The sequence below is a fragment of the Bos mutus genome, chromosome 6 (assembly GCF_027580195.1).
Source record: "Bos mutus isolate GX-2022 chromosome 6, NWIPB_WYAK_1.1, whole genome shotgun sequence".
Classification (NCBI taxonomy): Eukaryota; Metazoa; Chordata; class Mammalia; order Artiodactyla; family Bovidae; genus Bos; species Bos mutus.
The window spans coordinates 16326136-16398224 of NC_091622.1; the positions used below are offsets into that span (position 1 = coordinate 16326136).

At 38.2% G+C, this 72089-nt stretch overlaps 1 long non-coding RNA gene across 1 annotated transcript; it reads left to right on the forward strand.

Moving 5' to 3' along the window:
• Nucleotides 1-48962: 48962 nt before the first annotated feature.
• Nucleotides 48963-52211, forward strand: LOC138988279 (uncharacterized). Its single transcript, XR_011464596.1, has 3 exons — nt 48963-49023; nt 50574-50681; nt 52168-52211. It is a non-coding gene; the product is annotated as an uncharacterized lncRNA (long non-coding RNA).
• Nucleotides 52212-72089: the final 19878 nt, after the last annotated feature.

Genomic DNA, 72089 nt, shown 5'->3' on the forward strand with positions numbered 1-72089 from the left:
ACCTAATACATTTCTCACTGCATTGCTTATTGATTTTAGGAAATCAATATGTTTACTTTCTTCATCCTCAGGTCAAGTATCTGAAAAAGAAATTTACTTTTATGTTTAGAATGGTTAAAATGTTTTAAATGTTGAGTGTGTGAATCATAATTATTACCATTAGTAGATCAGGCATTCTACAAGTTCCTTCATGGACAATGTTTTATTTAAGCAAACGGTAAGTATTGCTTACCCCATTTTTCAGATGAAGAAACTGAGGCTCAAAGAGAATATTTAACCTGCAAGATCACACAGGTGATGACAACCAGAATTTGAGTCTGGATCTGTTTGACTCCAAACCTTGAACTTTTAATCACCAAGATAATTTATTTTATGTATTTTATTTAAAAATAATTCCCCCAAATTATACTTTTTTTTCTTTTTCTTTTTTACTGTTTCCTGAGACGTTTAAAAAGAAATTATACACAAGCACACATATAACCATACACTGATCTATACTTATACATAGGAGCTCCTACATTTTCACATCAGGTTTTCCATAAAAATCTTTATATTTGCACATTATTAACTGAAGTTATTTGCAAAGTTGGAATTCTGTGAAACAAAAAAAAATTGGTGATTTGAGAAAGAAATGTTCCTAAAAATATATTATGGTGTTAAAGCAGAAGATGGTATACACGTATGAGTTCAAGGTTGAGGTATAGCCTTGGAAGAACACATGTTCACATTTTAGTTAGAGGTGAACCTATGCGAAAGTGCACTTTATTCATAAGGAAGGTAGGTTTATCCACATGCAAATAGCTAGGGTCCCTATTTTTCAAGTAAATGGTAGATTTTTTCATTGTTGATGCTCTTTGCAGTATGATTTTGTGCAGTTTCAGATGCATGCTGAGAACCATGGTCCCAAATTCAGTTTCTTCGTGCCTATATGGTTTTGAGTATCTTCATTGGTACAGTGGGCCAAGTGAATGATAGAGTCAGGGAGAAGATGGAAATCCTGCAATGAGTAGAAATGAGGCTTCCATCCTACAAGAGAACACCAGATACTTCATGTTTCCTTCATCCCTGAGAGACTGTGGATATTGATAAAGAAATGTCTTCAAGGGTGCCTGAGCACACAGACATCAAACATGTAGTAGCCACTGAGGCTGTGCTGTGCTTCCAAAGAATGGCCGTGTAGCAGACTCTGTCTTCTTTATCCTTAAAAGACTACAGAAACACTTTTAAAATATATGATTCCATGTTCAGTTTACAGTTTAAAAGGGAAATATACTTTATTTATTTATAAGTTGACCTAGAAGAAGGATGGTTTCGGTATGGTGGCAGCACAGTATGACTACCGTATATCATCCATGTTCTTTTTACCCAACGGTATGATAGAGAACTGGAGAAGGCAATGGCACCCCACTCCAGTATTCTTGCCTGGAAAATCTCATGGATGGAGGAGCCTAGAAGGCTGCAGTCCATGGGGTCGCTGAGGGTCAGACACGACTGAGCGACTTCACTTTCACTTTTCACTTTCATGCATTGGAGAAGGAAATGGCAACCCACTCCAGTGTTCTTGCCTGGAGAATCCCAGGGACGGGGAAGCCTGGTGGGCTGCCGTCTATGGGGTCACACAGAGTCGGACACGACTGAAGTGACTTAGCATAGCATAGCATAGCATGATAGAGAACTCTCTCTCTCTCTCAGCTATTTTTGATTAGGTCAGCCAAATCTGCCAATACTCTTTGGATTTGAAATACATCCCTAAAACCAGATTTTACACTTTGTGGGGTTCACTTCCCTCTGGAGCTGCTGTGTTTATCAGGGTTGATCTTGCTTGAAAAGTGAAAGTTTTAGTTGTTCAGTAGTGTCCAACTCTACAGCATGGACTGTAAGCCCACCAGTCTCCTCTGTCCTTGGAATTCTCCAGGCAAGGATACTGGAGTGGGTAGCCTTTCCTTCTCAAGGGGATCTTCCTGATCCAGGGATCGAACCTGGGTCTCCCACATTGCAGGCAAATTTTTTACCATCTGAGCCACCAGGGAAGCCCTAAACCAGCTTAGGTCAGTGCTTTTCTTCAAATGCACTAAATTGCAAACTTCAAATAAATAGGACTTCTTCAACCATGATGATCTGTCAATTCTACCTCAGAAGTGTCTCCTAAATCTAGAACTTTCCCTGTGTCCTCATTGTCATGATTTTAATTCAGATCTTTGCCATGTCTCTCTTGGACCAAGGCAACAACTTCCTAAGAAGAAAAGCATTCCATGCTCTCATCAAAGTTCCATGAAGCACACTTGATCTTGCTACTCCCTTGTTAAATTGATGACCAAATCAGCCCAGGGACCTAGGTATTGTTAGCCAGTCTTCCCAAATCTCTTTCCTGCTATTCCCTATCTCTACTCCCCCACACCACATAGGATCTTACCACTCTGAACTCCTCATCTTTCTCTGATGGCCAGATAGCCTCTCACACATCTACATGTTCATTCCTTCTGCCTGAACAGCCCCACTCCCCCCACCCCCCCCCCACCCCAGTCTCCCTTATCCCAGCCAACTTTCCAGAGCCAGTTCCAATATCATCTTTTAAATTCCAGCTCTCCTACCTTCATTCCTTTCTGTACTCAGACAACATAGCATCTATTTCACTAGTTATAATTATATTTACATGTCCAGACTCAGAGCACATTGCCTGACTGATGAAAAAGTGAAAGTGTTAGTCACTCAGCCATATTTGACTCTTTACAACCCCCGGCTGTAGCCCCGCTAGGCTCCTCTGTCCATGGACTTCTCCAAGCAAGAATGCTGGAATGGGTAGTCATGTCCTCCTCCAGGGGATCTTCCTGACCCAGGGATTGAACCCCGGTCTCCTGCATTGCGGGCAGATTCTTTACCATCTGAGCCACTACAGTTGGTCATAAAGGCTTAGAAAATGAAACTTGCTTGTCCTCACAATTCTACAATAATGCAGAGATTCATCAGAAAAAGGATTGTTTTATATCAAAAATACAAATGATTTACACTTTTCTGTGATTCTTATTCCATCATTCTTATTTCAGCAGTTCTGGCTGCCAAGAATTTCCAGGGTTTGCTTCTTTTCCATTTGCATACCTCTAGCAGAATTTATTTATTTTTTTCATGACTGCCGTCTTGTAAAAATTATTCCCTCTTTAGCTGTTGCCAGTTTAAAGTAGACAAAATTTACAGTTCTTGTGAGTGAAATGCCTTTATTGGTCCATTCAACCCCTATGAATGTATCTGTCTTTTTCAGATATATTTGGATTACTTTTATGTAGATTGAAATTCATATTTTCCTGAATTTCATTTATTTTGCCTCTTATTCTTGTGCTTTTAATTTGGTTTTATCATTTAATTGAAGTAGATAATAGACTGTGGAAGAAGAGCTGAAACCTTAGTTGTTTGGATAGAAATAGAATTTAGGAGACTAAAATTATTATAGGCCCACATTAAAGTCTTGTTACAAATAGGTTTGTTGCTCTAAGTTCTGTATTTGAAGTCACTTGAATAGGAACTAATTTGAAGTTTGCCACTGAAATTTATAAATACTTTGGTAGTAAGTTAAGAACACTAACAATGCTCTAAAAGAAATGTTCCAGCTGTTAGGTAACAACACTAATAAGAAAGATTTTGTTAACACCTTCAAATTTATGCAATTAGAGCTAATTATATAAAACTACTTATAAAATTATTTAAAATACTCTTATTTATTTATTAAAGTAGACATTATTAAACATCTGACTTCAACATACCAGACAAGATCGGAAGGACAGGAATCCTAAAAAAAAAAGCCTCATATAAAGCTGTGACTCTATTCACCTATTTGTGATGAGTAATTTTACTGCATTTCCTTCCCACTGACCGCAACCTTGTTTTAGCAACAGGCTTTTACCTTCAAGTAGTTACCAACCAGCCATTGATACTGATATCTGGGCAACATATTTGTCCACTAAATATTAGATTGTTAGCTCAGTGTAGGTGGAAGCAGCAAAAAGCCATTATAAAATACTCTGATTCAAATAATTCATTTATTTGTATTGCTGCCTATCCTTTAGTTTATACCAGAGGATTTTGTTTTGTTTTACTCTAAAGACAAAAAAAAAAAAAAACACAAAACTTAAATCATGACCCAGCTTTAATTTTAAAAGTTAATAATCAAAGTAACCCTTCTTTCAATTCTAATGTTTTAATTTAAAAGGGTCATGGCTTCCAAATTTTTAAATACTACCTATGTTGCTAAGGTAGCTCACATTTTTCTGCACATTTAACTCATATTTGCAGTGTGAAGGATCCAGTTTAGAAAGAAGGGTGGGATTTCACTCAGAGCAGAAGAAAACACCTGCGTTAATCCCGGGAGCACAAATGGGGTCTGGAGTGTCCAGAGCAGCCACTGCAGCTGTGGATGGAGGCTGACCCCTGCTTCGGCTCTGTCTTGAGCTGGCAGGTGCCAGGACGCCATTCTGTCTGCTCAGAAACACTCCCTTTTGAAGCAGCAGTATTTATTGCTCAATTGTGAATGCAAATTTTCATGTGTTCATGAATTAAGCATCCCCGCTCATGGCAAGTTGTCTAAAGGACTCTAGTGGACACACGTGGCTTTGGTGTTAGTAATTGGACTTTGGGGAAAAGAATCGTTTCTGTTGCCCACTGTAAAATAATTTCATAAAAGCTTTGACCTCAGACCTGCCATATCAGCTAACAAAGTGAATTTGGGGGACGGAAACAATGAGAGGCTTGGCCTCTGAAATCTTGCACGAAAAGAAAACTAAGCTTTAAAGAGAATCTTTTGGTGGCGGTGGGAGGGAGAGACTGGAGACGAGTTGGCAGTAATTGTAAGTGACCTTACAGTAGCTGGCTGTTTTAGGGGTCGTTTTTCTTAACACCAGTGTATGAGAAGTGTTTGACTTTGGCAATAGGCTATTTAGCTTTTCCAGAAGAGTCTGTTTAGCTTTTCTAAATCAGCGTGTCCCACCATATCCTCCACCAGTGTTTAGAACATTGCCAAACTCTTTATAGGCATTCACCGAATGTACATAAAAATCTAATTAGTTAAACAACATGCTACCTAATCAAACCAAGACCAGAATTTCCGTTGTAATTCTAAAACTTGATGCTAGATATCCTCTCATTCATTTCTTTGGGTTTCCTCTGCTCCACCAAAAACAAAATCCTACTTGTAGGGCATTAGTGAGCATTTTGTGTGCGTCAAGAATGACCAATACATTTCTTAAACTTAATTTTAAGAGACACCAAACTGTTCTTATTACATGCTACTTGATTCACCGAAAATATTAAGAAAAATGTTAAGAAACATAGTTTTCTTGGGTTCCCATTTTAATGGCAAAATTAACAGGGCATAAGAAAAAAAAGGGTTTGTCTAGTTGCTTCCATTATCTTAGCCCATCTCGCTCTCCCAGATGCTCTAAAATTCCTCTTTTCCACATTTTGAACTTGAGATCTTGAATTCACTGTCCTTGACGCTATGAAAGGCAATTGGGAGGCATTCAAGAGAGCATCTAGTGAAAGCAGGCACCCATTAGGTTTTCAGAGAATCGAGTTCTAGAGCTGCATCCCAACACTTAGCACCCTAATCCACTGCTTTTAAAGCCACACAAGACTAGCTTATGGTCCTGGCCAGCTCACTTGCAAGAGATCCAACCTTGATAATCTTCAAGTTTTATTTCTGGAATCTGTAACAGGAATATCATGATACTTTCCTCATTAGATTGGGAGAAGAGTAAATGTAGTAACAGTTGAAAGTCCTTTGTTGATGGCAAAACGTACAGAAGAGAAGACATGATGTTCTTGTTAATGTCATGCTAACCTTACAGCTGTTACCAGAAGTGCTGCAGAGTGGAAATTTGGCACAGCTCCTCTGTAACTCATGTTTAGCAGTATATCTTTTGGTAGGTAGAGCATTCTTACATTCCCACCTGAAATGAAACAGCAGTCTCCATGGGACCTTGGGAGGGACACTTTGCTAGGATTTTGGCTTTACCCCCATCTTAACTTGTGTGTGTCTCCCAACCCTGCTAAAGAGGACGGTGAGAGATTGAAGGTAGCTGAAATGATCCACTTCCTCAGGTGGGCTGAGTCCTGAGACATGACTTCATCTTTGTTGTTGTTGTTCAGTCGTTCAGTCCTGTTCGATGCTTTGTGACCCCATGGACTGCAGCACACCAGGCTTCCCTGTCCTTCACTATCTCCTAGAGCTTGCTCAGACTTCATGTCCATTGAGTCGGTGATGCTATCCAACCATCTAATCCTCTGTCGTCCCCTTCTCCTCCTGTCCTAAGTCTTCCCCAGCATCAGGGTCTTTTCCAATGATCAGCTCTCTGTATCTTTAGCTCTTAAAAACTTTGAGAGCTAGGGGAAAAAAAAAAAAAAAATCGATGCCTCTAGAATTCATGTTTCCTGCTAGTATTTTTGTTCAAAGGTAAAAAAATCTCAATGTGGCTGAATAATAGACAACTGGCCAACAAAATAAAAATCTCCAAAAGACCCACCCATCATCTGACTTATGACAAAGATAACATTGTACTTTGATGGGGAAAGGAGGCATTTTCAGTGAATGCTTTTGGGTTAATTTGATAGCCATATGGGGAAGAAAAGCATCTTGACTTTGACCTCACATCATATAAATGACCTTGGAAGAGGCAAAAATTTCTTAAGTGGAACACTAAAAGAGATAACTATAAACATAAAAAATGTTAAATTGAATTTAAGAACTATTCATCAAAAACACCTTTAAGAGAATGTAAACTCAATATGCACTGTGGGAGAATATATTTGTAATAAATATATTCTTTTCTGACAAAAGACTCATATTCAGATATGTAAAGAGCTCTTATCTGTCTATCTAATCTATTTATCCAATGTATAATATATGATGAACTCCAGCAAATAATAGGACAACTCAATAGAAAATGATATGAATAAATACTGTATGGAAGAAGATACAAAGATACAAAACAGCCAATACATTTATTAAAAAGAGTTCAACTTAATCGCTGGAGAAGTACAAAAATTAAAACACTCTGTAAAACCGCTACACCTCCCACCAGAGTGTCTAAAATGAAAAAGATGGAAAATACCAAGTATTGGTGATGATACAGGGGAACTGAAAATTCTCATACATTGCTGATGGAAGTATAATTGTTAGAACCATAGTGAAATGCTATTTGACAGTATCTACTAACTAATAATCTGAACATATGTATTCTCTGTAATGTAAAAATTCTACTCCTAGATATACACCCAATAGAAATGTATACAGTTTTTAGCAAAAGACATACACTAGGACGTTTATAGCAGCATATTTGTAATAACCAAGACCTAAAAACTTCTGGAAACAAATGGATGTCAATAGTAGGACAAATAAATAAATAATGGTTTATTCACACAGAGTGATATTATAAGGTAGTGAGAACGATCTATAACTACACACAAAATTTTGCATGAATTTCACACATGCTAAGCAAAAGAAAAGTTATGACCAAGCTAGATACCATATTGAAAAGCAGAGACATTACTTTGCCAAAAAAGGTCCATCTAGTCAAGGCTATGGTTTTTCCTGTGGTCATGTATGGATGTGAGAGTTGGACTATGAAGAAAGCTGAGTGCTGAAGAATTGATGTCTTTAAACTGTGGTGTTGGAGAAGGCTCTTGAGAGTCCCTTGGACTGCAAGGAGATCCAACCAGTCCATTCTGAAGGAGATCAGCCCTGGGATTTCTTTGGAAGGAATGATGCTAAAGCTGAAACTCCAGTACTTTGGCCACCTCATGCGAAGAGTTGACTCATTGGAAAAGACTCTGATGCTAGGAGGGATTGGGGGCAGGAGGAGAAGAGGATGACAGAGGATGACATGGCTGGATGGCATCACTGACTCGATGGACGTGAGTGTGAGTGAACTCTCGGAGTTGGTGATGGACAGGGAGGCCTGGCGTGCTGCAATTCATGGGGTCACAAAGAGTCGGACACGACTGAGCGACTGAACTAAACTGAACTGAAGCAAAAGAGGCTAAAACACCGAATGGATGACAGCTAAGAAATACCTTTATATATAGTACAAAAACAGGTAAACTATTCTATCAGAAGTCAGAATAGTGATTATTATTGGTGGTGAGGAGTAACAAGGAAACATCGCAACAGGAGATTTGGGGTTTCTTTAGCTACATTCTATGTGCATTAGATATGTTTAGCTTGTGAAAATTTATTCAGCATTTTATATGCTTATGACATGTATACTTTCCTGTTTATATATATAATACCATTTTTGCATTCTAATCATATTATAATTATAGTTTTAGAACCTAAAATCCCTTGAGAAACCTCATTGACAGGTACAAATCTGTGTCCTTTGCATGAATCTGTGACTAACCCTAGCTGATCTATTCAAGCTATATTTTAAAATATATTAAAAAAATTTTTTGTCTTTCTTTTTTCCTTATTTCAGGGCCCTCCTGGTCCAAAAGGTGATAAGGTAAGAAAGTATATAGGAGAAACAAATTAAGTTAGAGGAAATCCATACTGGCCTGCCTTATACTATGTTATATTTAGATCTTTTTAATGAGCATCATCTACAGACTTTATTCTAAAAACTATCTATCTTCTCATTTTCCTACTCTACAGGGAGAACAAGGCGATCAGGGACCTCGGGTAAGTTGTTCTCTTCCTTGCCTGGGCAGAAAATTAGTTTTTAGCTCCAAATTCAGTGAATTAAAGTAGCCCTGGACCCATAACTATGTTGTGTCATGTGGTTTAGTAATGGCTAACAAAAATACCATACTACTTATAACTGAAATAGCCTTAATTATAACTAATGTTTATATCTTGTTGCATTATCTTGATGCCTGTAAATAGGACACTCTACAACAATGATCCCTTCTGATTAAGGGCCAGAATCAACTAAAAGTCAACAACAACCACCCTTCCATTGGCCATTGGGTCCTTCAGATTAGTATGCATGGTTTTGTAACATAGAGGCCATGTGGATTCCTATTGAGTTTGGCTTTTTTTGCAGTTAAACTTTATGTGCCATTGCATAAATATGTTGTATTATAGATGAAAATATTAATGTATTTTATATATTTTCTTCAAAAGTTTGAATAATAGTTATTTGAATTTCTTATTCTTTATAGAATTTTAAACAGATAACAGGTATAATATCATTTAGCATTCCAGGGAGGAGGGGCATTCTTTTATTCTTCTCAAATGTGGCTTTTTAACCCATCAAAACACAGTGGTGAATGCTTCATTGTTACCTTGGTAGTGCCAAGTCCTCTGCCTCACATCTGTGCCTTATTACCCAAATGTTCAGACATACTGTTCCAATGATGTAGTGGCTCTGTGCAGACATACCTCTCAATTTTCTCGTGTCACTATGCACAAAGGCGAGTATCTGGTTGAAGAGAGTCATTTTTTACAGTGGAAAAGCACTTTTAAAACTTTCAGGTTGAAAACAGAACTGTGTAGGTTTTTTTGTGAAATTTACTCTGTGAAATTAATTATGGAATTTACTTACACTGCAGTATCATGAAAGATACAGTCAATGAAAACTTGAGAAGTTTGTAGTCTTACTCCTCCTATTTAGTAAACTAGATGAAAATTATGGTATGATTTACTTTCCTTTCTATTCTTCTGCCATTTCTTCATGTAGAAATAATGACTATGCTTCAGAGCATTCTGTTTCTCATGGCAGTTTTTCTGTCTGATGTCCAGTTGAAACTTCATCTTAATGGTCAAGGATTAAACATCATGAGTGGCATGGATGTGAATGGAATAAAATTCTCATAACCTTCAATGATTAGAATGTAGCCACCTTCCCTGTATGTGGCAGTTTTTTCTTGTGGCATGTTCCCATGCACTGAGTATCATTTCTGTCCACATGCAATATCAAAATCACTCGATTTGCCCTTTCCAGGTAAGAGAGAAACTGTTTCTCTTCTAAATCTTCTTTTGGCAAAGGAAATGAAAGGGTGGTTCACAACTTAGCTGTCATCAGTGTGCACACAGCCCTCATTTTCAAAAAGGTGTGTTGGCTTTCATCGTTCCAAAAAGTGATGATTGATTATAAAGCAAGGCCAAATTTTCAGGATGAAACCCGAAACCATGTGAAATTCACCTGGTTTCATGTTGCATTACAAACTAAGACTTGGACCAGGTTCCTTGCAAGTGTGGCCAAAGTTCATGAACTACTTTGAGGAACCCAGACTGCCTTTCATACAGATTTCAGCCAATTTTCACACTGACTGGGGCCAAGTTTCACACAATTCAGGGGCCACTTAGCATTTTAGCTGGAAAGTGGCAAAAATTGATCCCATTTTCATCTGGATCTTGCTTTGGGTTGAAACAATTTTGATTGAATTCACAATGCAAGATGAATCTTTATGGATAAAAATTTAAATGTCCTGGGAAGTATATATGAATATGCACGTGAAAACTTATGGAATGGCCTGGCTTTTCTCAGATTCCTAATTTAGAAACAAGGCAGGACACATCCAGCAATCTTACATTTATAATATAAGTAGTGTCAGCTACTTATTAGAAAATTCACATATCAGTATGGCAAAATGAAGATTTTATATTTCCAGGAAAATCAAAAGTTAGTTAGAACTGGAAATGTCTTTAATTTTAATGAAAACCAACACTTCCCATATTCTTCATGAGCACACTATTCCAGCTGATGCTGACAGAGGCTCTCTTTTTAAAAATGTAGATCTTTGTATTTAAATATCCTTTCCATTTTCATCCTATCATAGAATTTTGAAGTTTGAACAGACGTCATTCCAAGTGATTTCTTTCTTTCCATAACTATATGGTTTTCCATTATTTTAATTCTTTGTTATCTAACTTTCCACTGGGATGTATGCTATTTTCTTGAAAGTGAAGTTCTCTCTTTTTTTTTTTTTTTTTGGCTCCCCAAATGCCAGACAGGAATATAATAGGTCATAATATGTGAATCAAAGAAGGAAAAATTCGAAGATAAAATAAATATTAAGAAAGTAGAGCTATCTTGAAATACTTGGACATGTATTTATCAGTATATATTGAGTGTCTGCTATGCTCAAGGTACCATACTTAACACTATAGAGACTACAAATGTATCCACTTCTCTTGTTCTCTTCTAATACCAGCAGATTCAGCCTATTCTCAGTTCTTCGTCGCTGCTGTACTGTTCCAATTGATTTTGTTTCTGCTCTTACCCTGTACAATGCATTTCCTAAACTGCACCCAGAAACCATTTTATGCTTTAAATTAAATTGTGTTACTCCTTGTTTTAAACCTTAGAATGAAATCCAAACCACTTTGCTTGGCCTCCATGGACCTTCAAGATCTTGCCCTTCAGTTCACTTCAGTTCAGTCGCTCAGTCATGTCCAACTCTTTGCGACCCCATGGACTGCAGCACACCAGGCCTCCTTATCCATCACCAACTCCTGGCAGTTTACTCAAACTCATGTCCATTAGGTTGGTGATGCCATCCAAGCATCTCATCTTCTGTCTTCCCCTTTTCCTCCTACCTTAGTCTTTCCCGGCATCAGAGTCTTTTCCAGTGAATCGGTTCTTCACATCAGGTGGCCAAAGTATTGGAGTTTCAGCATCAGCATCAGCCCTTCTAATGAATATTCAGGACTGATTTCCTTTAGGATGGACTGGTTATATCTCACTGCAGTCCAAGGGACTCTCAAGAGTCTTCTCTGACACCACAGTTCAAAAGCATCAATTCTTCAGTGCTCAGCTTTCTTTATAGTCCAACTCTCATATCCATACATGACTACTGGAAAAACATAGCTTTGACTGGATGGATCTTTGTTGGTAAAGTAATATCTCTGCTTTATAACATGTTGTCTAGGTTGGCCATAACTTTCCTTCCAAGGAGTAAGCATCTTTTAATTTCATGGCAGCAGTTACCATCTAGGTGATTTAGGAGCCCCTCAAAATAAAGTCTGTTACTGTTTCCACTGTTTCCCCATCTATTTGCCATGAAGTGATGGGACCGGATGCCATAATCTTAGTTTTCTGAATGTTGAGCTTTAAGCCAACTTTTTCACTCTCCTCTTTCACTTTGATCAAGAGGCTTTTTAGTTCTTCGCTTTCTGCCATAAGGGTGGTGTCATCTGCATATCTGAGGTTACTGATATTTCTACTAGCAATCTTGATTCCAGCTTGTGCTTCTTCCAGTCCAGGATTTCTCATGATGTTCCCTGGTGGCTCAGATGGTAAAGCGTCTGCCTACAATGTGGGAGACCTGGGTTCGATCCCTGGGTCGGGAATATCCTCTGGAGAAGGAAATGGCAACCCACTCCAGTACTCTTGCCTGGAAAATCCCATGGACAGAGGAGCCTGGTAGTCTACAGTCTGTGGGGTTGCAAAGAGTTGGACACAACTGAGCGACTTCACTCACTCACTCTGTATATAAGTTAAATAAACAGGATGGCACTCCTTTTCCTATTTGTAACCAGTTTGTTGTTCCATGTCCAGTTCAAACTGTTGCTTCTTGACCTGCACACAAGTTTCTCAGGAGGCAGGTCAGATGGTCTGGTATTCCCACCTCTTTCAGAATTTTCCACAGTTTGTTGTGATCCACACAGTCAAAGCCTTTGGCATAGTCAGTAAAGCAGAAGTAGATGTTTTTCTGGAACTCTCTTGCTTTTTCAGTCATCCAACGGATGTTGGCAATTTGATCTCTGGTTCCTCTGCCTTTTCTAAAACAACATTGAACATCTGGAAGTTCACAGTTCATGTACTGTTGAAGGCGGGCTTGGAGAATTTTGAGCATTATTTTACTAACGTGTGAGATGAGTGCAATTGTGTGGTAGTTTGAGCATTCTTTGGCACTGCCTTTCTTTCGGATTGGAGTGAAAACTGGCCTTTTCCAGTCCTGTGGCCACTGCTGTGTTTTCCAAATTTGCTGGCATATTGAGTGCAGCACTTTCACAGCATCATCTTTTAGGATTTGAAATAGCTAAGCTAGAATTCCATCACCTCCACTAGCTCTGTTCATAGTGATGCATCCTAAGGCCCACTTGACTTCACATTCCAGGATGTCTGGCTCTAGATTGGTAATCACACCATTGTGATTATCTGGTTGTGAAGTTCTTTTTTTGTATAGTTCTTCTGTGTATTCTTGCCACCTCTTCTTAATATCTTTTGCTTCTGTTAGATCCATACCATTTCTGTCCTTTATTGTGCCCATCTTTGGATGAAAAGTTCCCTTGGTATCTCTAATTTTCTTGAAGAGATCTCTAGACTTTCCCATTCTATTGTTTTCCTCTATTTCTTTGCATTGATCACTGAGGAAGGCTTTCTTATCTCTCCTTGCTATTCTTTGGAACTCTGCATTCAAATGGGTACATCTTTCTTTTTCTCTTTTGCTTTTTGTTTCTCTTCTATTCACAGCTATTTGTAAGGCCTCCTCAGACAACCATTTTGCCTTTTTGCATTTCTTTTCCTTGGGGGTGGTCTTGATCCCTGCCTCCTGTACAATGTCACGAACCTCTGTCCATAGTTCTTCAGGCACTCTGTCTATCAGATCTAATCCCTGGAATCTATTTCTCACTTCTACTGTATAATCATAAGGGATTTGATTTAGGTCATATCTGAATGATCTAGTGATTTTCCCTGCTTTCTTCAATTTAAGTCTGAATTTGTCAATAAGGAGTTCATGATCTGAGCCACAGTCAGCTCCCAGTCTTGTTTTTGCTGACTGTATAGAGCTTCTCCATCTTTGACTGTAAAGAATATAATCAATCTGATTTTGGTATTGACCATCTAGTGATGTCCATGTGTAGAGTCTTCTCTTGTGTTGTTGGAAGAGGGCGTTTGCTATGACCAGTGCATTCTTTTGGCAAAACTCTATTAACCTTTGCCCTGCTTCATTCTGTGCGCCAAGGCCAAATTTGCCTGTTACTCCAGATATTTCTTGACTTCCTACTTTTGCATTCCAGTCCCCTATAATGAAAAGGACATCTTTTTGGTTTTTAGTTCTAGAAGGTCTTGTAGGTCTTCATAGCACCATTCAATTTTCAGCTTCTTCAGCATTACTGGTCAGGGCATAGACTTTGATTACTGTGATATTGAATGATTTGTCTCAGAAACGAACAGAGATCATTCTGTCATTTTTGAGATTGCTGCATTTTGGACTCTTTTGTTGATTATGATGGCTACTCCATTTCTCCTGAGATTCTTGCCCACAGGAGTAGATATAATAGTCATCTGAGTTAAATTCACCCATTGCAGTCCATTTTAGCTCGCTGATTCCTAAAATGTCGATGTTCACTCTTGCCATCTCCTGTTTGACCGACCACTTCCAAATTGCCTTGATTCATGACCTAACATTCCAGGTTCCTATGCAGTATTGCTCTTTATAGCATTGGATTTTACTTCCATCACCAGTCACATCCACAACTGGGTGTTATTTTTGCTTTGGCTCCTTTTTGCTCTTGCCCTTGCCTACTCTATAACCTCATCTCGGACTTGTCTTGATCTCCGCCCACTATGTTCCATCCACGTGTTCTTTAAACACAGCACACTCTCAACGTGATGACTTTCCATTTGTTCTTTACTGGTCTTCTTGTGATTGGGTTTTTCTTATCATTGAGATTTCCTCTCAAATATCTCCTTGGGGAGAACTTCTTAGCTTCATTGTAAATCTGAGATTATCCTATTGTGTTTGTTTATTTACTTGCTTCTTTTTAAGGAAGGGCATCTGCAAAACGTTGTTGTTCAATCATTTAGTTCTGTCTGACTCATCGTGACCCTATGGACTGTAACACGCCAGGTTTCCCTGTCCTTCACTCCCAGAGTTTTCCCAAACTCATGTCCATTGAGTCAATGATGCCATCCTCACCTCATCCTCTGTCGTCTCCTTTTCCTCATGCCGTCAATCTTTCCCAGCATCAGGGTCTTTTCCAAGGAGTCGGCTCTTCACATCAAGTGGCCAAAGTATTGAAGCTTCAGCTTTAGCATCAGTCCTTGCCCTTCTTTAAAACAAAAACTCCATGAGAATAAGGGCTTGTTCATACCTCCATCACATAGGACAATAAGAACTAAATGAATATTTGTTTAATGTTAAAAGAAAATATAATTTCATCATTACTGCCTTCAAGGAGCTGGTGATCTCATGGGTGCCTGAATAAGAAAACTATGTGGTTGTAGATTATATGTCTTGAATAGCTATACTAAGCCATGCTAGATCAGTGAAGCATCTTCCATTTTTTTTTATTTGTGTTATTTTATTTTATTTATTTTTTATTTTATTTTATTTTTAACTTTACAATATTGTATTGGTTTGCATCTTCCATTTTAAATAATCACTGGAGACTATAGAAAATATGGCATTTGAACTAGGACTTGATAAATGGGTAATCATTAAAAGATTAAATGAAGAGCAAGACATAAACATTCCAAGAAGAAGAAATAGTTCAAATAATATTGCACAAGCAGGAAATGACAGTATTCATTTAAGGAAAAAATTCCATTTGCCAAGGAAATAAGTTAAATATAGAAAAATTGTACCCATATAAGTTTGTAAAACCTTTATTAAAGTTACATTATAGCCCACTCCAGTACTCCTGCCTGGAGAGTCCCATGGACGGAGGAGCCTGGTGGGCTGCAATCCATGGGGTCACTAAGAGTCAGACAGGACTAAACGACTTCACTTTCACTTTTCACTTTCATGCATTGGAGAAGGAAATGGCAACCCACTCCAGTGTTCTTGCCTGGAGAATCCCAGGGATGGGGGAGCCTGATGGGCCGCCATCTATGGGGTCGCACAGAGTTGGTTGCACGACTGAAGTGACTTAGCAGAGCAGAGTAGCAGAACATTTTTAATGTCTTGTGTGGTGAGCAATAAGGAACCATTGAAGATTTTTGAGTATAACATTTATTGTATATTACCACTAGACTATTCAGTATAATTACCAAATATTCCTTATGAAAATCTATATGGTAATAGTATTAAGTATGGAAAGGAATTGGAAAAGACTGAAAGGAAGGAGACCAAGTAGACCAGGAAATGATGTCAGTCATCTGGTCAAGGTCACAAAAGTCTGGGCTATAGGGATAATGTCCAGTCCTCAATGGAGAATTGAGTAGAGGGCATGGACTGGCTCATCAGGTGTGATTGGAAGTACAGGGCCACACTGAGCAGAACTCAGTACCATAATGAGCAGTGGAGTGTGGCTAAGTTGGTGAGCCAAGGCAGAAATTCCAAAAGAGTGACCAGAATATTGGAGAAAGCTCTATGTTTGCAGTAGAATTCGAAAGGAAAGTTGCATCATCTCATCAATCTTGTCTGCCACAAGCACCAAGCAAAAACCTGGGCAGACAGAAAGGGAAAACCAGGATTATTACTAGTAGAGGAGAATTTGACAAAAGTAAAGTTTTAAAGCAGAAAGTGAGAGAAAATTTTGACTCACACTGGATTTACATCCAAAATCGGTGATTATGGGTAAAGTTGTGACCATGTTAAATTTTCTAAAAAAGAAGAAAAGAAGTAATCAGGGATTAAAATTAAAAATATCAAGATTAAAATTTAATAGCAGTCTTGTAGCTAACTGGATGTTGGAGCTGAGGGTGATGAAGATAAAGATAGAGCTGAGGTTTCCAGCTTGATTCCTTGATAAAGTTGGCCAGAAGAGAGTCAGGAAATAAATGATAAGCTGAATCTTAGTTATGTTGAATTTGGGATCTTGATGAATTACTCCATTGGAATAGTGTAGCAAACAGTTGGAAATATGAGACTAAAAGTCTGAAGTGGTGTCGCAACTGGAAAGAACAGTAACATAGCAAAACTGTCACAGAGTAACAGTTGAAACCATAGGAGGAGAAAAATGAAGGGTGACAGAAGGAAGATAGAAGCATTTTAGAAATATCCACATTGAGCGAGTAGGATGAAAAGGAGACTCAGGAAACTGAGCATTCAAAGGGAAAACCACTACACTACAATGTTTGAACAATAAGGCCAAATTACTTTTTAAAAAGTGGCCATCAGACTGTTTGTAATAAAAAAAAAAAAAGCCACAGGGATGAGACCTATTTAAAACACACACACACACACACCAATCAGGAGCTAGAGGGGTAGGATGGGGAGGGAGGTGGGATGGCGATTCAGAGGGACGGGACATATGTATACCTATGGCTGATTCATGTTGATATTTAGCAGAAAACAACAAAATTCTGTAAAGCAATTACCCTTCAATTAAAAAAAAAAAAAAACTTTTGGACTTGGTGTTCTGGAGTCCTGGGGTAGTAAGGAGGTGCATTTTGTTCAGTGGTGAGAGTGAAAGTCAGATTGCAAGAAGTTAAAAGTAAATGGTAGGAAAGATGACTGTCTTTGAATGCTGTTGATGGCATATGATTTAATGCAGAAGAAATGTCTAACCTTTTTGGCGTGAGCTTTCTGTCAGTATGCACTGAACCAATTTCAAGCCTACAGTTTTAGGTATAATATAACAGCCATAGATATCATTTGGTTTTCTTCTACAAGAAACTGAGAGTTAGATTTCCACAGATGAATGCATCCTGACATTGGAACTGCACTTCCCTCCTTGATTCTTGGGGAGATGTCATTACAGATTTGCTATTAATCTTTGTTTTTGCAGTCAGACATTGCACTTCAGCAGTTAGGCCTTTAGGCTGTATGGTCAGGAGGGTGCTTTTCTATGTTGTCAGTTACCATACTCATGCACAATTTTCTTCATTTCATCCTCAGGGATCTGTATTACAGACTGTTGAAGCTAAGCATTTACTTTGTGTTCAAGTAGAAATTGGAGACCCACCATAAGGGAGTCGTAGGGGGTTTCCTAAGCCAAACGAAAGTTGGACTGAGAAATAATACCTCATGAAACAGTTATAATTGCTCATCACTTAGAGTTGTACAACTTGCAGAACATCTTTCTAGGTAAATTATACATATCATCTCTAAGCCTTACTACAGTTCAGCAAAGTACGTTATCAGCAAAGAAAAATAGGAAAAGTGAATGCAATAGAGAGAGCTGATTATATCCACATGGGCTGGGGTCAGGCTGGATAGGAATCAGTTCTAATTCTGCCACTATCTGTCTTCATGGTTATGAGAAGGATTAAATAAAATAATGTATGAAGAATCTATAATAAACCCTCAACAGGTCATAGCTGATTATTCTCCTAAAGTTTCACACGAAGAATCTAGGGTAAAGTAACACGTCCAGTTCACACAATTTGTAAGTGATAGAAGTGGGATTCAAACCCAACTCTCTCAGCCTCTGGTTTGTGCATCTCCTAGTGGATCATGCTACTTCCCTGTCAATCAAGTGGTTGGTATGGCCATCAACCTCAATATGGAAAAGCTGGGGTTACCAAAATATCTAAGACTGGATTATTTATTTATTGAGTTCTTAAAATATGCCAGCCACTCTATGATGGCAACCCACTCCAGTACTCTTGCCTGGAAAATCCCATGGACGGAGGAGCCTGGTAGGCTGCAGTCCATGGGGTCACGAAGAGTCGGACACTTACTGAGCGACTTCACTTTCACTTTTCACTTTCATGCACTGGAGAAGGAAATGGCAACCCACTCCAGTGTTCTTGCCTGGAGAATCCCAGGGATGGCAGAACCTGGTGGGCAGAGTCGGACACGACTAAAGTGACTTAGCAGCAGCAGCAGCTATGAAGACATGTATTTCAGCAATTCTGGGGTCTTCCCTGGTGACTCAGTGGCAGAGAATCACCTGCCAATACAGGAGATGTAGGTTCGATCTCTGGGTGGGAAGATCCGCTGGAGAAGGAAATGGCAACCCACTCTAGTATTCTTGCCTGTGAGCCTGGTGGGCTGCAGTCCATGGGCTCTCAAGAGTCAGACACAACTGAGCGACTAAACCTACCTACTCACAAACTTCATTTTCCATGTACTCCATCATTTATTCTCAAAGGTGAGTTAGTAGCACAGATTTTTTTGTTTTTTCTTTGACGTGGGCCACCTTCAAAGTCCCCATTGAACCTGTTACAACATTGCTTCTGTTCTATGCCCTGACTTTCCGGCCGCAAGGCATGTGGGATCCCAATTCCCCGACCAAGGATTGAACCTGCTACCCACTGCCCCGGAAAGCAAAGTCCCAACCATTGGACTGCCAGAGAAGTCCCAGTAGCACCGATTTTAATATGATATATATATTTTTTTCTGATGTAGACTGAGCTCACACAGGTTAAGTGACTGATTCTAGTTCTTTCACACACACCTCCCAAAAGACAATGCTGGAACTCAAACATGAAAATCAAGTTCTGCCCTCTTTCCATAATGTTAGGCTGCCTCCAGATCACTTGTAGGACCTTTTTCAACTTTAGGATCCATTCCTCTATGAATCAGCTTGAAAAAGTTGGGGAGCACACATGAAAATAAGTGCGTCTTTTTTCTTTGCAATCATGACAGTCACAGTCTTTACAATTCATGCACTGTCAACCCTCTGGGAAACAAAGGAATGGCTGAGTGCCACTTAGTAAACCCTGAGACCTCTTGTCATGGAGCTTAGAGAGGCAGGGCAATGCTGACTTCCATCCAAAGTGTGTCAGAATATCTAATTAGCTTGTTGTGATAGTTTCACTTCTCAGCTTAGGGGCACCAATTTGGAAATTGTATAATAGCAAGACCCTGGTGAATTTGCTGTTGGTGATTTTTTTTTTTCAGGGTAGCCAAATGAATGAAGTCTGCTTTCTGTAGTTCATAATGCTGTGCTTACATGTTCTACGAGGATTTTGTTGCAAAGCTTCTCTTTGCAAAAGAGATTGAGTTATATTTCTAGATCAGAAGCTGAACCTGAATGTCAAGCGTAAAAGACTCGAGACTTTTCAGTATTTCCACATTGTTGTCTGCACCCACTGTTACTCCCGACCTCTCTCTCCTTCATTACCAAAAAGGACTTTTGCCCAGTTCATGCAGACTTCTGCCCTCATCATGAACCACAGCCCTGGGCTTTGATGTTAATGACTCAAATTTCATTTCTCTGTCTTAGTGACTTAAAAACAGCCTTAAAAATAAGCGAAGCTATTTTAATGTTTCATACTGTCTTTTTAAATTAGGGTATTATGTTGTTCTGAAATTGTGGTACATTTGTTAGTCAAACTTAGGCAGTAAAATGAACAGACATGATGAAGTTATCTTTTGGCTACATATTAATCTTCTAATCAGTTGGCTACCATCCCCTTGCCAAATAACACAAAGGCCTGATAAATAAAAGGTTTAGTGGTTATTGGTCTCAATATCATCAGCCAACAGCTGGTTTTAAATGAGTCCTGAGCCCTCACAGTTTCAATAAGCCACCCAGGAGCACTGCCTAACTATTTTCATCAAATTCTCTTCTCTTCCCAGTGTATTCAAATAAATTTTCATAACAGCTGGGACTATGAAAAATTGATAGCATCTTAAAAACATCTTCAGCAAGACAGATTAAGTTCCAGAAAAGGAAAGCATTTAGAAGTTTATTTTATTATCTTAACCTTTGTTGACTTGAATGATTAAACAGATTCTTTGGCTCTGCTAAAGCATTTAGGCCTGGATATTAATTTGATGTTCTTATTTACTTAACCCTTGCCTTTCTCTTTAGCCCTAATGAATACACTACTCATTTGGTACTGAATGTATTGCCTGTGAAAAGGGAATGAATATAACACAATGGAAAGAAATAAATTGTGAGAAAATTATTTTAATGATTTCCAGATTCAGGAGAAGTTGGCATGGAAACTGCAAGCTCATTAAAATTTGCAAACGTTCTTATTATAATTTATAATCAGAGTTCTTTTTTAAGTGTTCTGTCATACTTCAAACCGCTAAGAGCCCAGGAGCATTTGTAAATTTGTCCTAATGTGGGTTAATTTAAGGAATAAATTATTTTTACAAACGATTCTTGGTAAGTAGACAATATTTCCCTTGGAATTCAGTGTTGGAAATTACACCTCAGTTATTGACTTTATAACTGTGCCCATTAAGGAAAAGAAAAAGAGGTATTATGAGATGTTGAGGAAGAGACTCTATTTACATCACTTTAAGTCTTGACATTTTTGTCTAATGTGAAGTATAAGTATAGTACATATAATCATCCAGTGGGATAAGCTTTTATACAAAATGTTTGGAAGTAAAAGTGAACATTTCACAAAACTCTTATATTTAAACAATACATACACACATAGAGTAGTTGAAAAAGCCTGAGGTTTGAGTCCTTAACTGAAAATTAAGAGCTTTAATTAATAATTAACAGTGGAATTATCAGTGACCATAGATGTATTAAAATAAAACCAAATTCATTCCTAAGTATATCCTTTGACAAGGAATTCTGGAGAATAATGCCAGCTGGTTTAAATAACTGTTGGATTTCCTTTTAGTCTTTTTTAATGCAGTGACCTTCATACTAAAATAGCTACTCATTATGTTTTATGAAGTAAGGCAAAGATTTCATTTGTCTACACTTGTACTCATTGCTTATATCAAATGCAATATTTTTTTAAGTTATTTTACTTTTTTCATGATTTATATATCTTGACTTATACGTTACAATCTATTCAGGCTAATATCCTTTATTTCACATTTTTCTTGAAAACTAGTGGAATGAAAGATTTTGGATGTATATATATATATTTAATATTATCCCATTTATATTTCTCTTGTTGGAATTTTGCAAGTGCTGCTTTCTGTGAAATATTTTCTAAATAATTTAAAGAATTCCTTGATAGAAAATTGATCTTTTCTGAAATGCAAAACTAGACAGATGATTTTATTCTTTTGTCTTATATTTAAACAAAATAGTTTTCACCTGAATTCATAAGAATTCAAGTGATTAGTTAATTAATTAGATTTGTTAAATCATATAATATGTAGCTATGATTTACATATTGCAAATAGCAAATACAGCAATTTACACTAATAAAATCCAACGCAATTACCACCTTTCTTTTTCTATCACTCCTAAATGCAAAATTATAGTTGCAACAAAATGTTAATGAGGTGGATTAACCAAATAGAAATCATGAAAGTATGAAACAGCAGATTTTTAATGGTGCATCAGGATTTGCAGAAGGGACTAGAATGCAAGACTATATTTTTGACTCATCCCTTCAGAATGGGTGGAAAAATGGCTTATTCACTGACAGATCATGTTCAGGGAGAACAGTTCCTGTAGGTCTGAATGAGAGGGGTCTCTGGAAAGTCATTTAGTGCCAGACAGCAGCATCCTTTCATAAGCATACCTCCACTAATGTGTCCAGCAGCTCCTTGTAGCAGACACAGACTGTAAATCACAAGTGGCAAACAAGACTGGCTTTGTAGGAAAAAGATGTCAGTTGTGAGGTCCTACTTCTCATACAATTCTAAAGTGACTAGAGAAAGTCAGGAAGATTTGATTGTCATTCCTTAGAAGTCAGTTAAATTTTATTTGAAAAACGTTGGTATTCAGATGAACCTTTGTTGACCACTATTATTTTTATTATCACAAGTAAACTTTTAAATCACTTACACATAACAAATAATAATAATTAATAACAATGCAACATTATTGTTTTTATATTTCACTACCAAGGAAACTTCCAGACCTTCTTCTCATACTTTATAACCTTGTAAGTTTAGAATAAATCTGTTGATGAAGAAGTCTAAGTGATGGATAAGGTAGCATCTACATCCTCCAATACAGCATTAAAATATCAAAGAACTAGGAATGTCAGACTGTTTTTCCAGGACAGGAAGTACAGTTAGCTCCAGTCCTAAAGGAATTCATTAGAATTAAGATAGCGAAATGCTGGTGAGTAACTAGGAGAAACCGGCATGGCAGAGAGTCACTGCTCTTCTGGCTTGAAGCCTGTGTGATGTGATGTGAAATAAAAGGAACTAACTATAACCCTAGGAAGTACAAAGGGACAACAGCTGGTAATTCCTGTCTCATTCGCCATGTCTTCAAAAGGACATGTCAGCCTGAACATTCCAAGTTTATTGGCAGGTGAGAAAAAAAGCTACCCAGAGACACCACCAGATTTTTAATTAAGAATACATTCAATGGTTTTAAAACATAGTTTGATTGCATGGGTCTTTCATCAGTTTATTTTTAGAAGCTGAGTTAATCTATTTATCTAGATTGTTAAAATTGTGGCCCAGCTTTGAAAGATCGCACCCAGCTCTTGACTGCATTGTAAAGGGAGGCCATCAGCATGTGACATTTCCGGGATGGCTGAAGGGAGATTCTTCCACTGCTGAAGGAGGAAGTGTGGAATGAAGGACGTGACTGAGGAGCTGCGCCCAAACACAGAGCACGCGGGAGAATCTTCTAAAACACAAGTTCCCTGTGTTTGGTAGTTTGTTGATTTCAAGGTGTACAAGTGGTTTCTCATATCAAACACTTGCTTTTTTGCAACAATGGCTTAAAATATTATAATATGTGTTATTCTGTATGTAAGTGTTAAGACAGATATCATTCTCATTAATAGGAATTATTCTACGTATAGAGATAGATATATACACATATGTGTATGTGGATATTTACTTACAATTACACTGCCTATACTGTCTTAGTGAAAAGAGTTCTCCATAAGCATAGATTATTATTCATATATACAAGTTATAAACACATACAAATGTGAACCAACCCACTCTTGTTCATATTCTGACTCCTATTAAAAAAGGCATGTAAATATTGAAAGTGATTTGTTAAGTTCTTTTGGAAGTAAATAATATTTCTTCCTTAGCTGCTTTTTAAAACAGCATTTTTGTGCTCAGTGTGGCATTTTAGAATTATCTAAAGAGAAGATGCTGTGAAAGTGCTGCACTCAATATGCCAGCAAATTTGGAAAACTCAGCAGTGGCCATAGGACTGGAAAAGGTCAGTTTTTATTCCAATCCCAAAGAAAGGCAATGCCAAAGAATGCTCAAACTACTGCACAATTGCACTCATCTCACACGCTAGTAAAGTAATGCTCAAAATTCTCCAAGCCAGGCTTCAGCAATATGTGAACTGTGAACTTCCAGTTGTTCAAGCTGGTTTTAGAAAAGTCAGAGGTACTAGAGACCAAATTGCCAACATCTGCTGGATCATCAAAAAAGCAAGAGAGTTCCAGAAAAACATCTATTTTTGCTTTATTGACTATGCCAAAGCCTTTGACTGTGTGGATCACAACAAACTGTGGAAAATTCTGAAAGAGATGAGAATACCACATCACCTGACCTGCCTCTTGAGAAATCTGTATGCAGGTCAGAAAGCAACAGTTTGAACTGGATATGGAACAACAGACTGGTTCCAAATAGGGAAAGGAGTACGTCAAGGCTATATATTGTCACCCTGCTTATTTAACTTATATGCAGAGTACATCATGAGAAATGCTGGGCTGGAAGAAGCACAAGCTGGAATCAAGATTGCTGAGAGAAATATCAATAACCTCAGATATGCAGATGACACCACCCTTATGGCAGAAAGTGAAGAGGAACTCAAAAGCCTCTTGATGAAGGTGAAAGAGGAGAGTGAAAAAGTTGGCTTAAAATTCAACATTCAGAAAATGAAGATCATGGCATCTGGTCCCATCACTTCATGGGAAATAGATGGGGAAACAGTGGAAACAGTGTCAGACTTTATTTTTTGGGGCTCCAAAATCACTGCAGATGGTGACTGCAGCCATGAAATTAAAAGACGCTTACTCCTTGGAAGGAAAGTTATGACCAACCTAGATAGCATATTCAAAAGCATAGACATTTTTACTTTGCCAACAAAGGTCCGTCTAGTCAAGGCTATGGTTTTTCCAGTGGTCATGTATGGATGTGAGAGTTGGACTGTGAAGAAAGCTGAGTGCCAAAGAATTGATGCTTTTGAACTGTGGTGTTGGAGAAGACTCTTGAGAGTCCCTTGAACTGCAAGGAGATCCAACCAGTCCATTCTGAAGGAGATCAGCCCTGGGAATTCTTTGGAGGGAATGATGCTAAAGCTGAAACTCCAGTACTTTGGCCACCTCATGCGAAGAGTTGACTCATTGGAAAAGACTCTGATGCTGGGAGGGATTGGGGGCAGGAGGAGAAGAGGATGACAGAGGATGAGATGGCTGGATGGCATCACTGACTTGATGGACGTGAGTCTGAGTGAACTCTGGGAGTTGGTGATGGACAGGGAGGCCTGGCGTGCTGCGATTCATGGGGTCGCAGAGTCAGACACAACTGAGTGACTGAACTGAACTGAACTGAGAGAGATTATAAATTAACTTTAATAGATTCATGCTTAATTTTTCTTCGCGCATGTCTTAGCCTGCAAGGAACACTGTTCTCGATGTTTCTTTGCAAAGTAAGATGGAAATGATCACAGTGACAGTCCTTGATAATCACATCAACATGGCTCTGACTCTGCAGTGGTCTACTGACTGAGCTTTCTTATGATCATCTTTAAGAACAAAGAATTTCCTTGACTTGAGTATCAGAGGAAAGTTCGAGATCTAATTCAGAACTCAGTTGCTGTTTCTTTGTTGTAGTTGTTCAGTTGCTCAATCATGTCCGACTCTTTGCAACCCCATAGACTGCAGCATGCCAGGCTTCCCTGTCCTTGACCATCTCCTGGAGTTTGCTCAAACTCTTGTCCATTGAGTCAGTGACCCCATCTAACCATCTTGTCCTCTGTTGTCCCCTTCTCCTCTTGCCTTCAATCTTCCCCAGCATCAGGGTCTATTCTAATGAGTCGGCTCTTCACATCAGGTGGCTAAAGTATTGGAGCCTCAGCTTCATCATTAGTCCTCCCAATGAATATTTAGGATTGATTTCCTTTAGGATTGACTGATTGGATCTCATTGCAGTCCAAGAGACTCTCAAGAGTCTTCTCCAACACCACAGTTCAAAGACATCAATTCTTCAGCACTCAGCCTTCTTTATGGTTCAACTCTCACATCCTTACGTGACTACTGGAAAAACCATAGCTTTGACTATATGGACCTTTGTTAGCAAAGTAATGTCTCTGCTCTTTAATATGCTGTCTAGGTTGGTCATAACTTTTCTTCCAAGGAGCAAATATCTTTTAATTTTATGGCTGAAGTCACCATCTGCAGTGATTTTGGAGACCAAGAAAATAAAGTCTCTCACTGTTTCCATTGTTTCCCCATCTATTTGCCATGAAGTGATGGGACCAGATGCCATGATCTTTGTTTTTTGAATGCTGAGTTTTAAGTTAGCTTTTTCACTCTCCTCTTTCACCTTCATCAAGAGACTCTTCAGTTCCTCTTCGCTTTCTGCCATAAGAGTGGTGTTATTTGCATATCTGAGGTTATTGATATTTCTCCCGGCAATCTTGATTCCAGCTTGTGCTTCATTCAGCCTGGCATTTCACATGATGTACTCAGCATGTAAGTTAAATAAGCAGAGTGACAATATACAGCCTTGAGGTACTCCTTTCCTAATTTGGAACCAGTCTGTGGTTCCACGTCCAGTTCTAACTGTTGCTTCTTGGCCTGCAGAGATGTTTCTCAGGAGGCAAGTAAGGTGGTCTGGTATTCCCATCTCTTTAAGAATTGTCTACAGTTCATTGTGATCCACACAAAGACTTTAGCATAGTTAATGAAGCAGAAGTAGATGTTTTTCTGGAATTCTCTTCCTTTTTATATGATCCAGCAGATGTTGGCAATTTGATCTCTGATTCCTCTGCCTTTTCTGAATCCAGCTCAAACATCTGGAAGTTCTCAATTCACGTACTGTTGAAGCCTGGCTTGGAGATTTTGAGCATTATTTTGTTAGTGTGAGAGATGAGTGCAGTTGTGCGGTAGTGTGAACATTCTTTGGCATTGCCTTTCTTTGGGATTGGAATGAAAACTGGCCTTTTCCAGTCCTGTGGCCACTGCTGAGTTTTCCAAATTTGCTGGCATATTGAGTGCAGCACTTTCACAGCATCATCTTTTAGGATTTGAAATAGCTCAACTAAAATGTCATCACCTCCAGTAGCCTTGCTGGTAGTGATGCTTCCCAAGGCCTACTTGAGTTTGGACTCCAGGATGTCTGGCTCTAGGTGAGAGATCACACCATCATGATTATCTGGGTCATTATGATCTTTTTTGTACAGTTCTTCTGTGCATTCTTGCCACCTCTTAGTATCTTCTGCTTCCCTTAGGTCCATACTGTTTCTGTCCTTTGTTGGGCCCATCTTCATGTGAAATGTTCTCTTGGTATCTCTAACGTCTTTGAAGAGATCGCTAGTCTTTCCCATTCTATTGTTTTCCTTCTTGCATTGATCACTTAGGAAGGCTTTCTTCTGTCTCTTTGCTATTCTTTGGAATTCTGCATTCAGATGGGTATATCTTTCCTTTTCTCCTTTGCCTTTCATTTCTCTTCTTTTTCTCAGCTATTTGTAAGGCCTCCTCAGACAACCATTTTGCCTTTTTGCATTTCTTTCTCTTGGGGCTGGTTTTGATCACCATCTTCTGTACGTTACTAACCTCTGTCCTTAGTTCTTCAGGCTGTTTCTTAGTTACCTTATTTCTTTATATTTCTTAATGGTTGAGGACATCAGAATTTACTAGTATGGACTCTAACACGTTCCTTGCATTTAACATAAGTTATGGAAGCACCTTGTAATTTTTCAGTCTTGGCTCTTCCTTACTTTTAATTTATTTTTATTCTGAAGAACTGTTCTTTGAGAAGGTAAACATTGGAAAAATTTTAAATCATTAGTAAAGTTTTATCAGATGTTTTGAAAATCGGAAGCTATTTTGTCTTAATCAGCATGACTGATGATTAGCATGACATATGATACATCATGGGCTTCCCTGGTGGCTCAGATGGTAAAGAATCTGCCTGCAATGCAGGAGACCCGGGCTCAATCCCTGGGTTAGGAAGATCCCCTGGAGAAGGAAATTGCTACCGACTCCTGTATTCTTGCCAGGGAAATCCCACAGACAGAGGAGACTGGCAAGCCACAGTCCATGGGATCAGAAAGAGTTAGACACAACTTAGTGACTAAGCACAGCATGATACAGCATATGGCAAAAAGCCCCCAGCTACAAATTAACCATTTTTATTAATTATTTACATTTATTTGATATTATGTCTTGTTTAAAAAATTTATAGTCTATATGACAATTGCAATAATTTTGATAATGAAAATGATAATAAGAAATATTTTACCTTTATATTGTTATTTTTTATCCACCAAGTAGATAACTACTATATTTAAATTAAAAACTTCATCCCTTACATACACCACTTTTATTTTTTGGTATAGATAAACATAAATTACTTCTATTTTGACAAAGCAAAGTTTCTAAAGGATTTTCAGTGTTGGGAAATTCTAGAGTACAACTTTATAAAGCCATTTTTGTTGCCTTTTTTGCTCAGTACAAAGTTACTTTTCAGCCTTACAACCCTTTGTTTTGCAGTCATTCATAATTAGTCAATAATATTGTAAAAGGAAATGAACTTTGAGGAATAACAGGAAGAAGGGAATATTTGGACATTTTGGATCTGTTCAGAAAATTAATGTAGAGATTTACCACTTCATCTTTCATTTTACACTTTGAGGCAGAAAAGTCAAACAAAATCGACATAGAAAAAGCTTTCTATGTCACCAGTACAATGTTGAACATTAATGCTGTAACTCTATCCTACTCTTTTGGTATTACTTCCACTTGGGATCCCTATAGTTCTAATAAAATGTGTCAGAGAAGAATGCAGAGTTTGAGTCATGGTATCTACCTAGAATTTTATAAAGTAACTTTTATAATAACTCAAGATTTTCAGAATGTGTCAAATGAAACGGCATGTGCCAATAGGGTTGTAGTTTGAGAAGTTGTCACAGCTTATATGAGATTTCTTTTTAGGGTGGAGAGTAACATCTTTGGTTGTAGTGGAGAGGAGTGCAATCTCTTTATTTTTCCTTATTTTTGAAATGTGCTATACTATTTTGTACTATCTTCCCTCTAATGTTTTGTTTTGCATCAATAATTCTCATCAGACAGATTAGAAGCTACAAACTATGTACTAGATTCCAATAGTAGATACACTGTATTTGGCTTACCCAGATTACTTGTTAATATTTTAATGTTGGGCAGTTTCACACAAAATCTTATTTTAAGACTCCTCTTGGAAAATTAGAGGATCTGACACCACTGGGTACATATTCTTTTATAATATCAGTTGGCCAAAGCTGGATGGAATCTCTCTGCTTTAGATAGGCCGTGTATTCTGCCCACTTCAGTTATTTACATGTATGCATAGCCCCTGTTGACACCGGAGTTTGTAATACTCAAATTAGAGATGAAGGTGATTTTGCTTCTGATATTATAAGGACGTGCATATGTGCTAAGTTGCTTCAGTCGTGTCCAACTCTTTGTGACCCAATGGACTGCAGCCCACCTGGCTCCTCTATCCATGAGGATTCACCAGGCAGAATACAGAGTGGGTTGCCTTACCCTCCTCTAGGGGATCTTCCTGACCCAGGGATCGAACCTGCAAGAGACGTAAGAGACAGTTTCAGTCCCATCAAAATAGACACAGGTAACAATACAGCCAATGACAAATCATTTGTCTTCTAGGAATAAGAATACATTATTGCCTTTGATTTAATTTACATGTAATTTGTTTTTAAATTACATAGAATTCTTCTTACAGTGGTAATTGTCAACCTATGGTATTAAAGAATTTTTTAATTAATATACCAAGTCTGTTCAAAGGTCTAAATTAGGAATAGTTCAAGGTGATAGTATTATACCAAGATGGAAATATAATTTATGCTATCTTTCAAAATTTTATTGAAATATAAATTGTAAATAACAGAATTTTTATTAAGCTACCCCTTTATATATAGAATAACAATTAAATGACATGCAATAATATTAAAAGATATACTTTAGTCCTTTAATTATATATGTTTAAAATTAGAAACAGTACGACACTTAAGGCTTACTCTTTGAAGGCATTCTTTTGATGGAAAAATGCAGCCCCTAATTACAGAATTTCCTCTAGGTTTTTCTTAGCAGTATATGGTGTGTTGGTTTATTACTTAAGATAATAGTATATTATAGCTAAAGTTCACAGATATTTAAAATCATAATATAAATTTAGTTCCATATGTTTTTATTGGACCCAAATAATTTCCTTTATATTAATCAGTATACTTCTAGAGACATCCATACTTTAAGGAACTGTATATTTCTTCTGGGTTTTTGTTGTTCTGGTTGTTTAGTTATATTAATGGAAACATCTCCCCTTATAAACATTTCTGAATAAATTGCCTTTATGGAGCACCAATAAAAAAATAAGTTAATAAATTGTTTGGTATGGCTCTTTGTACCTATACTGACAAATCCTAAGGAACAGAACTAATTTGAGTCATTATTATTTGACCCTCTTTTCTCTATATTCTCCTTGATGTAAAAATAAATTGAAACCGGATTTCTCTGAGTGTAACAAATACAGAATCTGAGGGTGTGGTTAAAATGATTTAAAAAAGATGGCATGAAGAGGATCCTATGAAGTAGATCATATTTCCCTTTATAAAAAAGAGTTGCATGCATTTGAAACATTTTTTCTTATAGTATGTTTAACTTCTGGATAGTATAGAAACTAAAAACTGACTTTTTATTAGAATTATAAAATATTTTGGCAATGTCAGAAAGGATTTCCAGGTAAATCTTGATTGTCCTATTCTAAAAGGGTGGTGAGAAGGCAGATGAGTAAGAGAAATTCACTTGCTGCTCTATTAAATTTTCTCTTATAACTGCAAAATAAACTCATTTCACAGCCAGTCAACTGACTAAAAATTCACATAGGGTATCCTAAGCTCATGATTCCCGAGTTTTGTTCAAACACCTTTAGTGGCAACGAGCTCGCTCTCTTGAGAAGCAGACTGTTCTAATTCTGCTGCTGCTGCTGCTGCTAAGTCACTTCAGTCGAGTCCAACTCCTAGACAGTTCTAAATATTACAATGTAACTTAATCATTCATTCATTCAACAAATATTTATTGTTCCTTCTTTTGGCTTAACGTCAGCTGTTCACTGCTTCCTATCATTTAGTTTTCGTCCTGCCTTCTAAACTAATTCCTCTTCCACATGACAACCCATCAGGGATTTTATAGAAACACCGAGTGAAGTTCAGGATTGCAATGACCCCTAAAGCCCTGTTGGTTCAGATGTGCTTCTCTCAACAAGAAGAGCATCAGCCTGACTACTCCCTGTGACGTGCCCCAGGCAGTTCTGAGCCTATTCAAAACAGCTCTCGTTTCCTAGATCACCTTCTTCTGCTCCAACATCCCGGCTTCTTCATCCATTCCTCATGTGACACCTTTATATCTTTCTCTCCTGGTTGTTCTCTATATGTGCTTCTGTCTGCCCTTAAAGGGTAATACTCCAAAATTAAACACATTAATTCAGATGTAGCCTGGCCTAAGCTGGGTAGAACCGACTTGCTTATACCTCTGTTTGTATTAATATGCCTGGAATTAGATTAGCTTTAAAACACATTGGCAATCATATCATGTATTGATGAATACATACATTTATTATCAACTTAAATTCTAAAGTCTGTTTGTTTTTTTTCCACTGCTACTAGCCCTTAATTCCTTCACTGTGTATCAATGTGGCTTGTTTATTGGACCCAAACAATTCTTTACTTTTATCCCCACATTGTAAGTATATTCCATCCTGCTGAGATCCTCTCTTAAAGTCTGACTCTGCCATCCAGCAAATAGTACATCTCTCTGTGGTTCCATTTTCTGGAGATTTGAGATATTCCCTTCTCCAGGGGATCTTTCCAGCCTAGGGATTGAACCCAGGTCTCCTGCATTGCAGGCAGATTCTTTACCGTCTGAGCCACCAGGGAAGACCCCAAAAATGAAAATGTTAGTCTCTCAGTTGTGGTCAACTGTTTTGTGACACCACAGACTGTAGCCCAACAGGCTCCTCTGTCCATCGAATTCTCCAGGCAAGAATATTGGAGCCATTCTCTTTTCCAGGGATCTTCCCAACCCAGAGATAGAACCTGCATCTCTTGCATCTCCTGTATTGCAGGCAGATTCTTTACCATCTGAGCCACCAGGGAAGCCTATAGAAACAGATACACAGAGAGAGAAATTATTCCTAGATCTAAATTTTAAGAAGACTAACCTAATCCATGATATAACTATTGAATGGAGTTAAGACTGAAAACAAGAACTATGGGATGAGTTAAGCTTTGTTACCAAGGTAAAGTGTTCAACCAGTTATAAATCCACTTGTTGATTTGCTTTCAGTTCATATTTCTCAATTAATATATGAGAATAATATAATATACCTCTTTCTGTAATCCAGTTATACATGTACATCCATCTAATAACCTTTTTATAAAAAGGCAAAAAAGATCATATTTTTAAACTGAACTTCTTTTCCAGATTTTTACCAACAATCCTTATAATAATCTATTCTAGTCTTAAGTCAGTGGAATTCTACCAGTCTATATATATTTTGCAGGATTTACCATCGTCCTTGTTTTCTCTTGTTACTTCTCTTACTTTCTATACTTCCTGAAAAATAATCTTAATGGTTTGGTAATTTTTTTGGCAAATGCTCAGTATTTTAAAAGTTATTTTGAAAAAAAAATAAATAAAAGTCATTTTGTCATTTAGGTTCCCAAAGTTTTCATTGATAGTTTCTTCACTAGCATTTTATACTACCAGTATTTATTATTTTTAATCCAAATATCTGTATTTTTTCTGTTTGACAGAGAATTAGAAACTAAATAGGAAAGTGATGCTGTTGATTTCATTATTAACAATTTACTCTCAGTTGACTAAAGGCCCAGAAAAAAAGCCTGTTCTTGTATTCTTCTTCTGGTTCCAGTTCTAATGGCAAATGCTCTTTTTACCCTTATTATTTTCCCCCAGATCCTGTGGGGCCTTAGTGCTCCTGACCTTCACTGCCACTCTTCTCTATTAATCTGTAGTTTGACTTTCACTTCCTTTTTTTTTTTTCCTCCCTTCCATCTAGTAAGACAGTCATTACAAAGGAAATCCAACAAAGATTGGGAGAGTGGAAGGGAAGTGAAAAAAGTGTTAGTCATTCAGTCATGTCCAACTCTTTGTGACTCCGTAGACTGTAACCCACCAGGATCCTCTGTCCATGGAATTCTCCAGGCAAGAATACTAGAGTGGGCAGCCATTCCCTTCTGCTAAAGATCTCCCCAACCCAGAGATGGAACCCAGGTCTTCTGCATTGCAGGGAGATTCTTCACCATCTGCGCCATCAGAGAAGCCCAGAAGGGAAATGAAGAGCCTAATAATTCACAGATTGGTTGATGATCCCTTGTACAGAAGTTGACTCTAGCAATGCCTTTGAAAATTATTTTTTTCTTATTCATATTTGTTTCATGCCATTTTCCCAATATTGAATAATTTTCCCAAACATCTCACAAGTCAAGAAGCATGGACAGTTGTACAAATGGGTAAATGTTTATGAAGCTTCATCTCATCTGTTGGTAATGTTATGAAGCTTCATCCCAGAGCTGGAAAATGGTAAATTATTCTTTTTTACTTTGTGACTGTAATTGTTAATATTCCACATCACTCAAGGAGAAAAGCTGACAGTGCCTTATGTGTAAATAAGTAATTCAGTTTCAATAATGATATGACAGGCATATATCTGTAATTTTTTAGCCACATATGGTAATCATAAAAGTTGCAGCTGATGAGGTGGTAGCACTGGTTACTTATCTGAGTATACCAGATGCCATTTGGTTTTTGAAATGTAAACTTTGTTCTTTATGGGTACTGGAATTGGAAATGCATTGAGTTAAAAATAAGCCCTATGAAATATGTTTTTATTTTGGAAACTGAGCTATTAACTCTTATCTTTAAAGACAACGGAGAAAAATAAAGTTTAATTAAACTTTATTTTTCGCCTTGAAGGAAAAATGCTTATGTTGAGGGATATAAATTAAACCTTCTGTGAGACTGCTCTTAAAAAAAAAAAAAAGACAACGGAGAAATATTTGTCCTTCGTCTTACTTATGTATAATTCCCTCATTTCATACACAGGATACAGTTATTCACCATTCATTCTTTTTTATTGTTATTTACCAGTAAATAAGGCAAGGACTGAAAGTGTTAGTGGCTCAGTTGTGTCTGACCCTTTGCGAACTGTGGACTGTATAGCCCACCAAGCTCCTCTGTCCAGGGAATTCTCCAGGCAAGAATACTGGAGTGGGTTGCCATTTCCTTCTCCAGCGGATCCTCCTGACCCAGGGACCAAACCCAGGTCTCCTGCATTGCAATCGGGTTCTTTACCATCTAAGCCACCAGGGAAGCCCACAAATAAGGCAAACATTTCATTTAATGTTTACTAAATTAAAAGACAATATTACACTTTGAATTAATTCCTGTAATCATAGGGAGAAAAAAAAAACTTGCTCCTATTACATGTGGCAAATTCCTTTGATACATGGCAGATTAAGTACTTCTAAATAAAGAGAAAATTGACCCCATCAGAAATTGCAGCTACAGCTTATTTTGAGCTCTCATTTTCAGTACCTTTCAAAGACAAGTTAATCTTTATTTTTAACATTTTTGACTGGCTTATTATCATCTGAACATTTGAAACTTGAAGGTATAAAAGGAAATTTGAGGTTAAAAAAAGACTTTGAATATTAGTGTACTTATTTCAAGTACACTATTTCAGTTACCGCTGCACATAAATATGACTTTTAAAAGTAGGTATAATAAGCATCATAGTATGTTATAACTAAGTATTTAAAATGTATAGCACTTCATGAAATAAATCATCACCAACATAGCCAGGAAATGAAAACTAAAAAATAGAAAGTTCATATTATGATTTCTATAGCCATATCATTATAAAATTTAGACTTAAATTTCACAGAAGTCAGGGAATTCCATTCTGAGATTCCCAAAGAAACCATAACTCTCACATAGATTACAGTGGCCTCTTTCACGAGGAGCTTAAATCATGGAACTCCTCCCAACTGGATGCATCACTATAGGGTACAGGACTTGGTTTCCAGAAAGTAATTATACCTTGTTTTCTTCTTTCTCCTGGAAGTCCTGGATAACAGTCATATTCCGAAGGTTTTACAATTTAAGAACCAGTGGTCTGGATTGAAGCATGTAGTTGATACAGTGGAAATCTGTAGCCCTTTCTTCACGTGACAAATGTTATAAATAAAGTTCCTGCAAGAGATTAACCAAATCACTTCCTTTCTGAAGCAAAGCCCTCACAAACTTGCCTTGTTTCTAAGTCAACATTCAGAATCATAGATCAAAGACCTTTAGCTGTGGCCCAAATTACCCTTCAAATGTATTTTTGTTTGGACTATAAAGTGTTTTTTTTTTAATTTAAATTTATTTATTTTAATTAGAGGCTAATTACTTTACAGTATTGTATTGGTTTTGCCATACATCAACATGAATCCGCCACTGGTATACGCGTGTTCCCAATCCTGAACCCCCCCCACCTCCCTCCCCATACCATCCTCGTACCATCCCTCTGGGTCATCCCAGTGCACCAGCCCAAGCTTCCTGTGTTTTAAAGTAAATTTGAATTGATTATTGTTGTTTCTCAATCGCTAAGTTGTGTCTGACTCTTTGTGACCTCATGGGCTGCAGCATGCCAAGCTCCTCTGCCCTCCACTATCTCCCAGAGTTCACTCAAATTCATCTCCATTGAGTCAGTGATGGCATACAACCATCTCATCCTCTGTTTCCCCCTTCTGCTCCTGCCCTCAATCTTTTCCATTGAGTTGACTCTTTGCATCAGGTGGCCAAAGTATTGGAGCTTCAGCTTCAGCATTAGTCCTTCCAAGGAATATTCAGCATTGATTTCCTTTTGAATTGATGGTTTGATCTCTTTCCAGTCCAAGGGACTCTCAAGAGTCTTCTCCAACACCTCAGTTCAAAAGCATCAATTCTTCAGCACTTGGCCTTCTCTATGGTCCAACTCTCACATCCATACTTGACTACTGGAAAAACCATAGCTTTGACTATACAGACCTTTGTCAGCCAAGTGGTATCTCTGCTTTTCAATATGCTGTCTAGTTTTGTCATAGCTTTTTTTCCAAGGAGCAATCATCTATTAATTTGGGGGCTGCAATCACCATCTGCAGTAATTTTGGAGCCCAAGAAAATGATGTCTATCACTGTTTCCATTGTTTTTCCATCTATTTGCCATGAAGTGATGGGACCAAATGCTATGATCTTCGTTTTTTGAATGTTGAGTTTTAGGCCAGCTTTTTCACTCTCCTCTTTCACTCTCATCAAGAGGCTCTTTAGTTCTTCTTTGCTTTCTGCCATTAGACTAGTATCATCTGCATATCTGAGGTTGTTGATATTTCTCCTAGCAACCTTGATTCCAGCTTGTGATTCATCCAGCCCAGCATTTCCTATGATGTACTCTGGTTATGTTAAAATAAGCAGGGTGACAGTATACAGCCTTGACATATTCCTTTCTCAATTTTGAACCAGTCTGCTGTCCCATGCTCAGCTGTAACTGTTGCTTCTTGACCTGCACACAAATTGCTCAGGAGGCAGGTAAAGTGGTCTGGTATTCCCATGTCCTTAAGAATTTTCCACAGTTTATTGTGATCCACACAGTCAAAGGCTTTTGCATAGTCAGTGAAGCAGAAGTATGTGTTTTTCTGGAATTTCTTTGATTTTTCTATGATTCAATGGATGTTAGCAATTTGATCTCTGGTTCCTATGCTTTTTCTAAATCCAGCTCGTACATCTGGAAGTTCTTGGTTCACATACTGTTGAAGCCTAGCTTGAAGGATTTTGAGCATTACCTTGCTAGTGTGTGAGATGAGCACAGTTGTACGGTAGTATGAACTTTCTTTGGCATGGCCTTTGAATTGGTAGCAAATGTTTAAAATATGAAGCATTCATTACACACACACAAAACAAAAACACACAAATGACACCTGAGATTTCTCGCTTCTCCTGAAGCATGTAAAGATACAGCAGCACTATGTAGACCTTCCCCTGAGGCAAAATCAATCGAGTCCTCATTTCCTTTTAGTCCCAGCTTGACTCCTATTCAGCCAAGTCTCCCCACTTCCTCTTGCCTTAAACCTGCTCGCTTATTTATGTTATCTACCTGGTACTTATAGCCATTTGCATTTACCCCATGTGCAACAAATAGCATCAAATATAAATATTGCTTCTCCCATTGTAGCCACTGGATATAAGTTAAATAAGCAGGGTGACAGTATACAGCCTTGACATATTCCTTTCTCAATTCCTTGATTAATATTCTGTGTAGGGCATTCAAATGTCCTAAGTTGCATCCAGTACTTAAGGTCCATATGGAAACTTGCATATTTAAAGGATGTTTCAAGACACAGACTATTTTAGTTTTGAGTAGTTGAACAGACTGGGAACACACTAACATTTAGGATGTGGACTAAAGGGGGATATTAGAGAACAGGACTAGTTAAACAGTAGAGGAATGTACCTAGAGTGGTATTACTCCAAGTAACAGTTCTACCTGGTGAACTCTTCCAAGTACTCCATGGTCTTTTGTTGCTAAGGTCAGTTTTGAAGAGTTCCATTATCCCAGGGGGCTATCAGGTGTTGGCTGTGGGCTCAAATTTACTTATGCAGGAGGGTGAACTTCAGAGCTGGATTGGGAAATATGAGGATGACTGTCCACTCATTATAACTGAGCCCCATGGGACACTCGCCAGCTCTTTTATAGGTGGGCTTCCAGCCATCTGCCCCATCTGCAGAAAGAAGAAAAGATGCTGCCATCCAGGAAGCACGCCCAAGGAATTTTAGAGTCAAGCCAATCTAATATTATACAAAGGAAGTTTAGCAAACACCCACTAAGCCAGACACTAAATAGAGTCTCTAGGGAATAACAGGATACTTCTTTATGCTTTTCTCCCAGAATGAAAAATGCAAAAAAGTTGAGTTTTTCTTACAGGACAAATGCTGATTTTCCTTTCAGTGTACCATCAGCAAATGAACCCCCTATTTGCCTGGCACTGCTCTTTCCTAATCCTACTGTGCCTCCTCTCCCAAATATAGACTATTTCCTTCCAGAAAGTGGATAGGGTATATTCAATTTGAGGTAAGCTCTTGACCTGGCAACCTCAAGTGAAAAGCACACTTGGTTTTATAGAAGTATAGGAAGTGAAGTGAAGTCGCTCAGTTGTGTCCAACTCTTTGCAACCCCATGGACTGTAGCCTACCGGGCTCCTCTGACCATGGGATTTTCCAGGCAAGAGTACTAGAGTGGGTTGCCATTTCCTTCTCCAGAGAATCTTCCCAACCCAGGGATCGACCTGGGTCTCCTGCATTGTAGGCAGGCGCTTTACCATCTGAGCCACAAGGGAAGCCCTGTAGAAGTATCAGTCAGTTCAGTCGCTCAGTCGTGTCCAACTCCTTGCGACCCCATGAACCGCAGCATGCCAGGCCTCCCTGTTCATCGTGCAGCATATTATTGTATTGTACGTTATCGTGATACTGTACTATCTTTGAGGGAAGATTCTTGGAGAATTAAAAGATTATTAATCTTTTATTAAATAATTCATAATTTGTATTTCAAATGCAAATTTCATGCAAATCAGATGGGTTGAATTAAAGCTTGCTTTAGCACGATTTCCTTTTTTAAAAGGGGAAAGTTGTTAAGCAAATTATTATGTACTGCTTTGTAATTTGATTAACGCTCTAAACAAAATCTCTGGATTTTTTTTTTTTAATTTCCTAAAAGATCAAAATTTTTTCAGGTCCGTTTTTGCATTTACTTGCAAAACATGTATGCTAACCATGTGGTTATTAATTCATTAAAGCAATTCATTAAAAGACACTAGGTAACAAATGATCAGGCTAGTCCTGATTAATATATAAAATTGCAATAATAAAGGGAAATTTATTTCTGATTACTGTAAACTTGTATTAATTACAATATGTAATTCAGATTACCATGTATTTAAACAGGACATTTGCCAATCTAGCCTATATTAACAAGTTGTACTGTTCAAAACGAAATGCATTGCCTTAACTTCACAACTTACTACTCTTTCTACAGTCTTTAATTCTGTTCAAAGGATCTTTGTCATCAACTTGGAAACAAGCTTACAGTCCCTTCTTGAAACCCTCAGAGTCAAGCGTGTTTCAGAATTTAGAGTTTTTAGGCACTACAAAGTTATTATTTTCCATCCACCACATATTGTCTGACACTGTGAGCGAGACCTGCGGCACCATGTAATCAAGCCATCAGTTTCTGCAGTGGAGCACATGCATGCTCATGCTAAGATGGATTATTAGTGACCATAAATAGCCTCACATCTGCTCAAATAAGTTTTTGTCACCAAATGAGTTTGCTACAAAGTTATAAAAGTCTTTAGTTAAACTTAAGAAATGTTTTGTTTTCAGGGACCTTTGGAATTGTAGAGAAAGGATCATGAACTACATCTTAATTCTTAATCTTTTTTTTGTAATTTGGCCAGGGTTGGCTTCCTAGGTGGCTCTAGTGGTAAAGAACTCACCTGCCAATGCAGGAGACATAAGAGACATGAGTTAAATCCCCAGGTCAGGAAGATCCCCTGAAGGAAATGGCAACCCACTCCAGTATTCTTGCCGGGAGAATCCCATTGACAAAGTCTGGAAGGCTACCATCCATGGGGTCACAGAGTCAGACATGACTGCAGTGACTTAGCATGTCCTCCTCAAATGCATGTATGGCATGGCATCTTCATTGTATAAACACCTTCATGGTTTACCACCATGTCCGCCTTTAATGCTTCTTTGAAGACCTCCCGCTTCTATACTATATCAGCTTTTTTAGGTTTTTTCCTAAAAACTGTGTGCTTCACCCCATCTAAACTCAACTTACCAGCAATTTCCAAGTATACCTTCTACCTTTTTGCTCACTATACTTCAGACTGGAATGCCTTCTTCCAGAGGCCCCAAGTCCACACCCCACCCCTCCTCGAATATATTTTCCTTTTCATTCTTCTTTGCCCATCTCAAATCCCAACTTTACAGAAGCACCACTCCATCCCCAAGTCAGAATGTGCTTAGAGAGCATACTGCTTGCTCCTCTAATCAGCATTTTTGTTGTTGTTGTTCAATCACTCAGTCACGTCAAGTCCGACTCTTTGCGGCCCCATGGACTGCAGCATGCCAGGCTTCCCTGTCCTTCACTATCTCCCAGAGCTCAAACTCATGTCCATTTTGTTAGTAATGGCATCCAACCATCTCATCCTTTGTTACCCCCTTCTCCTCCTGCCCTCAATCTTTCCCAACATCAGGGTCTTTTCCAGTGAGTTGGCTCTTTGCATGGGCCAAAGCAATCAGCAATAATTCAGTATATTTTCTATTTAAATTGATAATCTTGTGATAACCTCTCTCCCCACTAGATTTAAACCCCTACAGCTTCTGTCACTGTATTTTGCATATTGTTTGTTAGATGAAGGAATGGATGTTTCAGTTAATCCCTTTCAGCTCATCAATCTGACTTCCCACAGCAATCCCACACCCCATGGTCATCGCTATTGCCCTTGTCCTAACCTTCCCCAAGTGGAGAACAAGGTCTAGGTCTCAAGGAAATACATAGAACATTACCTAATCTTTGTAATCCAAGTGTAGATTCAGCATTTCTTTGGAAAAGAAAAACATGCTTTCTCTTTGGCTCTAATATTCATCTTGATGATACTGTCTGGAAGGAAAGTGTCAGAGCCCTTGGAGAGCCACCACAGGGTACTTGGTTCTCCGGGTCTTACCTTAAACATCACTTCCCTCGGAAGTCCTCCCTGACCACCTCATCTCAGTTTCGGTCCCCTTTCTGTGGTTTCTTGTGGCCTTTGTTTTGCCAACAGTCATCATATTCGCTTCGGGGGTGTGATTCTCAATCCAAACTCTCAATGAGTAAGAAATATGATTCAATTTTCTATAACAACTTGATTTTTGAATCTAAACCTCTGTTTGCCTGTGCCAGCTGAACAATCAAGATCAGTCTTCTTGGGATTTCTACACTTTTGTTTCTCCTTTTGGACCAGTTCACAGTTCTAGGGTCTTATAGCAGCAAAAAGCCTGGGGATGGGAACTGAGAGACACCTGGTCTTCCACCATCGGCCCACAGAGTCTGCTGCTGAGAAGGCAGCATGACCCAGCTAAACTGCATGGCCTTTGGAGACCACGTGTCACTGCTGCATCACCAGGGCATCGCGGGGGACTCTGCTGTTTCTGTGCCACACTTCAGACACAGAAATCTTTTTCAGGGCTTCCCATAGGCCTGTGCATCTAGGCATGTCACATAGCCATTTCTTCTTTGCAGTATTACTGCCTTGCTGGAAGTGCTGTAGGGAAGCCAAACCTGAGCCCCCTTTAATCTTGGGGACCACACTTCTCCTTCTCTCTTCCAGTTTGGGGAGTATCTTCCTGGATATTTTTGGTTTCTAGCAATGTTGGCAAACAGGTTTTATTTTCCACTGTCTCCTCTTACCTCTCCTGATGCAGTAGCAGATGGCCAACCAAAAGCTTTATTGAGAGATTAAAAGAAATGGAGGAATATAAGAGAAAAAGAGCATAAATATGTATGTGAAAAGAGATCCCAACCACATTTATAATTGCCTGTTTAACATCTACCTTTCTTCATTATACTCTAAGCTCCATGAAGCCTGGGACAAGGCTTTCTAATCTCAATATCCAAATATTGCCTTTTTATAGTAAACATAAATTCTTGTAGTAGTACAAATTCTTCTTGAATAAATGAATGAATAGATGGGAATGAAATTCAGAGACTGTGAAGAATTTATGGAAAGTATGGTAGCTGAGAGTGTAGATTCTGGGGCAGATGGCCAGTATGTGAATCTTGGCTCTGCTACTTATTGCTAGCTGGGCCAAACACATAGCCTCTCTGTACCTCTAATTCCTCATCATTCAGATGGTTGTTCTGAGGATTAAAAAGCTAACATTGAAATTCTTTGCTTCCATTGCAGGGAGCACAAGTGAGATCAGGGAACTAAGATCCCGAATTGATAAAGCTCTTAGAACTCATGCCTGGCACATAGTATCATTTGAGTGTTGACCACGATCATTACCATCATTATCATTATTTATTGTCTCATTATTATTAAGAAGCCCCAGTACGGGACTGAGCCAATGACTTCGTTGTTGTTCAGTCGCTAAGGCATGTCCGACTCTTTGTATACCAGACTCTCCTGTCCTTCAGTATCTCCTGGGGTTTGCTCAAATTCATGTTCATTGAGGTGGTGATGCTATGATCCAATGATAGCAAAATATTTATTTAAAAATTGACATAATTTTAATTTTTCACTATTTCCCATACCGTGAGGCTATTTTGTTTTCCTCCCTGTGTCCCACATCTACGCACCTCTGATTTCCTCAGGCTCAGGCAGTGATTCTTCAGGAATCCTACCTGTTTTCATGGGGGGTCTCGTCTTTTGTTGATATTTCTTAGTTGTATGTCCTTAGTAAATACAACACCTCCTGAAACTCCTTCTCAGATCATATGCACCAAGGAAATCCTGTCTCAGTATGCATAGTTCAGGTAGTTTTTCTTGTCCTTTACACCCTCCCGTGTTGAAATTTATCCACCATCTTTCTGCTTAGTTACAAGATCCTCTGCAGTTTGGCTTTGCCTACTTGGCATTTCAGTAGCTATAATATTTAATGACATGCCTTTGTCAATGTAGAGATTGCACTGTTCTCTTCTAAATAATTTGTAAACTCACACTTACTTTTTACATATGAAGAGATAATTCCTGGAGTAACTAAGGTTAACATTTATGGTAGAACACAATAGCTGACTGTGTGGATCACAACAGGCTGTGGAAAATTCTGAAGGAGATGGGAATACCAGACCACCTGACCTGTCTCCTGAGAAACCTATATGCAGGTCAGGAAGCAACAGTTAGAAATGGACATGGAACAACAGACTGGTTCCAAATAGGAAAAGGAGTACGTCAAGGCTGTATACTGTCACCCTGCTTATTTAACTTATATGCAGAGTACATCATGAGAAACACTGGGCTGGAAGAAGCACAAGCTGGAATCAAGATTGCAGGGAGAAATATCAATAACCTCAGATATGCAGATGACACCACCCTTATGGCAGAAAGTGAAAAGGAACTAAAAAGCCTCTTGATGAAAGTGAAGGAGGAGAGTGAAAAAGTTGGCTTAAAGCTCAACATTCAGAAAATGAAGATCATGGCATCTGGTCCCATCACTTCATGGGAAATAGATGGGGAAACAGTGGAAACAGTGTCAGACTTTATATTTTTGGGCTCCAAAATCACTGCAGATGGTGACTGCAGCCATGAAATTAAAAGACACTTACTCCTTGGAAGGAAAGTTATGACCAACCTAGATAGCATATTGAAAAGCAGAGACATTATTTTGCCAACAAAGGTCCATCTAGTCAAGGCTATGGTTTTTCTAGTGGTCATGTATGGATGTGAGAGTTGGACTATGAAGAAAGCTAAGCACCGAAGAATTGACGCTTTTAAAGTGTGCTGTTGCAGAAGACTCTTGAGAGCCCCTTGAACTGCAAGAAGATCCAACCAGTCCATTCTAAAGGAGATCAGTCCTGGGTGTTCTTTGGAAGGACTGATGCTAAAGCTGAAACTCCAATACTTTGGCCACCTCATGCGAAGAGTTGACTCATTGGAAAAGACTCTGATGCTGGGAGGGATTGGGGGCAGGAGGAAAAGGGGACTACAGAGGATGAGATGGCTGGATGGCATCACCGACTCGATGGACATGAGTTTGAGTGAACTCTGGGAGTTGGTGATGGACAGGGTGGCCTGGCGTGCTGCGATTCATGGGGTCGCAAAGAGTCAGACACGACTGAGCAACTGAATTGAACTGAACTGAACTGAACAATAGCATAGAATTTAGAGTACCTATAAAAAACAAATATTAATATTCTGAGCCAAATATTTTATTTAACTATGGAAAGCTAGCTCTTTCAATAATTATCATAAGACAGTCTTTTTCAGCCAGCTATAAATACTGATTTTCACAGGCTCTGATGCTCATTTTATTTGGTTGTTCAAAGAATTATTTTAGTTCTCTAGCTTCATACAGCTGATTTTTCTATTCAGACAGATTATACCATCTACTACAATATGGAATGATTTACCAGCAAATTTCTTTCTTTTAATTTTTCCCTTATTTAGCCTTCTAAGAGTTCCTGCTGTTAAACTAAAGTAATTCTTTTACCTAAATATTTTTGCATTCTATTATAATATTTCCCCATCTGGTCTCTCTTAGCTAGAAATCATTTTATCAACTTATAGGAATATTTGTCTTTATTTATGCTGCTCACATACCCACTATAATGGTTATGCTGCAATGCATGATATGCTTTGGGTAAACAATTATGATACTATTTACATTATGGAGATACTCGGAGTTTCTCATTTTTCAGCATAACATTTATCATTTGTTCCTAAAAATTTGCTATGAGGCCCCCTTGACCACCTTTATAATTAACATAATTGTTAATATTTTCCTCCAGACATCTACAACCTCACAGACATTCCCTTGTGCTTATTAGTGAGCATTTATCATTAGTAATATTGGCCATTGTTAGCCTGCTCTTACTATGGGTCATTTATTTAATGATGCAGTAAACAGTGGAGTCAAGTATATGTGTATGCCATTTTGAGTCATCTGCCTGTTCAGAATTTTTGTTAGAAGAGTTCCTATTCTTCCTGTTTCTACAACCACTTTTTATTAATTCTATTTGTAGTTGCCTCTTCCTCTGTTCATCCCTTAAATTGAAGTCTTTCCAAAGGTTCCTCCCTAGGTCTATTCTCTCTACCCCCTCTTTAAGCGACTTCACATAGCCCTGTGACTTGAATTCCTACCTCTCTCCTGAATATTTTATATGCATATCCAACTGCTGCTGCTTGGCTGTCCATAAACACTTCAAATTCAGCCATCTAACTGAATTCATCATTCGAAACCAACTACCTGCTTCCTTCTAGTATTCCCTCTACCATCCTCCTGTTGCTCACGGTAGCGACATAGGACTCTACTCCTCCATCTTCTCTGCATGTTCTCAGCGAAGCTACAAGTCTCGTGAGTCTTACCTCCTTAAATCACATGAAACTATGAATTTGTCCTCCTCTAGTTCTAGAACATAGCCCCTCAACTAGACTACTGTGCATTCTTAGTCACTCAGTCATGTCCGACTCTTTGTGACCCTGTGGACTATAGCCTGCTAGGCTCCTCTGTCCATAGGATTCTCCAGGGAAGAATTCTGGAGTAGGTTGCCATTCTCTTCTGTAGAGGATCTTCCCAACCCAGAGATCAAATCCAGGTTTCCTGCATTGCAGGTGGATTCTTTCCCATCTGAGCCACCAGGGAAGCCTGTAACATTTTCCTAAATGATCATCCTGTCTTTGATTTTATTATGGCTCTGCCAACCCCTGAGCCCTCATTCACCAGTCTTCCATGACTCTGCCAACTGACTGTTAGGTGCACATCTTATTTCCTTTGCAGTCTCTACATGTCTCCATCATAATGGTTAGCACTTCCTATCTTTTCTGCCCACTTATTTTTCCCTATTTCCCCACTACACATTAAACCCAATGAGCTTGGGGTCTTACTCACCATGCAATCCCCAGGGCCTAGCACAGTGGAGACTACACAGGAGGCACTCAGTAAATGCTTCTTAAATATTGCTGCATGTTAGTCAGTTTTTCAGCTTTCTGATATTTAAACTATAAAACCAGTAGAGAGAAATTATAAACATGTAAATTTCATGATGACAAAGTCTGAATCAGAATTCCTAGATTAAGTTTCTGGCTCTATCATTGCCTTATTGCATACTTTTGACAAAACACAAAATTTTCTCAGTATAATGTAATCACATAACACTCATCCTTACTGAGTACACAATAAAAATGACAATAGCATCTTGTATTTAATGGCTTCCAAGTAGTTAGAAGCATTTCTTATGAAGTATGTATTTGCCCTCCATCCCTCTGGGGCAGGCCAGCATCTTTCCTTCTAGAAGGCAATGAAGGGGGAGAGAGTTCCTCCTGTAACGGAATCTGAACCCTAGTCCTGGTTGGTGACCTTCTTCACAGAATGTGGGGAAGATTCATGAAGTTGTCTAAGTCTTTATGCCCAGGAAAATGGGTTTTAAAAAGTAGTTTTATACTCTTGTGTATCCAATTTCTTAAGCACTCAAAATCTTTGGGGGTGAAAATGAGTACAAATTATTTCAGTATTTCAGCTGATTCCTGGGCTCTTTCTCCATGTTTTTCTGGAGACAGATTTTTTCTTTCCACACCCACTCAAACCATCTGTGTACCAGGCAAATTTTCTGAGATGTAAAATCAAGTGAAATATGTCCATTCCATTTATTTAAAAAGGCCTGTAAGTAATGATACTGTGGCAGAACGGCATGTGTAATGCTAAAGTGCCCTCTCTGTGAACAGCTAGGGCGGCCTAGCAGTTGTGGTCACACGAAGCCTGGGTGTGCAGACAGGCACTCGGCACCAGTGCTTTCAGACTCGCCCTCCAAGGACCTCCTGCAGGAAGCAGGGTCAGCCCAGGGTGCCTGTGTGACCTGGGGGTCTCCCCTGTGAGATCAGGCTCTTTACCACTGTCCAGTGGTAACATTGTTTTAAAGTTTTGTGCCAGGGTTACATTCTACCCCATATTATGTCAACCTTTGCTTTATTTCAAAATGTTTCAAATTACTTACCATTGGGAATTCCCTGGCAATCCAGTGGTTGGGACTCCACAGTTCCACTGCAGGAGGCATGGGTTCAATCCCTGGTCAGGGAACTAAGATCCTGCAAGCGCCACAACCAAAAAAAAAAAAAAAATTACCATTCATTAAAATTGAGTCTTAAGGAAGAGGCACCACATTTATTATTGTCTTTAAGCTCTTCACAGGAAACTCTCATCGTGATCTTGGTTAAGCTTTATCCCAGTTTGAAACACACAGAGTCCTAGGATATTGTAGCCCAGGCCGTGAGTTTGTTGTTAGAATTCATGAGAATTGTCCACCTGTCTCTTTTCTACTTCACTGCATGTAAGCTCCTGAAGTCCTTTTGGCTAGCTTGCTAATGAAATCTTTTAAATGTTGTTTTAAGCACCTAATTGGCAGTGTGTCCACAGTTAAGATGATTGAGGAATATATAACCAGCTTCCTCAAACAGAGATTTTCTGTTTGAGAAAAAGGGTCTGAGATGGGAATCACCTATCCACTTCTCTCTTTAGATCTTACTGGCAACTGGAAACCAAACTAAGTTCTAAAACTTAATGCTTTGTTGGTAAGCATTTAGAAAATATAATCAAACAGCAAGCTGGTCATGTTCAGATATGAGTAAAAAAAGTGACTTATTTATACATGCAAATTTCAAAACATTTGTAAGATTTACCATGTGTGCTGTTAAAAAGGTTTTTTAATTTTAAATTATTTTTGTTAGATAATCCCGTTTCAAGTGACACTATGATTTATCGCCACTAATCAAGATTCCGATCCCTCATAGACTTCTTGTTTGTATCTGTTTTTGTTCTTTGTTACATAAATATGAGGTTTATATATAAAATTCTGACTGTGTAATATAGGGCTAATGAGTCACAGATGGAAAGATGCTGGCACGTAACCATCTAATAACATTTTAAACTCATATTCCATAGTAAAACAAAAGCAAATTGTACACATCTGTTTTCCAACTCGTAGCATTGCTGAATTTGTGAAGAGTCTATGTTTAAAGAACTTTTACTTGAGGAGAACAAAAAGAGGCTATGGGTCACCCTGAAACTACCCAGCCACCCAATAACCTTATTGGAAAGGATTTGGCAAAAGCGATGCAATGTCCTCGACTTTGCCTCCTCAGAAGCCCCAGCTCTTAAAGAAGGAGAACCAAAGGCATTAGGGCTGAAGAGCTGTCTCAGACTACAAACATAATTTTACTGGCTCTCTTAAGAGAAAAAGATTTCTAATAAGGGGAAATAGGGGAGAAAATATACCCAAACTAATAAAATTTAAAAACTAGAAAATGTCTGGCTTTTCCCCAAAAATATCCTTAAAATAGATTTGGGTGGGAAGTGGGGAGAGTGAGGCATAAACCTAGGAAGGAATCTTGCAGACGCTCAAGGCCAAATATTGTGGTTGTTGTTTGCTTTTTGTATGGTAAACGCATTCTGTGTGGGAAAAAAATTGGAATACAAGCCTCTGGTGTCCCGTGTCATTGAAAAAGAAATCGAACACAGGCAAAATTTCTCTCTCAGACCTACCCAATTGATAAAGCCTGTGAAGACAAATTAGTACAAGCTAGTAAAGTTCAGGCCGTTCAAAGCATCCCTCCCTTGCTCTCCTCTGTTACGGAATTCAAAACCACTTTTCTGCTTCAGGGGGGTGTGTGAACTGTCAAGTTCTCTTGGAAAAGTTACGTGACAGAAGCAATTACTGCAGAGTGTGACCATAAATCCCCCTGACACGAAATCCGCATGTTATAAGAGACAGATTTCCATCCACCACCTCTGCAGGCATTCCTGAGACAGGAAAGACCTGAGAGTCATCATAAGATCGGAGAGAGAAATTTTGATATGTGGGTGGTAAGACTATATTTTGTGAGGCATACTGCAGTTATTTGGAGGAATACGTCTGATCTGACTGCAAAATTCTGTTCACTGTTGTCCAGAAAAAGATTTAATACATGTGTATCCTGAGTTGTAAACAGAATTCCAGTAGAAGGAAATTACAGTGTTGTGTTCGTAACAGAGTCTGTAGTTACCTCCATTCTGTACTAACATTTTATATGTAAGAGTCCAGAAATGTTGAGTATATACGTGGAATCCCAGTGGACCTGAGTTCTCTAGTTGACCATTCCCTTGAAGGAATGCTTGGCCTGGGGACCCCCTGTGTCTGACTTTGTTTAGGGTGTGTCAACAAGGCAAGACTTACAGCCGGGATGGGGTGGCTTTAGGTGCGTGCTTGTTTTGTATGTCCACCGGTGGAATGTCTGTGTGACGTTTTGTGTCGTGTTGTTTTGCTGCTGTGCCCTGTCCATAGGGTCTGCCAGGCTTCCCCACAGTTGCCGCTCTGCACAGTAATCAGATCCTCACCGTCAAGGTTTGTGGTTGGCACCCATGGCTGCTCGGTCAGAGCCCGCAATCAGCATAAGAGTGAGCAAGAACAGCTCAACTGGCTTGCCGAGTCCAGTCACTCCCTTCCATCCCGCACAGCAGGTCATCGGGCATCCAGGACCTCACCTCCATCAGTGAGATCACATGTATATTAAAAAGGAGACTCTTGACCCCGAAAGAGGGGAGGATATTGAAGTCGAAGAAAGGCAGGCAAGCTCTCATAGGCTGTGCCATGCCCTGGTAGTCTGATTGGCATGCATCACCATGCTCTGTGAAAGCTTTCAGTACATCAGATAATCCTAAATACTCTGGACTTTGGGCATCAATAACGTGACAGTCGCGTTCATGCCACATTATGCTGGTTGATGAATCTGACAGAATTTGAACTGGCACTTTGTCTCTGGACTTTCTGCTCGGAGTACAGGTGACTCGAGGTTACCTGCTTCGCTATATACAATGTTTAAAAAGACCCAACACCCACAGCAAACAAAGAAAGATTCATTTCTAACCAAAAATCTGGTTTCACCACCCCATTTCAGGGTTATGGTTCTTTCAAGAAGAGCCAGAGGGTCCAATGTCAGACACAAGTACCAGTTCTGTTTTTCTGGATGGTTATTATAAGTCTAATGCGTGTATCTTTATTTCTTTCTTGGGGTCTTCTGATGCCTATTCTTCAACTCTCTCACCTCTGAACTCCAACCTTTGACCTCACCTGACTGATCAGATGGTGTTTCCTAAAATCAATCATGGGTTTCTCTCTGCTGATCAGCAGCTCATTAAACGCCGCCTGATTAAGGTAGTGCTTATTCTTGCTCAAGTTGGATTTCTCCTTTACATTCAATTTTTACTCTGTATACTGTTGCTTAACTATTTATCTTTCATGGGTGGGGTGTGGATGGTGGGTATTTATTTTAAAATATACTACAGCGAAATTATGTTTCATGAGCTGCATTTGTTTGAAATGTATATGAAAATACCCAAAGCAAAAGGTATAGAAAGTCTATCTAATTTTTTCTTAAATGAAGAAAAAGGAAAACAGCTTAAAAATTATATCCAGCAATAGATCCAGTTTCTAAGCTCTCTAGCTTTAGAAATGTATAAATTATTTCTCAGCATGACTAGAGCCTTGTGTGTCAAATTTTATAAGTTATGAAAAAGTAGATATTTGTCCAATTATAAATGCAGCCATTTTATTAAGCAAGGTGAATATAACCGATGCAGCATTGTCATGGATAAAGTTATGCAGAGGTTTTCCGCCAGCTCTGATATAATGATAACGTACACACTACTTCCAAGAGCTGAGAGTGCTGGTTCCTGAGCTTTGATTTCAACAGTGTCTACTCAGCTCACCCAGCATGAATATTTATTTGCTTCCTGCTGGCAGGCAAATTGCCTACAGGCTTTACGTTTCTGGTTGTTCGGGTTCTTTTTATAGTATAAACATGGATTAGATAATACAAATTTAAAGTGTTGAAAAGAAGACCTGGGTCTTTATCTCTCACAGTTATTGTTGGTCTGTCCCCTTCTGCACTGCAGGGTGACCAAGGTCAGGCTGGGCCGCCAGGCCCTCCGGGCCCACCGGGCCCAAGAGGGCCGCCTGGGGACACAGGGAAGGATGGCCCCCGCGGAATGCCAGGCATGCCCGTGAGTTGCTTTTTTGGATCCGTTGTTCTCACTGGTTTTGTTTCCTTTGAAGTGCTGAGAATTGGGATGGAGTTGGGGACGAGGGGCTGGTGGAGGTCAGGTGAGTGGAGTCGGTTGAGGGAACTGGGATGATAGGAAAGTCACCGGTCAGAGAAGCCACTGCCAACAAGATTCTGCTCCACACTCAACCCACTGGGCACCCATGCAAACCACAGGAGAGGCCTGGAAACAGCGACTGACCTGGTGTTCAGGTAAGCCTCAAGAAGCCTGCGGGTAGAGATGCCTGATCACATGTGTCCTGACTGCCACGGAGGACCTCAAAACCTTTGGTTTAAGTGGAAGACTGGCTTGAAAAACTAGACGGGAGATTGGTAACATCCCAAAGGACCAAAACAGAGACAATAAAGTCGTATGCAATTTACAGAAAGTAAAAGAGATAAATCATTCTAATGTTTAATCCTTTGCAAGTAATTGCTAATAAAACAGTGAAATTAATGGTTAAAACAACAGCATTTACTATTTGAATATCCTTTATCCTTTGTATGTGAAGCTTATGAATAGAAATAACTTAGCCATCTCAATACTTTGATCTAAGTACTAATTTACTCAGTACTTAGTTAGATTGGTGAAGTGTCAATAATAGAGTAACACAAGACATCAGATAAATGATTTAGTTTTGTAGAGGCAAGTCAGCGATTTAAAGAAATAATGGAAAAGGTAAAAAAATTTGTACACTTACGACTTTTGGACCAGAAGTTTAGGTTTATTGCTGAATTAAACTATTTATTTAATATATTGCTTTAACTTATCTTCATTAGTGTTTTCACAGTACAAAGGTAATAATAAAATATTAATCCACAAATAGAAAAAATTGAAAATAAAGGTAACCAAAAAAGAAAAACGTCTGCCATAGTCATTAATGTTTGGCATATTTAATTTTTATATTTGCATATTTATTTATGTGAATATAGGGTACCTTAAACCTTTTCTGAGACAACCCCCTCTCCAAAAGCTGCGGTAAATTTGTCTTATGAATGAAGTTGACTTTCAGCATAATTTTCTGGTTGTTAGGACTGCTTTCACCGGACCATCAGAGATAGAGGTTTCATCTTAAAACTGTCTTCTAAGGTCTCACTTTTTCTCAGGATGAAACCCCAAAAGATAGAGAAAGCCATAGCTGCTTTACAATATAATCACTCCTACTAGTTTTATTTAGAAAACCTTCTTGGCATAGTTATTAAATTTCTGCAGTAAGTAACATAGAGTCATCATATTAAATCTTAAAATGTTTATAAAATGCATTTGAAGAAAGAACTTCAGTACTCTTTAAATTTCATTATGTTTGCATTCCTCTCTTTAGCCTGAGAAGTATATATTTACATTCTCAATCCCCAGTGGATATTGTGAAAAAGACAAAAAAAAAAAAGATTGACATTGGTTTGTGCTGTTTATGGCATTAATAAAATTATCATTATTCTTTTTTAAGGGTGAGCCAGGGAAACCAGGAGAACAAGGCTCGATGGCAAGTATCTGAATTTCTCTTTTCCTATGTTGAAAAGAATGGAAAGACAAGTTACTCAAAGCTGTGCTCAATACTGTGTGTAACAAATGTATCAATTGTGTAACCTATAACAAAAAAAGAGTAAGAATTAGTAAAAGCTCAAAAACTGATAGTGATAACGGAATCACTTTGCTGTACACATGAAGCTAACACAACATTGTAAGATAACTATACTTCAAATTTTTTCAAATGGTAAATGTATATGTGTGTGTGTATGTGTGTGTGTGTATGTGCGTGTGCTCGCTTAGTTACGTCCAACTCTTTGCAACCCCATGGACTGTAACCCACCAGGCTCCTCTGTCCATGGGATTTCTCAGGCAGGAATACTGGAGTGGGATGCCATTTCCTCCTCCAGGAGATCTTCCCGACCCAGGAATTGAACTTGCATCTCCTGTGCCTCCTGCATTGCACGTGGAATCTTTCCCCCACTGAGTCAATGGGGAGGCCCTGGACTCCTTTAAAATAAACAAGCAAAAAAAGTGATAGATACCATTCATCACATGGTAAGGAGAGCGTGAAAACACATCTGCAGAACTGATACGGGAAGAAAAGAAAGAGGGAGATTCCAGGTGAAGCAAGTGACAAAGAACGCTGAGGAAGACTTCTATAAGAGAGATGAAATTCAGGGATACGCCTGTTAAACAGAAATGAGACATCAGAAGAACCAGGTGTGACTTCCCATGAATTAGTAGAGCAAACCTTCCACAGAGATTCAAGGGGGTTTTCTTTTGTTGAAGGGAGAGAGCAGTTGTGCCTTTTTGACCCCCAAAATTGATAATAAAACAGTAAAGTTAATGGTTAAAACATCAGCAGTTATGGTGTGAATATCATTTGGGCTTCCACCCAGAAACAGTTATGCCTTCCTGATTTCTGACATTAAAAAAGACATTAAATGATTCCTCTTGGACTTGCCCATAGACATGTGGGTCCCAGCTCCTCAGGTTTGTTTATCCTTTGCCAGAGATAAAGAATTTGGGGCAGCTTGCTGAGCCCCAAAGAGTAGAATTCCTTCAACCTGCCTCTTCCTGTCTCTGCCTGCCTGTCTCTCTCTGGAGTCGCCTCTCTGACCTACTTTGTGACATAAGCAATATTGGGGAACACAGGGCTGTGGTCTAATAACCCAAATTCCAGAGGATGGTGATGTCTTACACTCGCCCTGGATACAGTGATGACAATCAACTTGATCACGTCCGTTCCACGCGATGTGTGACATGCAGCCTGCAGATGTTCAGGATATAAAATGTATTAAAAAAAAAAAAGTTAGCTGGGTCATAGTGAATGCACAGAAACACGCTAGTTGGCCAGTAATTAAAACAAATGTGTGCATAGGCTAAAGGTCAAAGGCTTCCCCTACACAGGATGCCTTTAGCAGCCCTCCTGGGAAGACACTCAGCAAGCTGTAGTCCTAGCTGTCATGGAGCTGTCTTCAGAACGTCACTGATGAAGTGGAAGCATCCTGGGACCACACCTGACCCACTGCCTGGAAATTCTCTGCTCCTGACCTATAGGATCAAGATAGATATTTGATATGGATGATCGGGCAGGACGGATTCTTTTTTAAAAACAAGTAAAATGAAAGAAAAGCAACAACAGTGAAAGAGCGTATGTGAAAATTAAACAAAACATCCATCATCTGTGGTAACTTTTCATACAAGTGCAGCATTAGCTCTCAGGATTATAGGATCACAGAAGGTGAAGGATCTTTGGAAATCTTTAAGCATTTGAAGGCACCTGTGATTTTTATCATGGATAATGGTCAAAACATTTTACTCCCATACACTCTTATATCAAAGATTACTTGGGATTCTCAGGAGCCCAGGTATGCAGAGTCAACTCAGATTTTTATCATTGCCAGTGATAAATGGTTTTCTACCCCAATGTCCAAAGCAGCTCTGTAATAGATAAAGTTCTAAAATAAAAATGGCTGTTTTAAAAATTATAATCTTATCTTCTCTAAATTCATACATGTGCTCTATGATACACTTTGGGAAGAACAATTTAATCTTAATTCCCTACTCTTCCTAGCTTAATGTCATTAAGTATAAATGTCCCATCTAGTCCTAAATGAATTATATCATTGTCTTAATTTGCTCCAATTTCCCATTTCATATAGCTACTTTTCAGATAAAGGTGATCCTTGGATATTTTTTCTCAACTTTTTTTTCTCTTTAAACTCTTCAGATTTAGTTCATACTCTCATTTTAAAAAATGCTGCTAACAAATTCAGTTGAAATCACAAATGTTTGAAGGATGTGTATAATATAGTGATCTTATAAAGTGTGTTGCACAGTTCTTAACAATGTAAAATTCTCCTTTTAAAGAAAACTTGTATAATATATATTTTTAAAAGTAGATAAGTATACATCTCAATGAATCTTCACAATGTACATAATTGTTTAACCACAAACTAGATCAAGAAATAGAATGTCTCATATCCTAGAAAACCTGCCCTGCTTCCTCACCATCCCCCTCTTCTACCTTCTGCTGAAATAGATTAATTTTGCCTGCATTTGAATTTTATAGTAATAGAATCCTACAATATGTAACTTTTGTGTCTGGATTCTTTCATCCGGCGTTATATTTGTGAGATCATCCACCTCTATTTTAATAGCCTTCACAGCTGGTTACAAAAAAAAAAAAAAATTAAGAGGAAGAACCTTACTTCCTTGACTTCCCTGTTAAAACTACATCACTCAAATAGCAGTAAATGAATGAATAGTCTGTCTGACCTTGGGCAAGTCACTTAACCTCTCAATTATTCATCTGTAAAGAAAGGATAATAATACCCTCTCTACCTCCCTTATGAGGTTGCCAAAGACAAATGCAATAAATTAGGAGAAAGCACTTTAAAATATATAATGAAGAATTGTGTGAGTATGTTATTATTATTATCACTCAATTGTTCCCTCTAGAGTAAATTACAGGTGAGCATGGATTTATATAACAGATGTATTCCTGTAAAGTTCTATATGAATCAGATTTTCATAAATCAACATAGCTTAAATGTACTGGGAAATTTTGCTATTTAAGGCAATCCTATTCAGAGTCTTTTTGTAAAGGAACATAATCCCCTAATTCCTCTTCCCAGAAAACCAAATTTTTATATATTATTTGCTTAAAGAGAAATATTTCTATTTTTAAAGAAATCACTATTTATGTTTGTTAACTTAAATAGCACCTGGGTATTTTAACCTATCTCAAAGAAGAGATACTAAAAATATAATAGCAGCTTTCATGAGGAGAAAATTTTCCTTAGAAATTTTCTTTTTCTTTCAAATATTACGCGTAGGGGATGGGGAGCAGTGAGTGTGTTTTGACTCAAAGTCTGGTAGAAAGAAAAGTACATCATGCCAGTAATTCTGACCTCAAAACAACTTAAAGAGCGTATAACTGTAGTCTGTGACCCTTTTTACTGATCTATAAAATGTAGGCAACGATTTCTATTCTACCCCACTCACTGGGATATGGTAAGAAGCAAGTGAAATAATAAAAAATGTGAAAATGCTTTATGAAACAAAAACTTGCCATAAGTGAGAAGTATTGCTGTTAAGATAAAAATGTCAGATGCCATAACTTCACTTGCAGAAAGCCCACTCGATGAGCCCTAAGGGCTAACAGAGTGATTATAGCTATCAATTAGAGTGTGTCAAATACTGCGATTGATAATGCACCTTAATCCTTTTGTCTTATTTGTTGCTGTCATTGTTTTTGGCCTTCTCTTACGTATCACATCTTCTTACATCATCAGCTTTTCACAACACACCACCAGTTCAACCAAGGGAAGATAATAAATGCCACTGCTCTCATCTTTTGCATAGTACGCTAAACCCACTACATCTGTTGGGTTCTATCATGGGAGAGTGTTTGCTTACATGAGGATCTTGAGAGGCACTATAGAATTTTTTAAAAGTTTAAGTATCTCTAATGATGAAATGGAAAAATACTAGGAATGATCTAAAATTAGCTCTTATAAAACTGTTTATGAGTCTGTCAGGTGGGGAATTCGTTTTTGTAATCCAGGCTATATATTTTATATTGCAAAAATAATCATCTGCAGATTAACAGCATCTCTGATAGAATAAAAGAGAAGTCTTGCTTGTCAAGCAGTTCCACATTTATTTAGCCCCCCTGTGCATCTATTCCATAAATAAGGCCTTCAGGTTTTCCGGGAAGTTCTGGAGGAGATTTTAAAAGGCAGAATCTTGAGCTAAAATAAACTGGACGCTATTTAAATAAAGAGAAGATCATTCTGGCTTGTAAAACTAGACTCAAAAATCAAACCAAGAACTGACCACAGCTGGAAATGCTAAATTTCTGAACCCCGGGACAAGTTATCTTTATTTTTCAGTTCTTTCAGTTCAGTTTAGTACAATTCAGTTCAGTCTCTCAGTCGTGTCCCACTCTTTGCGACCCCATGAATCGCAGCACACCAGGCCTCCCTGTCCATCATTAACTCCCGGAGTTCACTCAGACTCACGTCCATTGAGTCAGTGATGCCATCCAGCCATCTCATCCTCTGCCGTCCCCTTCTCCTCCTGCCCCCAATCCCTCCCAGCATCAGAGTCTTTTCCAGTGAGTCAACTCTTCGCATGAGGTGGCCAAAGTACTGGAATTTCAGCTTCAGCATCATTCCTTCCAAAGAACACCCAGGGCTGATCTCCTTCAGAATGGACTGGTTGGATCTCCTTGCAGTCCAAGGGACTCTCAAGAGTCTTCTCCAACACCACAGTTCAAAAGCATCAATTCTTCAGCGCTCAGCCTTCTTCACAGTCCAACTCTCACATCCATACATGACCACTGGAAAAACCATAGCCTTGAGTAGACAGACCTTAGTTGGCAAAGTAATGTCTCTGCTTTTGAATATGCTATCTAGGTTGGTCATAACTCTCCTTCAGTTCTGAAGAACTTTTCAGTTCTTAGAACTTTGAATAGTATTGAAATAGTATTTTTGAAGGTGTCTTTCCTTTTGATATTCTTACAGTTTCTTTCTTTGACAAAAGTAGAAGTTCTCAAAAACATAAAAGATAAATGATGTATATTCAGTATACCAACTTGTCCCAGTTTTGGGTTTTTTTTTTTTTCATATTTATTTATTTATTTGGCTGCACTGGGTCTTGGTTTCAGCATGTAAACTCTTAGTTGCAACATGTGGGATCTAGTTCCCTGACCAGGAATCAAACCTGAGACCCCTGCATTGGGAGGTCAGAGTCTTAGCCGTTGGACCACCAGGGAAGTCCCTGGAAATTATTTTTTTATCCAAAGTATCTATAACCAAGGTTTCCTAGACTATATCCCTTTCCCTACACTGAACTCTTTCTTCCTCTCCCTCCCCCTATATAAACGCAAACTCCGTAATGTATCCATTCATCTCTTTATGAATTATAAGAGTACTTACAGTGTCATTCATTGGGCCCTGGTGGTGTCTGAGAGTTTAAAACTCAGAAATTTTTTTTTCTGTTATTGTTCCTTAAAGTGGAATTTATATCGTATCCAAAAATTCATAGGTTTTTTTTTTAGTTTATTTTTGTTTTGTCTGCAAACACGTTTAATATATTTGAATATATTAAATATTCAAATGAATACAATGAATTGTATTCAAGTGAATACAATGTATTTCCATAGTAGCTAATAACATAAGCATAAATCATTGCTTCTGCTTCATTTAAGATAAAATTGTATCAACCAATATGTGAAGATTTACTTTAAACATATTTAGTTATAATGTACTGCTATGCCACAGATTTGATAAAAACTTATCATATTACTTAATTGTACTTTGCTCTCTCAGCCTTACTAATCTGCAAGATGATAGCAATCAGACACAGCAGAAGGATTCCCTTCATGATTTTAATCTGGTGGAGCAAGAAAAAGTGTGACAGTGATGGGCACCCAGTCATGTCCAACTCTTTGAGACCCTGTGGACTGTAGCCTACCAAGCTTCTCTGTCTGTGGAATTCCCCAGGCAAGAATACTAGAGTGGGTAGTCTTTCCCTTCTCCAGGGGATCTTCCCAATCCAGGGATCAAACTGGGGTCTCCAACATTGCAGGCAGATTCTTTACCATCTGAGCCACCAGGGAAGCCCTGGTGGAGCAAACAAGCCTTCAAATCACAAATAACCAAAATGACCTAAATCGTCTTAGGGTATTTAGTTATTAGACTAGATTTAACAGTGAAATTTTTTTTGATAAAACTGCGTTACTTCAGTTATACACACTGCCTGCTGCGATGCCTTAGCAACCGTTCTAAGCTTTATTATCTTCAGTTAATTTAACTGCCCACGAAATAGTGGTGTGTAATAATGGTGTGTAAATGCCACACCAACAGAGCTCTTCTGACCTATGGTGCTTTTCTCTAGAGCCCGTAATACTTGGTTTTCCAAATTGGCCAAGGCCTGCTCCCTTGTTCTTTCACATGTACCTAATATCCAAATCTCTACTAGACTCCAGCTCTCACATGTAGATATCTGGAATGCTCACAGGATCAAACTCCACCCACGTGCTTCAAAATACCCACCTCTTTGCCCCGTTACTATAGTGCACAGCAGTGGTATGGCTCACCCTCAGAAGAACAGACCTGGGAAGATGGCAACTCACAGTCCCTGAAGTGAGCTCCAGTCACTGGGGTGGAGAATTCCAAGGTCACAGGTACCCAGAGGACAGTCAAAAGTCAAGGAGTGGGCTACCAAAGGAGGAGGAGTGCAACCAGGAAAGAGATCTCTAAAGCATGGGCCCCAGTGCAAGAACCCCCTTGCCCAGGGTAAGGGCAATACCAAGGCCATATGTCTGAATGGACTCTTAAACAAATAGACTTCTGCTTTGGTCGGTCACTTCCTTTGAGAAAACTTCCCACACAGTCATAGATATTCACATTTCTCTAAGCTAAGTTAGAAACTGTCTTCTCCCCTCCTGCACATTTATCACATCACATATAATATTAACTGTGTTTGGAGCTTGGTGTATTCAATAAACTGAGTGACTGAATGATATGAATTGATGATTCAATAAATCAAGTACCAATGCAAGGAAATCCTATTTAGATTTTTATTTTATCCAGTGTCATAGCACACCAGGAGTAGGATTAGGCAGGATAAATACAACTACAAAACCACTTTTTCTTCTGCATCACTGTGTATTCATTCATGTATTATAGATAATTTGCAATATGAATGTTCATGAATAGGCATAGTGTAACTAAAAGACTGATTTTCATGAGGAGATTGAAATAATAACTCACAATTTTTAGTCACACTCGATGAGTATTTTTTAAGTAGAGCATAAATGATTTAGAAGAAATCTTAGGAATCATCTAGTTAATCACTTTAAAGATAAAGAAATAGCATCAGGATGAATAATAACATGACCAAGCTCACAAAGTAGTCCATGGCAGAAGCAGGGTCAAATCCAGTTCACTGGATTGCAGTCTTATGCATTTTACACCCTAGATCTGCTAGATCTACACTTTCTAATATAGTAGCCACTAGCCATGTGTGGCCATTTAAACTGCAATTAAACAAAATTAAATTTAAAGTTCAGTTCTTAATAATTGTACTAGCCGCATGTCAAGTGCTAAGTCACCACATGTGGTTACTAGCTACCATACTGGGTGGAGCAATAGAGACTATTTCCGTTATTCCAGAAAGTTCTATTGGACAGGACTGGTCTAGATAGAAAACAGATCTGAACAGTAGATGAGTATATATTAAGGTCCTAAATTTAAGTCTTCCTTCTGCTGATTGTGGGATATTTAAATTTTAGCAGTTAGTGTTTTTTAGCATTGTTGATTTAACATGGGAAAAGCACTTACACGTTACTCCTTAGAAATATTTTTTCCTGAGCGTAGCATCGGGTGATAGGCCTTCATAAACCATAAATTTACTGCCTTTATGGTACACTGGGGAAGTATGCTTAATCACAGAGGGCAGAAGAAGCCTGTTAATTTTTCTTTCTTTCCGGATCATTTCCATTTTGGATATAGCACTGAGAAACAATTTATTAAATATTTAGAAAGGATAAAGTGAGCTAATTTCGGCCCTGGATATCTGGTAGGAGGTGATAGAGTCTCCGTTTGGGGATCTAATCAGAGCATAGATTCTCAAATACCTAGATCTGTCTTAAATCTGTTTGCTGTAGTTAACGTTCAACTTTTTGTCTTGGGTCCTGGTTTCATCAAGTGGTAAGAAAAATGTATAGCTTCTTTAATTTCCTGAGCATTAAGAGACCTCCCTTAAAGAGGTTGGAGCTTCAGGATTTTGAGAAACACCAACAAATGAATCATCCGGGTTTAATATTTTTCTCCAAAAGTCAGCACATGAAATAGAGAAGTCAAAAATAATTTATTCTTTAAAAAAAATTAATTACTGCATTTAAAACTTTTTTCATCAAATATTCATGAATTAAAATATAGTAACATGTCATCTTATAGATAGGCTCTAAAGGAGACCTGTTTTAGAGAAACTTCTTCAAACAATAGAAATTATGGAGTGATATTATTGAAATGAAAAAATCCCAGATACTTGAGCAGAAACAACTGCCTCAAAACTGAGGACTTCAAGGAGAAAAATAGAATGATGTCTAACTTCCCATAAGAAGAGCTTCAGTTCAGTTCAGTTGCTCAGTCGTGTCCAACTCTTTGTGACCCCATGGACTACAGCACACCAGGCTCTCCATCACCAACTCCCGGAGCTTGCTCAAACTCATGTCCATTGAGTCGGTGATACCAACCAACCATCTCACCCTGTGTCATCCCCTTATGCTCCTGCCTTCAATCTTTCCCAGCATCGGGGTCTTTTCTAATGAGTCAGTTCTTCACATCAGCTGGCCAAAGTATTGGAGCTTGTCCATGCATTTTCTAAATAGATAATGATGGATGAATCACCCTAGTGTTTTGATTCTATTAAGTACTACTGTGAGGCAACCATTTTTATTTCAAAATATTGATTATATATACTGGGAGATTTTTGCTTTTTAAATTTGACTAAAAGTTTTAGACAGCCATCTATTAAAAAAAAAAAAAAAAACAAAACACCAAGCTCTTTCCAGTGATAAGAAGGAAGATAGCTAGACTTGTAAAACAATGGCAGAAGTTTGGTAAATGGAATTTTGTAATTTTCATATTTACTCATTCATTGTTGCAATGCAGTCAATAATGATTTATTTGCTAGGAACTGACCTAGGTGCTGAGGATGTAAAATATATGACCTGAAGAATTTGCTTCCTAGTCAAGTAGATTTTATAAATATGTAAATATATTAAAATTCAGCCAGTTAAAATGTGCTCAAGAAACATGGAGGACAAAAACAGGCTCTGTCTGGGTGAAGGAGAAGGTTCAAAGAGGAAGTGATTGAAGGTTGCTGAGCCTCAAAGGATGATGAAGACCTTTACGTGAAGTCTTAATGTATGGATGACTTGCTGTGACTGAAGAGAGAATTCATGGAGGACTCAAAACGAAAATGAGGCTCTCTCAGCTCAGCTCCGTCCCACTCTTTTTTTGTTTATTCTGTGCTCCTTCTTACCCAGTCCATCTGAATCATTGGCTTTTGTACTGAAAACATATCAGCACACTTTATATTCTAAACATTTCCCCAAAGTTTCTAGTTTGGCATTTCCACACACTTAAGCCATGAAATCTGAATCTTGTAAAACATCACTTGAATTATATTCCAGTCTCCCATATAATAGTGGCTAGAGTTTATGTTTCTTGACCCTCTCTCATCAGACATCCAAGCAGAACACAAAATGTTGTAAAAGTACATCTTACATGAATCCCTCTTAAGTAAGACAAGCTTCTATTATTTATTTCAAATTTCCCCTTATTCTTTGAAACCAATTTTTTGTATCTTCTGATCTTGTGACCAGGTTAATAGCTTTCACAAAGTTATAATTAAAGTCCGTTGCAGCAAACTCTTGAAAAAGTCTGATATTAACATTTTATGACTCCAATAAGTTAGATTTCATGTTATCATTTTTCCCATAGAAACAGACTTTAAAAAGTATTTTCTTCATTTTGCCTAACTTTTATTAAATCATGGAACAATTCTTAACTCAAAAAGGAAATAATTTTAAGTGGCTTAATAGATTGGGGCTTTTCTCTCCTTCACAGATGGACCACCTCTCTTTCGTTCCCTTTGTTTTTTATTACAGAAGCTGGTTGTATATTCTTGCATCCAGGAATGACCAGCAGCTTTCAGAGCTTCAGTTTTACTGTTAGCCATCAGGGACAGAGCAGGAACTATGTCCGCCCCCTGCTCACACAGAACATCATCTCCGAATAGCAGGCAACCAGAAGTTGCCTTAAAACACCTCCCAAGAGGCATCCTAAAGCACATCGTTTAGAAACTCTACATCCTGTTTAAGTAATTAATGCCTCAATCAAATTTCTACTAGCATCAGTACTGTCGGAAACCTTCATTAATTTTTTTCTATTCCATGATCTCTCAAACAAAAGACTTTTTAATTAAAAAAAAGGATATTTTTACAAGCTGGAAAGTGAAGCCAATGCATAATAGCTATAGAAATACCCATTTCATAACTGCCTGCTTTGAAGATTACCATGGTTTGATAATTCTACTTACTCTTTGCATGATGGCTTTCTGAAGTGCATTAGAGACCTTAGACCTACATTCACATCCATGACAGTCTCTGAACGAATGAGACCACGTAGACAAAATGATTTTTGTTTTGCAGTTTTAATGTAGAAACTATGAATTGAATTACTCTACTCACTTTTGCACTTAGAGGTAATCTAGAGGCTATGAAATTAGGCTTGTAGCATTAGAATGACTTGGGTGAACAGGAGTGAAAAATCTTGTCATTGTAATTTTTTTCTGTTGTTTGTTTTTATATTCTTTTTATTTTAAACTTTTAATTTTGTATTGGGGTATAGCCAATGAACATTGTTGTGATAGTTTCACAACTAGTGAAGGGACTCAGCCATACATATACAATGTATCCATTCTCCCCCAAACCCCCCTCCTATCCAGGCTGCCACATAACACTGAGCAGAGTTCCATATGCTATACAGTAAGCCCTCGTTAGTTCTCATTTTAAACATAGCAGTGTGTACATGTCCATCCCAAACTCTCTAACTGTCCCTTCACCCTGGCAACCATAAATTCATTCTCTAAGTTGTGTTGTCATTCTTATCTTGAGACACTATTGTCTAAGATATTAGGGGAAACTTGATTTACTCCATGTATTTATTATTCATTCCTATAATTTTTATCAACCTCAGTTCACTTCAGTTGCTCAGTTATGTCTGATTCTTTGCAACCCCATGGACTGAAGCACTCCAGGCTTCCCTGTCCATCACCAACTCCCAGAGCTTGCTCAAACTCATGTCCATCGAGTTGGTGATGCCATCAAACCATCTCATCCTCTGTCACCCCCTTCTCCTCTTGCCTTCAATCTTTTCCAGCATCAGGGTCTTTTCCAATGAGTCAATTCTTTGCATCACGTGGCCAAAGTAGTGGAGCTTCAGCTTCAGCATCCATCCTTCCAATGAATATTCAGGACTGATTTCCTTTAGGGTTGATTGGTTTGATTTCCTTGCAGTCCAAGGGACTCTCAAGAGTCTTCTCCAACACCACAGTTCAAAAGCATCAATTCTTTGGCATTCAGCTTTCTTTATGGTCCAACTCTCACACATACATGACTACTGAAAAAAATAGCATTGACTAGATGGACCTTTGTTGGCAAAGTAATGTCTCTGCTTTCTAATATGCTGTTCAGGTTGGTCATAGCTTTTCTTCCAAGGAGCAAGCATCTTTTAATTTCATGGCTGCAGTCACCATTTGCAGAGATTTTGGAGCCCAAGAAAATAAAGTCTTCACTGTTTCCATTATTTCTCCATCTATTTGCCAAGAAGTAATGAGTAAGCACCATTTTGCTGACAATCTATAGTCCGTACACATGTGAGCTGCCTTCCCTCTCCACAGCCCTGCCTTCTACCACCCACCTATTGCCTCCTTGCTGTTATTTGAACACCCTGAGCATGTGCCCACCTCTTGACCTTCGTACTTCTTCTTCCCTTGCCTGGAATATCCTTGCTTCTTCTACATGCATGACTGTCTTGATGGCCTCTTCTAGAGTTCTATCCAAGTGTCACTTTATCCCTAGGCCTTCACCAAATCCCCAATTTAAAATGCCACCACATACACTTCTCCCAGTTCCAAACCCCCTATCTGCTTTAACACTTACCCCCTGACACAACTTTATATTTTACTTATTTAATTTATTTATTTATTTGCTATCTTTCTCCATTAACTAGACTATGAAGTCCAGGAAGGCTTGCATTTTCATTTATTTTGTTCACTACTATATCCCCAGTGCCTAGAACATTGCCTGACACTTAATGGGTATTTAAATAACTGCTAAGTGGATGAATTCATGAATGAACCCAAAAGAACTGAGCATTTACTATGCCAACTATTGTGCATGATAAGAGAAGTTTAGAGTGAAGAAAGAAGTAACCCAACAATCACAACTCTGTTGGTAAATTCTGGGAAGAAGTGCAGTCATAAGGGTACTTTGGAAAACAAAAGGAGACCTAGCCTGAGAAGGGTGGCCCTGAGCTCTGAATTATGAAATGGGTGGAGGAGGGAAGACCAGAGAGAAAAAGGCCATTAAGGGAACAGACAGCCAGATGATGCAGAGGTGTAGAGGTGAGAAAGCATGGCTTTTTCAACTGAGGAAAGGTATGAACCTGAAAGCATTTTAAGAAAGGTCCTTAGGCATCACTATGCAGAAAGGGTTGAAGAAGACTGAAAACACGGTGGCTTTTAGCTGGGTGTGACATTCGCTTAGGTGAGAGAGATGAGGGTTGAACAAGACCAGAGCAATGCTGCTGAAGAAGAGGGTGAACTGGAGATTGTTCTCGAGTTAAGTATCTGGAGGAGTAAAAGATCACCCTCAAGCCCGAGTAATCCACCATTTGGTAAAGGCAATCGCTAAATGGGAACTACAGTATTCCTTTAACTTACTTGGCTGCCACTTTTATACATAATATTTTATATAATCTTTAAAAATGGAATCTAGTGGGGCAGGAACAGGAATGAGAATCAGTGCACTGTATAATTTCTTGCTTGTTTATAACTTTTTGCTTAACTTGTCATCACTCTCTATAGTCTTTTCTGAAAGAACATGAAAACTCAGGTGCCAACATTTATATGCAGATGAGTGATGCAATTACTCCACGCTTAGAAGTTTTCAATGGCTCATTTGATCCTTATGAATTGTTATGTTCACTATGCAAGATCCTTTAATGAAAAAAGCTCATACATTCTGACCAAGAGCTTATGTCAGAGTGAGTATATTTTAAGATATAGTTTAACACTTCTAGAATTGAACTTAAATATAATTTATCATATTGAGATTCTGAATGTTACACAATTTTCAATCTGTAGATAAGGATAAAGAAATGATAACAGAAAATAAAAGAGACTAGATAACAGAAAATAAAAGAGTCTACAAAGTAAATGCAAACATACAAGTGCCCACCAAGAAAATACGTAAGAAAGGAACAATTCATTGATTGATAAGAATGAACTAAAAAGATTGACTCAGTTTTGAAAACTATTTGATTCAAACTTTTAAGACATGGGGTAACAATAATGGATTTATTTTAGAAAACTTAGACCATGAGAACAATTTTAATTTTAGGAATAATAGGAAATACTAGCTTGACTGGTGAATAATGAATTTATGAGTCTTCATCCAAATCATTATTCAGACTAAGAATATAAGCAAGTTTATGAAAGATGAGATAAGTCAGTCAGTGGTTCTATGGCATTTGCTCACTGTTTTATAAATTTGTATTTATACTAGAGGCCACAAAACTACTCAGATGTGGACATCTTAACCAACTGGTAACAACATACCCTAACTTCAAAATCAATTTTTGGTCAGTGAAGCTTTCATTGATTGGTCCTTGGAAGGAAAGTTATGACCAACCTAGATAGCATATTAAAAAGCAGAGACATTACTTTGCCAACAAAGGTCCATCTAGTCAAGGCTATGATTTTTCCAGTGGTCATGTATGGATGTGAGAGTTGGACTGTGAAGAAAGCTGAGCGCCAAAGAATTGATGCTTTTGAACTGTGGTATTGGAGAAGCCTCTTGAGAGTCCCTTGGACTGCAAGGAGATCCAACCAGTCCATTCTAAAGGAGATCAGTCCTGGGTGTTCATTGGAAGGACTGATGCTAAAGCTGAAACTCCAATACTTTGGCCACCTCATGAGAAGAGTTGACTCATTGGAAAAGACCCTGATGCTGCGAGGGGTTGGGGGCAGGAGAAGGAGACAGCAGAGGATGAGATGGCTAGATGGCATCACCGACTCAATGGACATAAGTTTAAGTGAACTCCAGGAGTTGGTGATGGACAGGGAGGCCTGGCATGCTGCGATTCATGGGGTCGCAAAGAGTCGGACACGACTGAGCAACTGAACTGAACTGAAGTGAAGCTTAAATTTAATAACCACAATGCCACAGATATATAATGGGATTATTAGTGCATATTCAAAAAATATATACATAAGCAAAATACTGATCAAAATAGCTATCTGTGTGTGTGTGTGTGTGTGTGTGTGTGTCTGTACTCACTTGAACGCATGTCTGCGTCTTATATTCAACACTGCTTTTTCCTAGTTCCCTTCTAATGATAAATGACACTATCTTTGGCTTGCAACCATTTTTCCTGCCAGCACGATCACAGGAGTATATGCATACTTTTGGTAGCTGAGGATATATCCTTGGCAACATTGTCATGAAAATACAAGATATGTATTCACAATTCAAAATTAACGCTACATCTTAAAACTTCTTTTACTTTAGGAGTTTAGCAAAAATAGCAGTAGTTTTCTAACAGTGAGAAAATATGATTTTTATAACCTCCTTTGATTTTTATTAAGTATTGTATTAAAATATGCAACTAATAAGATTTCACAGATTTCAGAGCTGTGAGCAGTTTTTCTAAATCTCTGACTTACTGTGATCATGCAACAAAGACAAAATTAGAAAATACCAGATATGTTCATCTCTAGTTAAAACATCTGATTTAAAATTTGCTCTTATTTTCATCTGAAAATTTCCCTTCTAGGGTTATATGTCAATGTACAAAATGTCCAATTTAATGAACAGTATTCTTTCAAGTGGCAGTTAGGTTTAAAATGGGAGACAAACCTTTTTGAATTGAACATATACATTCTCAGTCTAAACATTGAATTAATGTACTTTTTGTTATATGATTTCCTTTTCAACATCAACATTTTAAAAAGTTAAATACTCTGGAGACACTTGGAAAAATGGAATCCTAGACAATGATGAAACCCAAGTCTTTTCTTCACTCTCAGATCTCCTATCACTGCAGCTTCGAGATTCTGCCTTTACTTAGCATTAACATTCACTTCCCAAACAATTTACCCAAGTGAGGAAATGATTACACATGTTTATGTGCTAAGCGGAAGGAACCCGTGCAGAGCAGGAAGCTCTGATATGGTTACAGAGATAATTGATTGAGAAAGATCCCTGAGGATGGAGGCAAGGATGGATCCCAGAGTCTATGGATGCCTCTGCCGTGTGGGAGGAGGGCATCTTCCCCCTCTGATATAGGAAGGAGAGCCACGTGGGTTTGAGTTGATGAGAGACATGATGCTGGGAAATTTATTCCTAGAGACTGTTTTCTCTGCAAAATCTAAAACAGAGATTTTTAAATTGAAGGAGTAAGATAAGTGAAGAGACAGTCAGACCATGCAGATATATGAGATAACAAGTTCATTAAGAAAATGGTTGGTTGAGTAAATCAAAAAGGAATATATATGGCAAAACATTAATGGTTACATGTAAGTGTAACATATAAATGATAAATACATAAGTGTAGATTATATTACTCTTCCTACCCTTTATCATGCTTTTAACTTTTTGTAATAAAAAGGAAAAAGAAAAAAAATTCACTTTCTTTCAGTTCCTAGGCTTGTAGGCCAGTATTTTTTCATATGTCTGAACATTCTATCTCCTTACCCCTATTGTCACTGAGTCAATAAAGCTACATCCTACATTTTTTTAAAAAAAGGAATATATAAAGGTGATATTGCACAGTGCACTTTCAAAAACCTAACGCTGATTATATGAGGAAATTGTTAGTCTTCCTGATGATTGCAAAATAATTTACAAGGAACAGATTCTCTGAATGTTCTTAAACAGTGTATTTTTAATTAAAAAATTATGCATGACCAATTCTTCCTCTAATTACCATTCTCTTACTTTATTTTATGTTAGAGTCCAATGTAAGATGCTGATTATCTGAAATGTCACACATTGAAAATAAGTTAGCCATTAAGTGTAAAATACACTGAAGTTAAAAGCATTTTTGAAAGAATTGGGAAAAACGTGCTTAATATTTTTATTTAAAAATAGACCTCAGTAGTCAGAATTATAGCTCTATTTGTGCTCTTTTCTACCATCTCAAAGAATGCCTTGCTCTAAATAAAGCCCACAGATCCCCAACATTGACTTGGCGGTCAAAGAACTCTAAATCTCAGAACTGCCACATTTCCATTTTAAATGTAAATATTCCCATTCATCTTCCTAAATATTATATTTCTTCTCCCCCGTCCCTCCACCCCAGTGTCATAGTCTATGCAACAGCTGACAGCATCTTCTGTTCCCTTTTTTGGTGCACACTAGTTGCCACAATTGGCTTTGGCATCCCCTAGTTTGGAAACAAGTTTTTGTGCAGGTCGATGGGCCACATTTCATAAGAGGAAGAATAGAACAAAACATGTTTCTTCATAATGCCATTCAATGATTTCCTTTGCAAATCTGCTTCCTGAAGTTTTGCAGATGCAGAAGTCATAGAACAAGTCAGTGGGCTGGGAACTGCATTGCATTTTAAGTGTTTCTAGAAGCAACATCTCCAGCCTTTTAAATGCGACTGAAGTGATAGATTTGCAGGTGTTTGAAGAAACAGATGCGCTGGAAGGGCAAAGGTTATTTTTTTGATTAATTTATAGTTGATTTACAATATTGTGATTCTTTTTTTAAAAGCAAAAATCGGGATCCTACTGTATAACGTTCTTCAAAAGAAAACAAGAGAGAGAAAATAAAATTTAAAAAAAAGAAAAATGAAAAAAAAAAGAAAAGAAAAAAAAAGAGAACAAGAGAGAAGAAAAGACCCATTGTGTGCTTCCAACCGAAAATTCTTGTTTTCCTTGATGTACACAACATCAGCATATTTCAGCAAAGAGAACCTTACAGAATAGGACAACTTTAATCGGTCATTTAAGTTTAAAATGGTTACAATATTTTGTTAATTGAATTATTTTTCTTTTTTAGGGTCCTCTGGGACCTCCAGGACAAAAGGTAGAGTATAAACAATACTGTGAAAGTAATTATATCCCCATCGCCTAATGACTGGCCTGAGAAGGGAATGGAATTAGCTACTGTGAGCCATACCAAAGCAGTCTGGTTTGTGCGTTCTGCTTTCTAAAAATACAATCATATAATGTGAGCCATTAGATTTCTAATTGACTCCATTATAGAAAGTCCAATAAATCCAGAGCAGACTTTTATTAAGCTGTCTGCCAAATGTGTAGGTTATTGAGTTTTTTAATTCCAATACTAGTAAAATATTGTGACAAAACTTAGAAATCTGAAGGGTCATAAGACATAGCAAATTAAATGCATGGTCTTGCACAAATATATGATTGTCAAAGGACCATTAAACAGACTAGAACAAAGAATGTATTTGTTGCTTGGTGGCTATATTCAAGTGGCCCACTAGTATCTCCCTTTGCTGAAGCAACCCAAAAAATGGCTTCCCGATTGTTATTTCAACATTATCCAGAGCCATCAGACTTGACCCTTTACATTCTGGAGAAGAGAGTCTAACACTTCTAAAATTAAATCAATTCTACAGTAGTAAATGCATCAATAGCAGGTAGATGGCCCTTTGTGAACAAAACATCACTAAACCCCCACTCCCCATCCACCTCCCACCCTACAAGGAGGACATAAAAGGATATTTAACCTGCAGATAACCAAAATAATAATAATAATAATTGTATTACAACAGGTGGAAAAGTGATTATTCTTTATCTTTGGAATCCATCAAAGATAGAGACGTTTATCCCCCAAGCTTGGGCATGTGGCATCTGTTGAAACATGATCCCACGAACCAAGTAAAAGCCAGTGTGTAGTGAGACAACTTGTGTACAGGAACACTTTGTCCTTTGCAATAATGTCTCTATTAAGTATGGTGTGAAATTGTAAAGCTACCCTAATCCACATGCTACCAGGATAAAATTACTGCCTCAGGCTTTGGGAAGTCCTTTAATGACCCACTCAATATAATCACCAAGAAAGCACTAAGGAGCTTGCCATCTCAATTTTTTTTTTGCATGAAATGACTGTATTTTTAATAGACTTTATTTTTTAGAGAAGTTTTGGATTTCTAATTACTATTTTAATCTTTTCCATTATTCTTAAAAAAAATTTAATATCACACACCTACTAAGAAAAATCTGTTTTATAGTGCTAAACAAAAAATAAGCACCTTCTATTTAAAAAATGATTTCTCCAGAGCCTCAAAGGAAGATGTGTGGAGGAAAATGACATCACTATTTGAAAACATTTGTTAATGTTTCTGTATCTAGTTAAATGTAAGATTTTCTCAGGTAGTAACTACTTTTCATTTCTATTCTAATCACCCCAGTGCTCATGTGTGCACACATCCAAGTGCTTGTGCATACACACGGACAACATAATATTATAATATTCAGTGTATAGGACTAGTATTGTTCCTAGTCTATGCTCACCATTTGCGACATCCTGTCTAGTCTACTTTGGAAGATATATTCACCCTCACATGGTTTAAACATACTCCCTGAGTCTCGGGGAAATGCTTCAATACAACAAATTTCACTTTACAACATGGGTCCCTTATAGTGGTTGTTGTTTTCATTACCTTTTATTTTATGGTATTTAATTTCATGAAATTCAAGAGTTACTGGAACAGCTAAGCTTTTTTGAGATGAAACTAAGCCTATTTAATTCTCAAAAGCACCCAAATTTGGAGCCATGAGGCCTTCTGATAGCTTTGCTGCTGCTGCTGCTAAGTCGCTTGTCGTGTCCGACTCTGTGCGACCCCATAGACAGCAGCCCACCAGGCTCCCCCGTCCCTGGGATTCTCCAGGCAAGAACACTGGAGTGGGTTGCCATTTCCATCTCCAATGCATGAAAGTGAAAAGTGAAAGTGAAGTCAAAAGCTCAGTCGTGTCCGACTCCTAGCAACCCCATGGACTGCAGCCCACCAGGCCCCTCCGTCCATGGGATTTTCCAGGCAAGAGTACTGGAGTGGGGTGCCATTGCCTTCTCCGTCTGATAGCTTTGGATCTCAATTTATGATGTGAAATGCTTTAAAATCATATTAGGGTTAAGTAGATATTTACAAACATGGTGAGATTTAACTTCATGGCTTCTAGAAAAGCTTGATGATTCTGTTTACATTATTGTGTGTTAGTTCAGTCACTCAGTCGTGTCCGACTCTTTGCGACCCCATGAATCGCAGCACACCAGGCCTCCCTGTCCATCACCATCTCCCGGAATTCACTCAAACTCACGTTCATATTGTGTGTTAGAACACAGTGGATAAGATCTGTAAAACATACCCTCTTGGATATGTTTTGGTAAGATAAAGTGATAGCTGACATAATTAATATGATATGCTTATGATATCAACTTATTTTAATCATATGTCTCCTTAGGGTTCTGTTGGAGTGCCTGGAATTCCAGGGATGAATGGACAAAAGGTGAGTTCCATAGAATATACTACTTTTGGTCATTTGAGGAGGATTAAA